A 72,089-nucleotide genomic window follows, 5' to 3' on the forward strand; every position below is an offset into this window, starting at 1 on the left:
CTACTTGAATTTGATTATGTATATTGATTTTCCATGGATTTACACACTTTAATCAAGGAATTTTGAAGGAAAAAATTGGGATTTTTGCCTACACTTTAAGAGAGTCTATTTTGGGGATTTGAATACCGATTTGGACTCGATTTTAGAATCTAATCATATATTTGGACTCAACACGTTATGGGTCATCGAATTATGGTATTGGTTCCAGATTTCGGGTAAGCAAGCCCGATTAGACTTTTTGGGAATTCATTAAAGATTGAGGCTTTATGGATTGAGATCATTTCTATAGCATTGTTTGACTTGCTTAGTTGATGGTTGGCTTGGATTTGCATGACTGAAGGGCTGGAGCGAGAATTCTATCAGTTGTGGTTGGATACTAGCCCGAATGAGGTAAGTATCTTGCCTAATCTTATTGAGGGAATATATCTTAGGATATGACTATATTTATTTTATTCAAATATGTGAGAAGTGACATATATGCGAGATGTTGAGCATATATACAAGTGTTGTGTATGATTCATGGCCGAAGTAGTCTCTAGGCTGTACTATGCCTTGATTTGGATACTGTGTTTCTTATTATCATGCTCTATATGTTTGTATGACTACGTGAACTCCGTGAACTCCATGAATCATGTTAGATATCATGTGCATGTATTGATTCCCTATTTGAACATGGTATTCGTTGTTGTATAACGTATCCGCCTAACTTGAGATGTAATTATATATTTCGCACAAGCATACACCTTAGCATGCTATTTATCATTCCATGAGTACGTGATTTGAGATTCGTTGATTGTATACATGTATCCTTGTATATGATTTCTATGTGATGGACTGGATTGTTAGCACGTGAGTTGTCTGTGCGGTTGCTGAGATTATGGCATGTGAGTTATTTGTGCTTTGGTTATGATTGTGACACATGAGTTGTTTGTGAGGTGATTAGGTACGTGAGTTGGCCGTTTAGGGTATGGATAAGGATCCACCCTCCTAGGTTCATCCTCTTATGTTTCTCCTTGATGACGTACACACGGATTATATAAAGTGGCCAATGGTTGGATCTTGTGTATCTTCTCTATACGTGAACTCGTTGGGTGTATACATGATTCTTTTACTGTGTATCTTCTCTATATGCTAGTACGAGAATGTGTAATGCCTTCTAAGCGTATATTCTCCATATGACACATGATTTAAGAATTGATTCAAAGTACATACATTCAATATATGTCAATCTATGAAATATGACTTGTTTAATCATGCATATCTTCTCTATACACAATTGTTGAAGGATTGCTTGATATTTCATGCATATATTCTTTATATGCAACCGAGGAAGGATTATTTGACATTATACGCATATATTCTCTGTATGCAAGCTTTGATTATTTAGTGATGTTAGATGCATATTTACTCTATATGTTGAGCAATTAAACTGGAATAGTGCTCGTGCATATCTTCTCTATATGCAATTATTGACGTGTTATTTGATTCAAATGCATATCTTATTTATATTCGAAGCTGTTAAGAGACTCGCACATATTTCTTCTATGTGCTCTAAATGGTTGTGTTGGTGTTTCATGCTTAAATTCGATATAGTTGCTGGGTACATGTATATATATATATATATATATATATATATATGTTATTAAGTTGTACATATTATGTAAAGTGAGTATCCTTGACCTGAGACCTCATCACCACTTCACCGAGGTTAGTCAGGATAGTTACTGAGTACATGAGGTCAGTTGTACTTACACTATACTTCTTCACCTTGCGTGCAGATTTTGGAGCTGAGCTACTGTGGATGACGGAAGCTTACATTGAAGATCTACCTACTTCACTTGTTCTTGGTAATTTAGGATTTGTGATTTTGTTCATGTATATTCCAAATAAATATTGTATTTATTCTCGTATCATCTTTGTAAATCTAAATCATAGTGGATCGTAACTTGTACTACCAATCCTTGGGATATTGTATGGAATTCAGCTTTTTTATTCCTTGTTGTTAATGATCTTTCACTTGATTTACATTATCCTAGGTTTGGCTTACCTAGGATGTTGGGGTTAGGGGCCATCACAACTAGGTGAATTTTGGATCGTGACAATTGTGGATAGGTTGACCAAGTCCGCGCACTTCATAGCAGTGTTGACTACTTATACTTCGGAGAAGCTAGCTCAAATTTACATTCGGGAGGTAGTTCATTTGCATGGAGTTCCTATTTCTATCACTTCAATTTGTGGCACTCATATAACATCTCACTTTTAGAGAGCGGTACAGTGGGAGTTGGGTACACAGGTGGAGCTTAAGACAACATTTCACCTGTAAACTGATGGTCAGTCCGAGTGGACTATTCATATTCTTGAGGACATGTTGAGAGATTGTGTGATTGACTTTGGAGGCCATTGGGATCAGTTCTTGCCTATGGCAGATCTACAATAACAGCTCAGTCCAACATTCAAATGGCTCCATATGATGATGTGCGTGGTAGACAGTGTCATTTTCTTGTTGGTTGGTTTGAGCCTAGTGAGGCTAGGTTGTTGGGCATAGATTTGGTACGTGATTCTTTAGAGAAGGTGAAGTTAATTCAAGAACGATTTCGGACAACACATAGTAGGCATAAGAGTTATCCAGGCAAGAAGGTTTGTAATGTGGCATTTATAGAGCGTGAGAAGGTACTTTTCATAGTTTCATCCATGAAAAGCGTGATGAGGTTTGGGAAGAAGTTCGAGTTGAGTCTAAGGTTTATAGGTTTAGAGAGAGTTGGTGAGGTGGCTTATAGGCTTGCTTTGCCTCCTAGACTATCAGAGGTACATTCGATATTTCATATTTCTATGCTACGAACGTATAATGAAGATAATTCACATGTTTTGACATAAGCATAGGGAATCTAAATGAGAATTTGGCCTATGAAGAAGAGCCGATAGCTATTTTGGATAGGCAAGTTCAGAAGTTGAGGTCAAAGAAGATCACTTCGGTGAAGGTGCTTTGAAAAGGGAAACCGAGTAAGAAGGATACTTGGGGACCATGTCAGATATGTAGAGCAGATATGCACACCTTTCTAGCAGTCTAGGTGCATTGCTTAACCCGTTCGAGGACGAACATTTCTTTAAGATGTGGAGAATATAACGACCCTACTGGTCATTTTGAGTTTTAGAACCGCATTCCCCTATTTGAGACTTCCCCTAGATTTGATTAATGATTTATGACTTGCGGGGATAGGTGGTTCGTATTTCGAGAGGTTCGGGAGTGATTTGAGAATCTTAGTTCCTAACTAGAGGCTTAGGGTTGAAAACATTGATCAAAGTCAACATTATGGGTAAAAGACCCCGGATTGGTACTTTGAAGGTTAAAATAAAATCTTATGGTAACTTTAGACTTGTACGTATATTCGCATCAGGTCTCGGATGACCCCAAGTTATTTTGGCACATCTAGTCGAAAGTTGGAATTTTGAACTAAAGAAAGTTTGAGATTTTTAGTTGGATGCTTATTTCTTGGTTTTGATGTTATTTTTAGTGTTTTGAGCCTTTGAAAAAGTTTGTACAGGGTATACAGACTTGTTAGGATGATTGGATGGGGTCCCAGGGGGCTCAGGTGAGTTTTGGGGTGGTTTCAAAGCATTTTGGAGCATGATAACTACTGGTTTTCTGGTGCTCAATAGTGCATCGCGATCGCAGAGCGAAGTCTCACGATTGCGTAGCAGGAATTGGACCGAGGGAGAATTTTTGCTTCGTGATCACGTAGTGGTGCTAGCTTGTGCATCACGGTCGCATGGAGGAGGTCATGATCGCATAGGAGCCAGGCCAATTGGCCTTTGTGATCGCATAAGCCCAGTCGTGATTGCGTATTAGAAACGAGCTCCGGGGGTATTTAAGGTGCAGATTTCAGGATTTTCATATTTTTACCATTTTGAGACCTAGACTACAAGAGGAGGAAATTTTTGAAAAGATTTTTTGTCACACCCCAACCCAGGGAGGTGTTGCCGACACTCGGTGCCTCACTTTCCTGAGCGTACCACTCTGAAAAAAAGGTCACATGAACTTATAAAAACTTCGGCCGACAAGGCCTCACCAAACCAAAATCTGTATAGAGATATAAATAACATACATATAGGCCGACAAGGCCACAATTCGTAAACATGGGATGTCATCTGGACATCTCAATCTGAAGAGGGTAGACAACCCAAAACTTATATACATATATACAAAGCCGACAAGGCCACAACATAGGTTTACAGACCAACGACAAGGCCGACAAGGCCATACACAACATCTAGACAATGCAACTAAGTCTAAAAGCCTTTAAGATCAACACACATGTCATATGGTCGAGACAGGGCCTCAGCCTACCCTTCATTTGTATATACCTAAGAGACCACTCGAAACATCATATTTGGTAGCTCCGAAAGAAGCGAAGCTTACCATGCAATAGCTGAATTCAACAAGATCATACTGGACAGGTCTATTTGGGCCTCTACTTGAACATGCAGCATGAAATACATCGCCCCCAACATAAAGGAACATCAGTACGAATGAAATGTAATGGTATGTAAAGCATGAAAAACAATATGAAAGCGTACGCCGTAAAACTAGGCATAAGAGGCAACCTAATAACCGGATAACCCGTAAGCCACTCAGGGCGAATATTGAAACTCTGAAACTGTAGTGCAACTTGTATACATACTTACATACATACTTATATACATACTTCCTTGCCCTCTGGTTATACACCGGGGTGTTATTATACTTTCTTGCCCTTCGGTTATTGCCAAAGGTGTTTGTATATATATATATATATATATATATATATATATACACACACACACACACACTTTCTTGCCCTCCCGTAATAGTCCGGGGTATTTTATACATCCTTGACCGACCGAATATAACTCGGGGTGTTCATAATAGATATACTATAGTAGTAATGTCACCTTGGCATCTAGCTCATACAACTCTTTTTTTGGCTTTTAAATGACTTGTAATCGACTAAATAATAACTCTTTTAGAACGCTCCTTTTCGGAGGAATATGGAACTCAAGAGACATATTTAACCAAGATATGATATGACACAAGAAGGACTCCTGACAAGGGACCATCAACCCAAGAGTAGAATATAGTTTACAAGATAAATTTCTTTTGGGTACCGACATGAATGTACATATAATTTGTGGTCATGCTTTGAAACAAAGGGATAGACTTACATACCTTTGTTTCTTGGCTAAAAATAGCTCATGAGTTCCAGTACACTCTATGAATGATAATCTACATTATATAATTGGTTTGGATAATAATCGAATCAATAAACCAAGAATTGGATTCATTACGATATTTTATCGAACACTTAGAATGCATAAGCTTCATATCATCCTACAATGGTAATTCAACACTACTAGCTCTTTTCCTCTACTCACAACACAATCACCATCATAAACAACTATACTTCACAATTTTCAGCCATAGGATACCTTAAGAAATCACTCAAAACCATTCAACAACTACAATACTTCATCAATGGAGATAAACCTTAGCCTTCCTAATCACCTTTCTCAATTCAACTAAACAAGACATATATAGCATTAAATACATATAGTGGTAGTTCAATTTTACATCAAGGAGGAAGAACATAGCAGCACCTATGAAGCTAAGAACATGGCATCAACTATGGAGCTAAAAAGATAGCAGCAACTTTGAAGCCAAAACATATCATCCTACAATGGGAATTCAACTCTACTAGCTCTTCTCCTCTACTCACAACACAACCACCATCACAAACAACTATACTTCACAATTTTCAGCCATAGGATATCTTAAGAAACCACTCGAAATCGTTCAACAACTACAACACTTCATCAATGGAGATAAACCTTAGCCGTCCTAGTCAGTTTTCTCAATTAAACTAAACAAGACATAGATGACATTGAATACATATAGTGGTAGCAAAATATTACCTCAAGGAGGAAGAACATAGCAGCACCTATGAAGCTAAGAACATGGCATCAACTATGGAGCTAAAAAGATGGCAGCAACTTTGAAGCCAGAATGTAGCAGCAACTAGGTTTTATCTAATTTACCCAATTGTTCTACTTGAAATCTTATATATATCTATATGTAGTACTAATTTATATTAATGTTAGACTAAGTTAAATAGGAGGGGTGGCCCACTTATTTGATTCAATACTTATCCCAAAAGTATATGGATACATAAGACAAAGTTAGGTAGAATCCACTTAAAGATTACTAAGTTCCATTCTTATCTATATGATGTATTTAGAATACTATATGTGTATATCCCACATGCTATCTTGTTGGACTTAGTAATATTACAATTAATCCCCCTTTTACTACATAAATTATTACATAATATAATTTAGGAGTGCCATAACTATATATGGATTAACATATAGGTCAACCAAAATATGATCTGTATTTCCTTTGACTCGTTTGACTTCTACACTTTCTGATACTTCCTTAAACTTATTTTAAACCTTTTTTTTTATCCTTATACAAGGTTTTACACCTTTCCATAATACTAAGGTTCATCAGTGACACGATTCGATGTAATACTACGGGGTGTAACATTGACGTAGTACTGTAACATCGACGTAATACTGTGGGATATAACATCGACGTAATACTGAGGGGTGTAACATCAACGTAATACTGCATGTTGTAGCATCGACGTAATACTTTAACATCGACGTAATACTGCGGGATGTAACATCGACGTAATACTGTAACATCAGCAAAATATTGTAACTTCGATGTAATACTGCGGGTGTAACATTTTTACCCCAACTTCAAAGGTTAGAGGTTCTAACTTGGATTTGACTAAACATATTGAATACCCGTGGATTTCCACACCTAAATCTAAGGATTTTGAAGAAAGAGAAAGAGCATTTTGGCATAAAAATTAATTATTTTCTTTTGGGATTTTGAACATTGATTGGAGGTTGGATTTGGAAATATAGTATATATTTGGACGCGAAAAGTCATAGGTAACTAGATATTTTGTTCAATTTTGGATTCCAAGCAAGCGTTTTCGAGTTGACTTTTTCTAAATTCATTAAAGATTGAAGCCTTTTGGATTGGAATTGATTGCTAAAGCATGGTTGACTTTGTTTAAGTATTATTTTGTTAGATTTGAGATTATTGGAGGAGAATATCAAAGGAAAAGCAGTATTTGAGGGTTGAAGCAGTTCCGGAAGAAAGTAAGTCTCTTTTCTAACCTTGTTAAGTGAGAATTTTCTCCAAATTGGACTTTAGTGTTACATGCTACGTGTTGACGACCAATTTTGACCCTCCTTTTAAAAATTAATTTATTTATACTTACTCATTTCCAATAGATATGTTAAATATTTTCTAAATAAATAATACCTACTTTTTGTAATTAATGGTGTTAAATTTATAATTTAGTATTGTATAATTATAAAATATGTTACTTTAGGTTTATAATTAAGTTAATAAGGTTATTTCTTAACTTCGGTAAATAGCCTACTATTTCAAAATGAATCCGAAATTAGCGTCGTAAGTAGGAAAAATAAGATATTTAATAATTAAATAAAATAATTAGTAGTATATTTGATAATTTTAATTTCTATTACATTTTATTTAAATTATTTAAGTTTATTTAAATTAATTCTAAAAGGGTTAAAGACCGAAATGGCTATATTTTCAATTGCATAATTAAATACCAAATGGCTATTTCTTAAATAAAAAACAACCCAATACACAAGCCCAAAATTTAAAATCTGACCCAGGTCCAACCCCTCTCTTTCTACCTTGGCAATCCATCACCTACTCTCCGATCAAATCAAATCGTGCCATGTCACCCTTCTCCACCACTCACACAAGAAGCACACTTAATCCGAGCCATCCATCCTTTAGATCAACGACCCATGTTTTATCTCATTTTTCCTTTAATTTCAACACCTCACCGGATTTAATCTGAAACGTCAAAACCCATGGATCCAACGGTCCTCATATTTTCTCACCTTAAATGTTTAATCTCTAAATTATCAGGGTCGTTGATCTAAAGATCCAACGGCCCAGAATGCATCTGCCATTTTTAACCCTTAGAGACGACCAACCCCTACCCAAACCCTAATCATTTCATTCCCTTGACTCAGCTGCCCCCCTTTCCCCTTCCATTTTCTATTCTCTTAACCTCACCGACTCAAATCAATCACAAACCTTGCAAAATGTTTGCAAGGTCACAAATCGACTACAGAGTCATCCTTACTGCCCACTATGGCTATGAATACTGCCTATTTTATTCTCGCTTTCATCACACAGATTCAAACGCCTAAATTTAAAACCCTGGACTCAACGATGCAACATCAAATCTCCAAATTTCTTTTATGCTCTATTAAATCTATGGCATGCATGGCCATCTCTTCAGTGTTATCATCATTATTCTTGGTCCATAGGTCAAGTGCAGCGACCTCTGGACATTGGGGCTTCTATCCAGTACATTTGCCTTTAACAGATAGTTTCCCATCTCAAGTAAAACATCACTACTAATTTCCCTCTGTTCTTATCTGATTTCACTTGATTGTGCTCATATCATCCACTCTTCGTCATCCTCCACTACCTAATTTGAATTATGTTGAAACCTAAGGCGTTAAATGCCACTATAAAATGGGAGCCTTCAATGCTCTCAACAACATCAACCTAACTACAAAAATATTATTAACTACACTTAGGAGTTCTAAGTAGCAAAAATCAAAGCTAGGGTTTCTAACTAATCGGAGTTCGAGTTTTTGATTGTTAAACGACTAAGAAAGATTTTCGTTTGTTTTGCTGCTCAAAAGAAGGTTAGTGAGCCTTGACCCTTCCTCTCTTTCAATCATTTAGATAAATTCATGCTTATTCTGTTATTTTTCTGTTAATTAACATTTCTTGTGATCTGCTATAGTTAGTTGTCTCTGCCTTAAGGCATTTGTTTATGATTGATCATCAAACGTTTGAGTCATATGCTTCTTGTAATCTTGATGAATCTGTCTTCTAGTTTGGATGACTTATGTGTTATTGATCCTCTATGATTAACAAAGAATTCCAATAACCCTATGCACCTGTTTTTTCTCTTTAAACCATCCATGAAAGCTTTATCATAGCTATTAGGTTTGCTTTGCTGATCTTCATCCTAGAGTTACCTATTAATTTGTATCATGTATTGGAAGTTGTTTTCTTGATGAACCAAGACTAGAATGGATTTGAGTACTCAAGTTCAGATATAAGGCAAACATTATAATTAAGGCACACTAGCTCATGCTATTTAGTTTGGGTTGTTTCTGTCTAATGTGCTTCTGTGATTCTGTTAACTCTTGGAAGATCATTGATTTTATGTTAAACCTCCTGACTGTGTGATCACATATGTGATCTCACTATATAAACATGTTCTAAACTAACTGTATTCCTGTACTTATCCTTGTGTGTATTCTGATAGCTGCTACACACTTAGCTTAAGTTATGAAACTTGGTTAAGATATATTTATGATTTCATGAATTTCATCTATTGTGTTAGAGTGCTACAATTAAGCTTCATCATGATTAAGTTCCCATACTTAACCTGTATAACAGATCCTTAATATAAAGTTTATTCATTGTCTTATTTGTAAACTTATATAGTGACACTGTTAGTTTGACTTCATGATGTTGATACCCAATCATGTTTGTGATGTTGTAATCCCATCATAATGTCCCATGAATATGTTCTCTTGGATTCCCTGCACCTATCTTGTTCTTAAATAATTCTATTTGCCTTTAATATTCATGTATATACCTTCATCAACCCTGAACTTCATCAATCTTACCTAAATAAACTAGGGCTGACTTATGAACCTAAGATGGACCTTCTGTTGTTATTTTCTCTATTTGATTATAGTGTTATGCTTTAATTCCCAATGAGATTGGTATGAACATGAATTTAAGAGCTTTTAGAAGAAAGTATTCATGTCATTTGCTTAGGATGAAATTGACCTGTTTACTTGCATCTCTATTAACACCCTTTGGGATTCCAATTGATGTTGTTAACTTATGCATCTAATAGAAGTTAAGACTTAGTCTAGGGATGAACTGTTGAACATAGGTTGTTAAGATGATGTGATCATGACCTGAGATTTCTGTAAGCTTGAACTCTGTATCTTTCCTACTCTTTAAGTCACATGACTCATCTTTTTTTGGTTTTTCTAAAGTGAAATACTGGTGTTCTTTTCCTTTGTGCGTGCCTGTAACTGATTTTTTTGAGCATACCTGAACATATTAAAAATATTCATAGTGTATCACATACTTATGTTTGGATTGTGGCTATATGAATGTGATTGGTTATCTTATGATCATGAATGATATTCTATATAGATGCCGTGAGAAATTTACATATCCATGTGTATTGTTATTACAGTTGTATTGAAATTTACAATGCGTGCCTCATTAGCATTTAAACCTATAGGGAAGAGTAAGTGTGAATGTAATGAACCGGGTGGTCATTTGACTATTACAGCCCCATTCCCCTATTTATTGTTTAATATATACTCATTTATGGTTATGTGACTTACCGGGGTAGTTGGTTTGGATCTGGGATGTTTCGAAATGAACTGGGACACTTAGTCCCAAGGCTGGAAGCCTAAGTTGAAAGAGTTGACCGGATGTTGATTTATGTATAGATGTCTCCAGAATGGAGTTTTGATGGTTCCGATAGCTCCATATTATGATTTTGTACTTAGGAGCATGTTCGGATATTGATTTGGAGGCCCGTAGATGATTTTGGCTTGAATCGGCGAAAGTTGATAAAATAAAAGTTTGGAGAGTAGAGAAGTTTGATCGAGAGTTGAATTTTTCGATTATCGGGCTCGTATATTGGTTCTGGAAGTTGGAATAGGTCCACTATGTCATGTATTACTTGTGTGCAAAATTTAAAGTAAATCAGAGTTGGTTTGGTATATTTAGGCATTAGTTTTGAAAGTTAGAAGTTCATACGTTCATTAGGCTTTAATCGATGCGCAATTCATGGTTTTAGTATTGTTTGATGTGATTTGACACTTTGAGCGAGTTTGTATGATATTTTCGTACTTATTGGTATGTTTGGTTGAGGTCTCGGGGGCATCGGGTGTGATTCGGACCATGTTCGGCGCATTTCAGATCTTGAAGACTGCTGATTTTTGTTGGTGCTGGTTTCCTTGTATGTGATCGCGAGAAGAGGATCGTGATCGCGAAGAGTATTTTGGGAAGTTCGGGATTTGTTCTATGTTATCGCGAGATGAGGTCTATGATCATAAAGTTTTTTCTTTCAATGCATCGCGAACACGTGAAGGTGGTCGCGTTCGCGAAGAAGGAAAGAAGGAGACTGGGTTCACGCGAATTTGTTCTTCGCGATCACGTGAAGAGGTTCGCAATCGCGTAGGTCTGAGAATCGGTGAGTCATGTTCGCTTAGGATTATTCACGTTTGTGGAGGGTTATTTTTTGCAGCTTAAGGATTTGTGCTTCGCGATCGCGAAGCATTTCCCCCTATCACGAAGAAGGGCATATGGGCAGACTGTTAAATATCAAAAACGAGGGTTAGAGTTATATTTCATAATTTGACTTTGGGAGCTCAGATTGAGGCAATTTTTGGAGAGATTTTCAAGGTATTGATTGGTGTAAGTGATTATAACTTGGATATGGTTAATATACATGAATATATCATTGTTTTCATCGTCTAATTAGTGTTTAGGGTTGGAAAATTAGGGAAAATTGTAAAAACTTCATAGGCTTTAATTTGAGGATTTGAAGGTCGAGTTGTGATCGGAATAGAGTAATTTTGGTATGTTTGGACTTGTGGTTGAATGTGTGTTCAATGTTTTTTACTTTTATCAAACTCCGAGACGTGGGCCCATCATTGACTTTTTGAGTTGAAGTTTTGACTTTTGCTTAAGAACTTAGCTTTATCATATGGAATTGATTCTTATAGCTTGTGTTGATTGTATCGAGTTGTTTGTGGCTATATTCGAGTCGTTCGGAGGCCGATTGATGAGGTAAGGGCTTGTTGGAGTAAAGATTTGCACGGCTTGAGGTAAGTAACACTTTTAAACTTGGTTCTGAGGGTATGAATCCCCGAATAATGTGTTATGTGGTTGGCATTGAGGTGACGCACATGCTAGGTGACGGGCGTGTGGGCGTACACCGTGGTAATTGTGACCCGGTCGATTCCATGGAACTGTGTAGTCAAATAATCTTGTCATTTTCCATATATTCTCCATGTGTTAGAGAAATTGAGCTGTGATTCATGTTAGACATCATGCTTAGGCTATATGTAGGTACTGTTGGGACCCGCAAAGGTCGTGTTGCTACTAAATTACTTGCTTATATTGAAATTATGTAACACCCCAGAAAATTTCGAAGTACTTAAGCGCTATTAAGAAAGTTGATGTGCGCTAATTATATTATTTTATATCCAGACGAAGACTATTAATATGATGGATATCAATTGGATATAATAATAAGAGTACGAGGCATATTATAAGTGGTGTGGGGTCTAAGGAGAGCCCTAAGTCTAAGTCAAGTTGAAAATTACTTGATAGACTAAAGTTACAAATGAGCACGCACAAGATGAAATTTGGACGAGCCTATATACATATAAAGAATTATGTGATGATAAACCTACCAAATGAAAGATCTTCGAGTCTAGTTTCTAACGCTTCAAACCGTTTGTCATTTGGACACTCCTACAAGAAATTATGACCAAATTACCAAAAGCTGGCATAATTGGACACTGCCGCGCCGCCCCATGTGGCGTGCCTGTGGGGATTTCTAGAACACTTCACAAAATCATTTCTGGGCATATTTGTCACTGCCGCGCCGCTCCCCGCGGTGCCCCATGCCCCATGCAATTTTTTGGGTTTTTATAACCCGACCACCATTTCATTTATCTAGCCTAAGAGTTCATTTTTGGGGGATTTTCTGGTATTTTAGAGAGAGGAAGGGCGATTCTAGAGAGAGGAAAGGGAGGACTAAGGATTTCACTACCCTACCTTGAATCAAACCTTGAAATTTCATCAAAGGGTTGCTAGGGCTTCAAAGAGATTGAAGCTGCTAAGAATTCCAGAACATTTTAGAGTTTAAGGAAGCTCAATTGAGGTATGTTGGCTAAACTCTTCTTTAAGAATTGAACCCTACATCACCCTTGTAAGTTACAAATGTTTATCATAAATCGATTATTCTGAGTAAGCTTGTGACAAATATATATGTTCGATTCATGTTTCAAGTGCTCTTTTTATGTGTACTATTAATTGAGGTGCGTACCAACCTTTGGATTTTGTATATACATGTTGTGACTCCAATGACATATTTCATATAAAAGTTATTATGCCAAATTCTGTAGAGATTGTGCTTGGGATTACACCTCCACCCACATTTATTGGGGTAAGGCGGCATGGCCGCTTTGTGTAGGATGTTGTTATTGTTGTTACACCACCACCCGCATATACATTGGGGGTGAGGCAGTATGGCCTCTTTGTGTAGGATTTTGGTATAGTTGTTGCACCTCCACCCGCCTATATACTGGGGGTCAGTCGGTATGGCAGCTTTGTGTAGGTTTTGGTCCTGTGGTTACACCTCCACCCGCATACATTGGGGTGAGGCGGCAGGGCCGCTTGAGTAGAGTTGTGGTATTGTGCTTGCACCTCTACCCACACACATTGGGGTGAGGAGCCGGGGCCGCTTTGTGTAAAGATGGTTACAGAGGATCTAGTCTTACAATTTACATATGATATTGAGAGCTCTTGGTAAATTTGCTTTGGTTTAAACTTCTATATATGCTATTCCATTGTCACCCTGATTCATCATATTCATGTTGTATTTCCAAGTTCTTGATTTGGTGTTTGGTTTTCATACTAGTACTATTCAACATGTACTAACGTCCCTTTTGCCGGGGGCACTGCATCTTTAATGGATGCAGGTGGTTCTACTGCGGAGGATATTGACCAGTGATAGCGGTACTCATTCTTCCCAGCTGACGTGGTGAGCCTCATCTCATTCCGGGGTTGTGTATCTTTGTTTCGTGTGTATTATTATGTTTTGAGGTATAGCCGGAGCCTTAATGCCGGCACTATCATTGTACTCTTTGGTATCTTTAGAGGCTCCGTAGACATAGTGTGAGTTGTATATGGGTGTTGGGAATGTTAAACAAGTTGTGTTGTGATTGAATCACTTGTTCCACTTTGAACCATGGAGGTGTGTATGTGTTTTGAGACTTATTAAATGAAGTAATTAATTGTAATGAATTTGGTATTGTCTGCATGATCTCCTTGTTGGTTAATTAACAAAGTTATGTATACTCTTTAAATCATGGGTGTGTCGGGTAGAAAGTATTCAACATGCTTGCTTTACTGGGTTCATTCGGTTGAGCGCCGGTCGCGCTCCCCGAGTTTGGGGCGTGACAAACTTGGTATCATAACCTAAGGTTTTAAAGTGTCTTAGGATGTCTCGGAGCCGGGTCTAGTAGAGTGCTTCTTATAGGTGTGTTGTTGACCACATCTATAAGTTGGAGGCTATTTGGACATTTAGGAATAATACCCTTCTTTGATGATCTTGATCGTGCAATAAAGCTAATTGTAAGATTGTTCCTCCTTTAATTCGTGCATTACTCTAATTTTCAGCACATGGCACCTAAGAAGAAGACAAGAACTGGCCAGAGAGCCAATGTTACCCCAGGAGTGGCGGTTAATTCTATAATTGATGATGCGGGTGAAAACCCGAGGGGTGAGGATATTCCCCCAATTACTACACTGCCTGATTCTTCTATTCCTGCTTGGGCTGCACCAATTCATTCACCTGATGAGGTGCAACGAATCCCCCAACAGATATTTCGGTTCACCTCCAGCCCCAGTTTACGGTCCCAGTGTTTCCGATGTGGATCTTAGGGGAGCCATACATATGTTGGCATATATATTTCCTTCTCAGGCCCAGAGATCGAGTGTTGGGCCTACTTCTTCTGGCCAGCCAGGGGAATCTGCTAGTTTCTGGGTGAACAAGTTCTTTCAGTTAGATCCTCCAGTGTTCACAGGTACTAATCCCGAGGAGGACCCCCAGTAATTCATTGATGAGACGCACAAGACTCTTCGGGTTATGCATACTACTGAGACGGAGGGAGTGGAGTTGGCCTCCTACCGCCTGAAAGAGGTGGCCTATTCGTTGTGGGAGGAGTCCCGTGAGGAGGGGAGCCCTCCGGTGAGGTGGGGTGAGTTCACAGATGCCTTTATGGATCGCTTCTTGCCTGCCGAGACCAAGGCGTCCCGTGCCACTGAGTTTGAGAGCCTGAAGCAGGGTAGCATGGGTGTGTGGGATTACCACATGGAGTTCATGCGCCTCTCCAAGTATGCTATTCATATGTTGCCCACTATGGAGGCCAGGGTGCACCGGTTTATACAAGGCCTTAGCCCCTTGGTTATGAATGAGGCCGCTACAGCTGCCTTGAATTCTGATATGAACTATGGTAAGATGGTGGCATTTGCTCAAGCTACAGAGAACCGTAAACTGAAAACTAGAATGGAGCGTGAGGGTAGCAGCAAGGCTCGGTTTGCGAGCAACTTTGGTGGTTCTTCCGGTGGTGGTAATGGTTGGTTAGCATTTAGAGGAGGGTCATCAGGGCCATCTCAGTCCTTCTCCCAGTCTTTGATGAGTGCACAGCCATCAAGGCCCAGTCAACAGCAGTGGAGTCATTTCAAGCCCAGTCATGGCAACAGGGGACCCCACCAACAGGGTCGATCTAGAGGGAGGTTCCAGCAGTAGCGTAGGCCCCCATGCCCTAAGTATGGGAGGATGCACTATGGGGTCTGCTTCATGGACCTACCTATATGCTACAGGTGCGATATGAGGGGTAACATCCAGAGAGATTGCCGCTCGTCTCGCCGGATCATGGGCAGAGGTGTGGTGCAGCCAGCTAGTTCTGTAGCTACCACATCCATAACACCTCCAGCTCGAGGCACCCCAGCACCCGCAAGGTGTGGTGCAGCTAGGGGAGGTGCACAAAATTCAAGAGGACCCAACAGATTCTATGCTATGCGGAGGCGTCGGGATTCAGAGGCTTCTCCAGATGTTGTCACAGGTATATTGACTGTCTAATCCCATGATGTATATGCTCTTATTGATCCCGATTCCACTTTGTCATATATCACTCCTTATATTGCTATGGAATTTGGGATAGAACCAGAGCAGCTTCATGAGCCGTTCTCTGTATCTACTATGGTTGTGAGTCTATTTTGGCTGCGTGGGTTTATAGGGATTGTGGTGTCATGTTGGGTGGTCGGGACACCATGGCCGATCTCATTGAATTGGGGATGGCCGATTTTGATGTAATAATGGGGATGGACTGGCTTTATTCATGTTTTGTCAAGCTTGATTGCCGAACCAGAACTGTTAGGTTCGAATTTCCAAATGAACAAGTTATTGAGTGGAAGGGGGATAATGTGGTGCCGAAGGGTTGGTTTATTTCTTACCTTAAGGCCACGAAAATGATCAACAAGGGGTTTATTTACCATTTAGTCCGGGTTACGGACATCGATGTTGAGGCGCCTACACTAGAGTCTGTGCCTGTTGTGAATGAATTTCTGGGAGTCTTTCCGAATGAGCTCCCTGGGATCCCACCAGACAGGGAGATTGATTTTGGGATTGATGTGATGCCAGATACGCATCCTATATCTATTACACCCTACAGAATGGCACCGGTAGAATTGAAGGAACTAAAGGAGCAACTGAAGGACTTGTTAGAAAAGGGTTTCATCCGGTCGAGTATGTCGCCTTGTGGCGCACCGGTTCTTTTTGTAAGGAAGAAAGATGGTTTACTGATAATGTGTATTGATTATCGACAGCTTAACAAGGTCACAATCAAGAATAAGTATCCACTGCCAAGAATAGATGATTTGTTTGATCAATTGCAAGGGGCCAGGTACTTTTCCAAAATTGATTTAAGATCCAGGTATCACCAATTGAAGATCAGGGAGCAGGATATTCCGAAAATAGCTTTTAGTATCCGGTATGGGCATTTTGAATTTCTGGTGATGTCTTTTGGGCTAATGAATGCCCCGATGGCATTCATGGATCTTATGAACCGAGTTTTAAAGTTGTTCCTCGACTCTTTTGTGATAGTATTTATTGACGATATCCTTGTATACTCACGCAATCGAGAGGACCATGCCGATCATCTCAGGGTAGTTCTGGAAACCCTATATCAGCACAAATTATATGCAAAGTTTTCAAAATGTGATTTTTGGCTTGAATCTGCCACATTCATGGGTCATGTCGTCTATAATGAAGGAGTTAAGGTTGATCCTCAGAAAATTGCAGCTGTGAAGAATTGGTCAAGGCCTACAACTCCAACAAAGATTTGTAGTTTTTAGGCTTAGCCGACTATTACAGAAAGTTTGTGGAAGGGTTCTCTACTCTTGGCTCTCTATTGACTAAATTGACACAGAAGTCGATTAAGTTCCAATGGCCAGATGCTGGTGAAAGGAGCTTTTTAGGAGTTGAAATTAAGATTGACTACGACATAAGTGTTGACCCTACCAGAGGGTACAAATGAGTTTGTAGTATATTGTGATGCTTCGACAACTGGACATGGGTGTGTATTAATGAAACATGGCAAGGTTATAGTTTATGCTTCTAGGCAACTCAAGAATCATAAAAAGAACTATCCAACACATGACTTAGAACTTGCAGCGATGGTATTTGCATTGAAGATTTGGCATCATTACCTTTATGGGGTCCATATGGATATATTCATGGATCATATGAGCCTTCAATATATTTTCAACTAAAAGGAGCTGAATCTAAGGCGGAGAAAATGGCTTGAGTTACTCAAAGATTACGACATTGATATCCTGTATCACCCGGGAAAGGCCAATGTTGTGGCGGATGCTCTTAGCCGGAAATCTATGGGTAGTTTGGCTCACTTGGAGGCATATCAAAGGCCGTTATCCAAGGAGGTTCATCGGTTGTCTAGTTTGGGAGTTCGTCTTGTAGATTCTAGTGAAGGAGGGGTAATTGTGCAAAATAGGGTTGAGTCATCACTTGTTGTGGAAGTCAAAGAGAAGCGATACAATGATCCATTGTTTGTACAATTAAAGGAGGGGATTAATAAACATAAGACTATGGCTTTTTCTCTCGGCATGGATGATGGTATACTAAGGCACCAAGGGCGGTTATGTGTTCCAAATGTAGATGGTCTCCGGGAAAGAATCATGACCGAGGCTCACACTTCTAGGTATTCCGTGCACCCGGGCTCTACAAAGATGTATCATGATCTCAAGGAAGACTATTGGTGGAATGACATGAAGAGGACGTGACGGACTTTGTGGCGAGGTGTGCGAATTGTAAGCAAGTGAAGGCCGAACTCCAACGGCCTGGTGGGTTGGCACAGAATATAGAAATTCTTATGTGGAAGTGGGTAATGATTAATAAGGACTTTGTGGTAGGACTACCGTGCACTCCACGCAAGTTTGACTCAATTTGGGTGATTGTGGATCAACTCATAAAATCAGCACACTTCTTGTCAGTTAAATCTACCGACACAGCGGAACAGTATGCTCAGTTATATATCAAGGAAATAGTCAGGTTGCATGGCACTCCAGTTTATATCATTTCTGATCGAGGGGCTCAAATAATGACTAATATTTGGAAGACATTTCAACAATGTTTGGGTATTCAGGTGAATCTTAGTACAATCTTCCACCCACAGACTGATGGGCAGGCAGATCGGACTATTCAGACACTTGAGGATATGATGCGCGCTTGCATTCATGATTTCAAGGGTAGCTAGGATAGCCATTTGCCACTCACAGAACTTGCCTACAATAATAGTTATCATGCTATTATTCATATGGCACCATTCGAGGCGTTATATGGTAGGAGATGTAGATCTCCCATTGGGTGGTTCGAGAATGGGGAAGCTGAATTGATAGGACCAGACCTCATACATCAGGCTATAGAGAAGGTCAAAATCATTAAGGAGCGGTTGAAAACTACTCGGAGTCATCAAAAGTCCTATTCGGATATTCCTCGCAGGGATTTGGAGTTCAAAGAAGATGATTGGGTATTCTTGAATGTTTCCCCCATGAAGGGTGTAATGCGATTTGGTAAAAAAGGGGAAATTGAGCCTGAGGTATGTCAGACCATACAGAATCATTTAGAGGATTGGTCAGGTGGCGTACAAGCTGGACCTACCACCTGAGATGTCATTAGTGCACCCGGTATTTCATGTGTCTATGTTGAAGAAGGTAATCGAAGATCCGTCGCTTATTGTCCCAGTTGAGACTATTGAGGTTAATGAAGAACTGACCTATGAAGAAATCCCAGTTTCCATTCTTAATAGGCAAGTTTGAAAACTGAGAAAAAAAGAAATTGCCACCGTAAAAGTGTTGTGGCAAAGTCAACAGGTTGAAGAAGCTACTTGGGATGCCGAGGAAGAGATGAAGAAGAAGAATCCTTATTTGTTTGAATAGCTATGTAATCTTCCTATGAAATTGTCGCTGATGAATTTTGTATCACTTGTACAGTTGATGTTAAAGGTGTTCCTTTCAAGTTATATGCTATTTATGATGCCACGGTTGGTGTTGTTTTGGTGTTATGTTACATCATTGGATTATGTATATGTTTTTAGGATGTGTTTCTGGGTTTCTATTCCAGGTGGATAGGCTCAGTTACAAGGGAAGCTCTGCCAAAATTTCTGGAAAATTTGAGTGATAGTCAAAACTTTATGGGCTTGAGGTGTGTAAAAAAAAGAGATAACATAAATGTTTTGGGGCGAACTCTACTTCTCATTCGAGGACGAATGATCCTAAGTGGGGGAGAATGTAACACCCCGAAATATTTCGAAGTACTTAAGTGCTATTTAGAAAGTTGATGTGCGCTAATTATATTATTTTATGTGCTGACGAGGACTATTAATATGATGGATATCAATTGGATATGATAATAAGTGTACGAGGCATATTATAAGTGGTGTGGGGTCTAAGGAGAACCCTAAGTCTAAGTCAAGTTGGAAATTACTTGATAGACTAAAGTTACAAATGAGTACGCACAAGACCAAACTTTGGACGAGCCTATCCACATATTAATAAGGAGTTATGTGATGAACAACCTATCAAATGGAATATCTTCGAGTCTAGTTTCTAACGCTTTAAACCGTTTGTCATTTGGACACTCCTACAAGAAGTTATGACCAAATTACCAAAAGCTGGCAGAATTGGACACTACCGTGCCGCCCCATGCGGTGTCCCATGTGGCGCGCCTATGGGAATTTCCAGAACACTTCGCAAAATCATTTCTAGGCACATTTGTCACTACCGTCCCGCACCCCGCGGCGCGACTGTGCAATTTTTGGGTTTTTATAATCTGACCCCCATTTCATTTATCTAGTCTAAGGGTTCGTTTTTGGGGGATTTTCTGGTGTTTTAGAGAGTGGAAAGGGAGATTCTAGAGAGAGGAATGGGAGGACTAAGGATTTCACTACCCTACCTTGAAATTTCATCAAAGGGTTGCAAAGGCTTCAAAGAGATTGAAGTTGCTAAGAATTTTGGAACATTTTAGAGTTTAAGGAAGCTCAATTGAGGTATGTTGACTAAACTCTTTTTTAAGAATTGAACCCCACATAACCCTTGTAAGTTCCAAGATGTTTATCATAAATCGATTATTTCGAATAAGCTTGTGACAAAGATATATGTACGATTTATGTTTTAAATGCTCTTATTATGCTGTACTATTAATTGAGGTGTGTACCAACCTATGGATGGTTACAGAGGATCTCGTCTTACAATTTACATATGATATTGAGAGCTCTTGATAAATTTTCTTTGGTTTAAACTTCTATGTATGCTATTCCATTGTCACCCTGATTCATCATATTCATGTTGTATTTCCAAGTTCTTGATTTGGTGTTTGGTTTTCATACTAGAACTATTCGACATGTACTAACTTCCTTTCTACCGGAGGCACTGCATCTTTAATGGATGCAGGTGGTTCTACTGTGGAGGATATTGACTAGTGATAGCGGTACTCATTCTTCCCAGCTGACGTGGTGAGCCCCATCTCATTCCGGGGTTGTGTATCTTTGTTTCGTGTGTATTACTATGTTTTGAGGTATAGTCGGAACCTTGTTACCGGCACTATCATTGTACGCTTTGGTATCTTTAGAGGCTCCGTAGACATAGTGTGGATTGTATATGGGTGTTGGGAATGTTAATAATGTTGTGTTATGATTGAATCACTTTTTCCACTTTGAACCATGGAGGGGTGTGTGTGTTTTGAGACTTATTAAATGAAGTAATTAATCGTAATGAATTTGGTATTGTCTACATGATCTCCTTGTTGGTTAATAAACAAAGTTATATATACTCTTTAAATCATAGGTGAGTCGGGTAGAAAGTATTCAACATGCTTGCTTGACCGGGTTCACTCGGTTGAGCGTCGGTCACGCTTCCCGAGTTTGGGGCATGACAAATTACGTACTCAGTCACATCTATCATTTTCAAATCATATATCAGTCTCCGTTACCATATATTGATACATCATATCTTCATTGATTGGGCTGTTTATCATGATATTCGTGAGCCCGAGAGACTGGAGAGAGTGATGATTGAGTGAGGTCGAGGGCCTGATTGTGGGGATATCTATGGGATCGGGCTGCATGTCACAGCATGCTTTATTGATTCATGCCATTTTTGGCTTATTTTAGTGCTCGGACAGGATCCGCCCCTCCAGAGTCTTACTTACCAGTACTAAGCACAGGTACCTACTGAGTGCGAGTGTGAGTGCCGAGCGCGAGTGTCAAGCACGAGTGCCGAACGATTTGGAGGACTGAGTGACTGTAAGGATTGAGTGACTGTGAGGAATGAGTAACTACGAGGATTGAATGAATGGGAGGACTGAGTGAATTGATACTCCGAGAGTATGCATATGATTTTTATCAATGCGTTGCATTACAGTTGGCATGCAAAATTGACATGTAGTTATAAAGATGTATCATTACTCATATCAGTTACATTTGGCATAATTTATCTGTTTTGAGCTTAAATTGTTGAACTTGAAAGCATGTTTACATTTTTGTACTTTTAAATTTTATATTTGGACTGTACCTCTTGAGCTCGTTACTGCTTTCAGCCCAAGGTTAGTCTTGTTTCTTATTGAGTACATTGGGTCGGTTGTACTCATACTACACTCTGCACTTCGTGTGAAGATTCAGGTACTTTCGGGTACGGTGGGTGCTAGCTATTGGAGCTTTATCTGTCGGAGACTATCGAGGTAGATGCCTTGGTGTCCGCAGACCTTGACTCTACTTCTTTTCATTTACTTGTACTATTCTATCTTTCTAGACAATGTTTTTAGTAGTCAGACTATGTTGTCTTTTAGATGCTTATGTACTCAGTGACACACGGATTTTGGAGAATATTGTATTGAGTCGTGGTGTTTTCTTATCAGTATTTATGAGGTTTTACTCTTAAACTTATTTTTGTTATGTTTTCAAATCTAAAGATATGTGGTTTATTGTGATTGTCGGCTTGCCTAGTATTGTGATATGCGCCATCACGACATGTGAGATTTCGGTCATGATAGTGAATGATTAAGGGTATTTAGGAGTAAAATTTAGTTTGTGGTTGAGGTACTCTCCATGATACAAGCACTGCTCTGGGTCTCTGAGACTCTTGTGAACTCTGAAGTGCCAGGGATCCAAAGGGTGTCTTGGCCATGAATGGAATTTTACCTTAAGCCTTTAATCATTGATGTTTGCTAATGAAAGTAAAGGCTTCACTGTAAATTACTTTACTTTGTTTAGCTCTACAATAATTTTATTATTATTTCTTAATTATCAATGTTTGTTATAGTTTTGTCTTGGGCCTTATATTGATGTTATTTGTGTTAAGTATTATGTTGGGCCATATATCTAATGTCTTTCCTTTCTTTTTACACGTGTGACGAATTGGGCCTGCTGAGTTCTCTATAACGCAGGCCTAAGTTCTAGTTTGGATCTGGAGTTGATGAAGTTGTTGCTGCTCGTTCATTGTTCGTTGGGCCCAACTCTCTTCAGGCCCAAACCAATGAGTCCAATTTTCTTTCTTTATCATTTACATAAGCATGTTGTTAATACTATGTGTATACAACACTGATGGTATTAAGTGAATATTTACTGCTTTATTATTCTTTGAATTACTTTAGGAAACCTAGGCAAGCCTAAAAAACCATAGGTAAAAAGAGTAAAAGAAGTATTGCATCTTAGTGGTAAATAATTTCAATTTGTCAATCACTTTTGTTATCCAGTTTCCATTCTTACTCGTACTTACAATTCTTTCTTGCAACCTTTTTTTGAGAACTAAAACAGACTTGCAAGGTCAACAGTCTCGCTTTTTTCTAAAAATCAAAAAAATCAAAAAAGTGATTTCCAAAAGTCGAGCTTTTCTGCAAATCAAATAAATGCTACTACAAATCAAGGATCATCAAACGATTCTTCTTTGAATTTGAGTATAAGATTTGAAATTAATTTTCAAGGTATATCTATACCCATTTCCCTAATAGTCCTTACTTTACACAAATAGCCATTTTGTTTCGAAAGTCAAATGTTTAAAACTTAACCCCATTTTGCAAAATTAGTAAATACAAGTATTATAAATCCATTTTAACACTCTTTCAATCGTACAAACATTTTCAAAGGCTTTTCTTCTAAATAAAACCTATACTTTCTTTTCAAAGTATATGTACTACTTCTCTTTCAAAATGATAAGTTTTAAAACATAACATAAGGTAAGCCACACACTTCAAGCTCTAACTAAGTAGAGTATAGACATTTTAATTCCCCGAACCTAGTCTAAGTCCTAAGGAGCTACCTCAGGTAGATTTTAGGGAGTGCCTAACACCTTCCCCTTAGAAGAATAAGAACACTTACCTAAATCTTACTGGTTAGTAGATCAATAGGTTAATAATCTAAACTTATAGATACCCTAGTATACCTTTAAATATTAGGTGGCGACTCTCTTTTATCATCAACGGAGAAACTATTAGTTGAATCTTGTTTTGACTTGTGTAAAATATGGTGCAACACTACGTGCTTTGGGAGTGGCATATATGCAAGCTGACAACGTATATGCGTACACTAAGTGAGCGTTTGGACATAAGAATTGTAAAATTCCAAAATAAGGGGGAAAATATTTTTCAAGTGAAAATGGTATTTGAAATTTAGAGTTGTGTTTGGACATGAATATAATTTGGGGTTGTTTTTGAAGTTTTATGAGTGATTTGAGTGAAAGTTTTAAAAAACAGCTTTTTGTAATTTTTCCAAATTTTCAAAAATATCCAAAATGCATCTTGAAGTGAAAATTGAAAATTTTATGAACAAACGCTGATTTCGAAAAAAAGTGAAAATATTTTGGAAAATAAGGAAAAACTTCTTATGTCCAAATGGGATCTAAGACTATACCATGTTTAGGGTAGTTTTAGGTTTCTTTATCCCTTGTTTGGTTGTGTGTTCTTCTTGACTTATGCTTTATTTGATAGTATGACTACATGATCTTATTTGTTCAGGCTAGGGATTATGTTTAGGCTTGTTATATCTTATTTGGGCATGCTGGGCTATTCTTGAGTTATTGATATGCTTGTTTTAGCCGTAGTCATATTTATATCTTGACCAGACATCCCCATCTATATTTATTATATCTTTGCGCATCTTATTTATTATCTCTTTAGCATATGCGTACATCCTTTGAGATGAAGATCTTTATATGAATTTGATATGATTATGGTACTTATGAGTGGATTGATATTGTTATGGCATGATGGTTTACACCGTGCGGTTATTGTGATATTGATATGTTATGGCTCGATGAGATTCCGTGCAACGCTTGGATATAGATCTGTCCCTCCTGAGTTAGATGATCACCCATTTTACATTTGGCCCTACGAGCGCAAGTTATACGCATATTGTGTTGAGAGCATATGAGACGTGCTGGATCATGTTAGAGCACATAGGATGTGCTGGATATTTACAATGATAGAGTCTTATGCATGCATAAACATCCTAGACTCATGTAGAAGCATTCATATTGGTGCTACTTGGTGCATATCGTTTATCTATGCGGACATGGAAATTGAACTATGTTTTTGGTTCTTATTTTGAGAAGCATTCTTATCCTATTACTGGTTTGTGCACCTTATTATATATGTTGTTCTTGGTTATTTTAAGAGATTCCATGTTATTTTGAACTGTCCAGGTTGTGAATGTGAGTATCATATTTTTGTCTAAATCTTTTCACTATCTCTTTGAGATTAGACCTGATATTTACTGAGTACACATTATTATTTTTACTCAAACTACACTTCTGCATATATTGTGTAAATACCAGTATTGGTCTCAGTGGTGTCTAGGAGGGTGCCTAGTAGTTGACTATTGGAGACTCGTGGTGAGCTGTTGTGACGGACTCGTAGCTTATGGAGTCCCCTTTATTTATTTCGTACTATTTATCGTATTCAGGCAGTATTCTTGTATAATGAGACTCGGCTGTATTTTATCTTAGTAGCACATGTCTTCGTACTACTAGCGTTTTGGAGATTGTTGTAGTATTTTCTGTATTTGCCTGATGATTTGAAACTCATGTATGTTTTACCTGTATTATGGTGGTAGATTATCCTTTACTTTTCTTTATTTGGTTAATTATGAATGTTTGATTACCTAGCATGTTAGGTTAGGTGACATCACGACCATCGTGAGATTTTGGGTTGTGACACAAACAGTCCCTTTCACAATAATAAAAGACTCACACAAAATATCATCCTCTTCATCCTATCCCTACCTAATTTAGGTGCTTTCAATTCTTTATTAGCTCCATCCCTCTCTATTTCAGCTTCTTTGAACTTATCTTTAAATCAATCCTGTCACGACCTAAAATCCCTCCTTAGGAGTCATGATGGCACCTAATCTCTAAGACTAGGTAATCCTAACACTTACTGAATTAATAACAGAATTTAAACCAATTGTCTATTAAACATAGACCGGGAACTTCTATATAAATCGAACAATCCCAAGTAGATATACAACATCCTAACACCGGTAGTACAAGTCATAAGCTCTACTAAGTTTACTACAAAATATCTAAATACAACTGATCTAGAATAGAAATAAACAGTATAAAGTAAAACTTTAGAAGGTGACTCTGAGGCCTGCGAACGCGACGACAGGTACACCTTGAAGTCTCCACAACAATACTCGGTCAGCTATCTAATGACCGACACGCTCTAATGTACCTGGATGTGCACAAAAATATGCAGCAAGAATACCATGAGTACACCACGGCGGTACCCAGTAAGTATCAACACCTCGGTGGAGTAGTGATGAGGAACAATCAAGACACCTACTAGACATAATAACTTGTACAAGTTTGAACATAAAAATAACAGGGAACAATATAAATCTGAGCATGGTAAGAATAATGCTACAATACTTGCAATAAGAACTAGAATCAACATTTAACAACAAGGAAGAAACAGGTAATCATGTCGTAAAGTGAGCAGAATACAATTGAAGTCCGGTGAAACTAAGTAAGGGAAAACAAGTAACAACCGAATAAAACAAACTCTTTCACACAAGGTTTACATAAGAATTTCCCCGAGGTACCACACCTCATAATCACAAATCACATATCCCAAATTACGTACCCTAATCACTTGGCATCTTGTTCCCATATTACAAATCACAGCCGCACAGACAAGTCACGTGTTGCACGGATAACTCATGTGCTAATACTAGTAATACATTATATATGCACATACAACTCACATGCAAAGAGAGTAATAATATCCCATATCCACACGGACAACTCATGTGCTAACAGTAACAATATCTCATATACGCAAGGACAACTCACGTTCTAATAGTGCAACTCACGCACAGAAGGTAGGTAAACAAGAATACATGTAAATGATCAACAAACATTTAGGTTCATCTTATTGGTCTTATATGTGTGACTATTTACGGTGTATGCATGTGCAAGTGTTCTATCACAGCTAGAGTCAACAAGTACGATCAGAGACAACGAATATCATATAGGAAACAAAACAACAAAATCGTAAAATGCATGACTCACACAAGGTAGGCACACCAGTATACAAAGATCATCAATAACTTTGCCCCCAAGCCATCACAAGTTATCACAAATCATCCCCGACATAGCCCCCCTGTCTCACTGCGTGCGCAACAATAATGTAAATGCCCGCCTTGTCTCACCAAATGCACAAAAACACATATATAGCCCGCCTTATCCCTCCTCATGTGCAAATATCAATAATAACAATAGCACAGATAACTCACGTGTGAACACCTCGACAATCCTCTCAACAATATCACGTGTGACAAAAACATAATAACACAATATAACAACTCGCACCACAGGTGCTCATATGCCACAACATTTCCTTAAAACAATTCCAACACCACAACCCCACAGAGCCCTCGGCTTAACAACACTATGTGCAACAACAACAACAATAACACGAGAGTACGACAAGTAAACCAACACAAGAATTACAAAATACAAAGAAACGGGAGAACGAGCTCACAATGAAAGATATAATAAGTAATAATGGTTTCAAATAAGAATAATTCAACAATGAGAGAGATAAACTGTAACAATGATATCAAATAAGAGTAACTCAACGATAGGAGAGATAACATGTAACAATTATTTCTAATAAGAATAACTCAACAATAAGAGAGATAGCATGTAACAACCACCTCAAATAATGACATGTCAACAATGGAAGAGGTAACATATATCAAAGACTTCAAATAATGATAGGTAAAAAATGGAAGAGGTAACATATAACCCCCTTAGGAACTCTAACGCACTGAGATTCCTGGGTTCTACGACTAATCTTGTCACTAACGATTGAGATATTACTGAAGGTGTCCTTCTTGTTTACTTATTTGTCAATTAGTAACCGGTAACCCTTTGGCCTTCGCATTTTCATCTTTTGTTGGTGTTCATGAACCGTTGGTGAACCAATATGTTACCATGCTATCTCTATTTACAGCCCTATTTGCCTTAAAATTAGTTTGTGATTTTGAACTTCTTAGCACTAGAACTTTCCTAGTTTGGTAACCCGGACTCTAGATTTCTTAAGCATGTTTTATTATTCTGTGTCTTTTATAAGTACTCATGTCTACTGTCTGTTATGAGCCTATCTATTTGCTTTACTCCAGACTCTTGTTAGGAACTAACTCATTGCCCTGAATGTGTTCGTATGCATTGCTTATACTAGGCCATTAATGTGTAGCCTGTTAACTTCCTCAATAATAATGTAATTCTGAATGTCATTACCGCCTGAACCTCTAAGATAAGTAGGACATGTTTTCTATAACTCTAATATGTGCTCTTTGACCTGCTCAATTTTGTGTTTCTAAGTATTTCCCAAGACTTTCTAGGGTGAATCTCAATGTTTAGCATCTTCTTGCATATGATTAACTGGCACTAAGCTTGATAATTACCTATCTTGTTAACTTAGGATTGATATTTCCATGAATCCTAATGTCTGCTTGTTCTGTTAAACTAGAATTAACATGTTCTCTCACCTACTATGATTTCTTTAGAATCTTTGTGCTATAATTAATGTCCAACATGTTAAGTTTCATGTTTAATTAAGTATGTTTCATCAAACTATGCTACTAGTATGTTGTGTAAAATCTCATATGAAGATTGTACTCCACCTTCTTCTTGTCTATGTTTCTGCTAGGTTGTTATCTGAAGTTCTTTAGTTTGGTTCTATTTTGAGACACTGTTTGCAGTAGTTGGCTAGCTTATGATATCCTATCTGGTCACTGTTAATCTTGTTTTTCCAGAATTACTTGCTCATATGTGTCTTTGATGTCTTTCAACTTAGCATGGCCCTATTTATTGGTTGAAACTGCAGCTATTTCAATTGTAAGAACTTGGTGTAAGTTATTCTATGAGTAGTTCTATTTTATTTATGGTTAAATTTGGAATCTATTAGTTTAATTACTTGAATTATTTGGGCTTGGTATGATGGGCCTGCCTTTGGTATTGGGAGGTTCGAAGTATACTGTCTGCACCTGGGGTTTGGGCCTGTTGTGCCATGAAGTTCTAAACTTATTTGAAGGCCCATATGTATTACTAGGTTATTCTATATTTGTATTCGAGCCTATAATTCTTTAAAGTGATCTGTAATATCTTGTAAAATTTAATGATGAGGAAATTAGAGAAAAGGGGGCTAGGGTATTCTAATTCTCGCATGAACGGGTAGAAAACCTGTCCATAGGATTTAATTGCCTTGTTTCCTATTTGTTTGACGTGCTTTAATTCAACACACTAATAGAATCATGCCTATAGGAACTCAAACACTTCACCTACCTAACTTGCCTAATGCCCACACATTATTAGAAGCATGTTTGTAAGAGTTTAAGTGCTTTACTTGTTCACATGTCTATTTCTATGTGCTATTAGATAACATGCCTATAGGAATCAAATGTCAAAAACTATTTGCTCAAATTGTGAAATTGTTGTGTGATTATTAGATAGCATGTCTATAGGATCATATTAATATATGCTAATACTCATCTAGATACCATGTCTATAGGGCCTTAATTGATCAATTAACTGGTTGTTTCTGTTTCTCCTATCACACTGCCGCCTAGATAAGATGCCTACAGGAATAAGCATGATTAATTTGCATTCAAATACCAACTATTAGAGAACATGCCTATAAGATACTTCTACTCGCTTAGAAAGCATGCCAATAGGATCAAACACGGGTAATTCTGAGTTTTCAAATGGCTTCACTGCCCCATTGTGCAAATCACTTAGAGATCATGTCTATAGGCTTTTATAACTTGGAATTATATAATTTCAATAACCTGGAAGACGACAAAGCCCATGAGATGTTTTAAACTGTGTGGTCACATAGAAGCCATGTCTATAGGTCTTAAACGTCTCTAATACACCTCAATTTTGAAACTGCCTACTGCATAATATAAAATTTGTCCGCGTGCTTTTGTTGCTTATGTGTGGAGGTTAACATGAGCCATTCATTGCCTTTATGTGTAGTCCTACTATTTTTGAATATGTGCCTAGTTTTATCATTTTGAGCACCCTAAGTAAAGTTTAAACAACCCAAATAGTAGGTCCAAAGCTTCCTGGACCATAGGCACGGGACGGGTAGTGCACGCATAGGATACGACCTAGAATTGAACTAAAGCGCTTTAGGTAAGCAACTTTAACATAGTAATTGGGTAGTAGGAGATGATAGTCTGTGCCCGCTGAATAATATGAGCAACCCCTACTGTAAGGGAGTTGCGAAGTATTATTTATGTTGTACGGGGTGATCCTTTAGGCTAAAAAACTTAGGACCCCCCTTTATATGTTTGTTTCTCATGCCTTTGTTTCTTTAAACTTAGGGCAATTAAGCTGTATTTTGTAACCTCCAAAGACTTGTACTGATCATTTATATACAGTTTAATTTCTCTACGTGTGAAATCTGCTTTACGCTTGTTTATATCATAGTTGAACATTTAAACTCACTGTCTTCCTTCACTTACATCATCACATAGGACAATTATAATCGAATAATCACACGTAGCATAAATTTCAGCCGGGACCCACAATTATGGACCTTGAAGAGTGCCTAACACCTTCTCTTCAAGGTAATTTGAGCCCTTACCCGATCTTTGGTAACACAAACTAGTTAAAACATATTTTATTTGCAAATAGGTGCCCAAACTCACCTTAAAACCATTAGGTGGAGACTTTTCTATTTTAATACCCATTTAAATGAGTTGTCACACTTCGAAACCAGCTTTCGCGAGAAAATGAGGCGCGACAACTGGACAATGTGGGCCCACTGCTCTAGAGTACAAGCGGCGAGAGTCTGAACTCCTCCCCTGCTCTATGAAGTAGCTGGTGCAACCAGAATCAATCCCGCCTGAGCCAATATACCAAACATGCTGAGGAACTATGCTAAAGTATCCTGAAGTCCCGGGGTAGCAACAGGCACCTCCGGTGCCTATCCCCCAATCAGAGCTACTGGTGGCTCCTCAACCGCTGCTCTGGTAGGTGGTCTAGCTGTAGCACGTGCTCTTCCTCTGCCTCTGCCTCTGCCCCGAGCCCTAGAAACACCGGCTCTGGGGGCAGCGTCAATCCTTGAGCTCTCTAATAGGGTTTCAAAGAATATTAAGATCCCGGGTACAAAATCGAGAAGCGATAACATCAGAACGATCCCTACAACGTAAGTATCATTATACCACCTCTCTTTTTTCTTTGTAGTTCGAGTTTTGGGAGGTACTTAATAGTTAAGAAATGTCTTATTTCTGCATTTAAGTGTTTAAATATCAAGGAAGGTTGATAAATTGGTTTCCTAATAGTTAGAACTCATGGGACAGTGATCGGAAGCCGTGAGTTCGATTTTTTCCCACTTTTAGTGGACTGTTTTGTAGTCCACTCGTGTTGGCCTATTGTGCTGCTGGTTTATGGAGTTTTGAAGGATAAAAGGGCGTGGAAAAATGCCACATGTGGTAGGGTAGTAGGTTGGTCACTCGTCATTGCAGTTTCGGGCTAATTGATAACTTGTTGATTGGGTGTGTTATAGTATATTTGGGGTTTTTGTTCTATTGAAGGTTCTGAATTATAATTAGGTTGGTTTTGAGTTGCTGGTTGTATTGTGTTTGTATCTCACCTATAGTAGGCTTGAGGGAGCAGTAAAATCAGGGGAAATGCTGCCCGTAATATTTTAGAATCGAGTTATCAGTTGAGATACGTAATATACTAGCGCCATCTAAGTCGTACATATATTTCTTAGTTACAGGGTTGGCGCACTAGTTATCATTAGCTTGTTGTTGAGTTTCATTGACGACTTGAGGTATGTTAAAGATATCCCTTCTTTCCTTTTGGCATGATCCATATGATAACAACGAAACGAGCAAGCACACAACTTTCATAAATGATTCTATTCTTAGAAGTACTAGGGTTGCCTATGTTCTGGATTCCCCATATGTCCTACTGTCATACGTCTGTTCATGGGTCTCATGAAATTCCGAGAGATCTTATTGACTTACTTCATTATGCATTGCATCCATTTATACATGTATACTGACCCATGACCAGATGGCGTTATATATGCATATAGTATATGTATATGGGGTATGGGGAAAGGTTATGGCATTATATACGCACCACCACCTGATCAGCAGGTATACGTTTATGATTTCGCCCACAGTAGCTGAGATGATATGATGGGATGCCCTCAAAGGCTTGATGATATTATGTACGCATATACCTATGCATGATATGACATTTATACGCATACGCATGACATTATAAATGTTTCATGATTCATAGAGCTATTCAGACTTACAGGTTGAGTCCTTTACTCCATGTTTCTTTCATGTCTGTTATATACTAATTTTTATGCCTAACATACTCGGTACATTATTCGTACTGACGCCCTTATTCCCTGTGTGCCTGGGTTTCATGCCCGCAGGTGCAGGTAGACAGGCCGATGGTCCCCCATATTAGGATCTTTGCTCAGCGAGAGTTGGTGTGCTCCATTTGATCCAGAGCTGCTATTGTGTTTTGGTACGATACTTTTGTATACATTTGGGTATGACGGGACACAGTCCCGTTCTTTATATAGTTGTACACTTTGTTAGAGGTCTGTAGACAGCTATGTATAGTTGGATAGTATTTGGCCTTGTCGGCTCGCCCTATATATGTATACATATATATATGTGTACATATATATATATATATATATATATATATGCCTTTTGGGCATGTTTTCCCCTGTATGTTGTTCATATGAATCAGTAGTTTATTTCCAAATTTTATACATGACCTACACTTATTTCATGTTTATATCTTAGACGTATAATTAGGGGTGTTCGATAGGTAGAACTCGAGCACTCGTCACACCCCATCGGTTTGGGTCGTGACAGCAAATCAATTGTGCGGCCGTAGAATAGACCGCAGAATCTCCCTTAGAAATTTTTCATGTTGGTTCTTTGACGGATGTGCGGCCCGCGAAACGATTATGTCGTCGCATAGTTGAACGCAAACTAACCTCCAAAATTGGCCCATTTCTCTACTTCACTCTGCGGCGGATCTGCGATCCGCAGATTAGTTCTGCGGTCGCAAAATGGACCGCAGAAATGCCCCGTTCTGCAATAATTTTTCTTCAACTCCCGAACACTCTTCTCAACCTAAAAAGTCCATACCGCGGCCAGCAAGCTCACTGTGAAGATTTTCTACAACCCTCCACTACATTAGCCTACCTCGACACCACGAAACCCCCAATTTTAGCTGAAATATTTATGGGGCCTTACAATCACCACACACAATATATCTTTTATACCTGTTGAAAACATCAACTCTGGGCTGTGACCATAACCATGGTGAAATATTTGGAACTTATTAACACATAATTAAGTCATCATAACTGATCTCTTCTAACTCAACAAAGTCAAGCAGACAGCCAACCAGAAAGTAACTCAATCCGATATGCTCGCTCTGAAGGAACGTTCTGTGAATCCGTAGCCATTTTTTGCATCTCTCTAAAATTGTCATGTAGAACCATTCTTGACATAGAAATACCGCAGATCCGGTCACTATTAACTACCGATCTCAAGCCCTATTCATTCACGGATTCATAAGTCCTTAAATGCCACATATGATCTGGAACTCATCATAACCTTCTCGATAACCACTCACCTTACTCTGATCTTCAATACACAACTAATACGCACCGAGCAACCCGCACTTCACCAGCACATGGCTATTCAAAGAAACAACCAAGCAATCCCTCAGCCCAGAAACTGATACAATGCATTATCCTGCAATCCGATCGTCGATAACAGACACCCCCACTTAGCTCGAAGCCATAGAACACATCGTCGGTAATCCATAGTACAATATCTTCATAGTTGCCCTGATCCCGCACTGCGAATCAATTGAATACTTCAGAAGCTCAGGTAATATTGGTCGTAGAACACTCTGAAGCCTCTACTAAGCGCACACCCAATCCTCCAATAGTTAAGAAAATTTCACCCAATTACTCAGAAACTATAATGTATGCATTACACCAAATGGAAACCACATACAAAACACAAGATTCAAACTCATCACGTAGGAGATAATCCCCCGGTTATACTCAAATCAACATCTTACCATGAACCCACCATACTCACAACAACTAGGCCACCCGCTAGTCTTCCCAAGTTCGTGCTTACCAACTAGATACTAGAATCTGCTTCATACCATAAATGAACGATTGAAAGTTCTATCACTGCATGTGCTCCCAAGACTAGATAGCCTATCATGATGATAATCAAGCATCCATATCTCTTCTTATTTCATCCGCAGCATCACAAACCATCGGTGCATAGTTGATACCGAGTGCACAACATCGCATATGAATGAATAGGAAGAATTAAAATTCTAGGTTTCAAGCTAAAACAAGGTCCACGATAAGGAAAGAAAGAAGGGATTTTTTCCTAAATGCCCTATAGACTCTCAAAGATAGGTATGGACGTCGTCATACCGATCTGCAATACTCTGCTAGACACTTGCTCATGACTCGTAGAACCTATAAACCTAGTGCTCTGATTCAAACTTGTCACGACCCAAATACCACTAGTCGTGATGGCACCTAACCCAACCCCTAGGTAAGCCAACTAACAATCAACATAATCCAAATGAGATTAATGAGAAATAAATGATGAAATAACTAAACTTTTATACAACAACCCAAGGACTGGTAGTATAAGTCATGAGCTACTAAGACTGGATTTTTGCAAAACCTGATATGAAATAAATACGAATTATGTTTGGAAAGTACATAAATAGAATTCAAATCTAAAACTACACATGGACAAGTGGTAGCTACATCCGAAAGGCAATTACTTCTTTAGTTCTAGCTTCCATCATCCATCGCATCATAACTCCAAGGTCTGCGCGCAAGGTGCAGAAGTGTAGTATGAGTACAATCGACCCCATGTACCCAGTAAGTATCTTGTCTAAACTCGGTGAAGTAGTAATGAGGCTTTTTAGTTAAAAGATACTTACTGATATAGCATGCGTAGTAGAATTGCAATAGAAAAAAATACTAGAACACAACAGAGAAGAGTACAAAAACAAATATGCGAAGCAGTAAATGATTACTAGAAGAAATCGCAATCAATATTTCTCAATATCACAACCAATCCTTTCCTTAAAGCGATGACCAACAAACCACGATAGTAAATCCATAACTTTCATAGTGTGAGAAATGTACTCAAGATATCAATCAAATGGCACGGCAACACCCTTCGTGCTTTTACTCTCATATTCACATGATAATGTAAATAAAATGGCATGGCATCACCCGCCGTGCTTGACTCACATGGCACAACATCATGCTTCGTGCTTTACACTCTTCCTCTCATAGTAATGTATATGAAATGGCACGGCATCACCATACGTGCTTTACACTCTTCCTCACCAACCACATGTATATTAATAACAAGCAAGGTAGGAAGCATGAATAACATCAAGGAGAGTGATTAAGCGAATATTCCAAATGAACATAAGTCACAGCTTTCAAGCCAATAACAATTCAACAAAACTCAAGAATCTCATTGTTCAAGTATCTCAACCAATCTAAAAAAAAAATGATCTTCAACTCAAGTGTAGAATCCAATATCTCAAGAATAACGGCCGTAGCAATGTATTTGTGATTAAGTATAGTGATAACCGTATTTAGCACATTAATAGTTTCACAAAAATCCGTTAAATTTTAATCAAGTTTTAATAAGCTAACTCATTGTTTAGTGTTCTGAGGTATAGTCGGGGCCTTGTTCCTAGAACCATCATATTACTCTTTTGTATCCATTAGAGGCTTTGTAGACATAGTGTGGGTTGTATTTTGACTTGGGTAAGTCAAACTTGAAATGTTGTACTTGTAACACATCTTTCCACTTCTAAACTACGCATGTGTAATGTATTTTTTGAATTGTAGATAGAGTAACTAATGGTACTGAAACTTGTGTTTTTTATGATATCCTTTCATTGTCTAATGAATGGTATGTATCTTCACTTTATTCATAGGTAAGGTCGGGTAGAAGGCATCAAGTAGGCTTGCTCATATGGGATATCTTGGTTGAGGGTCACGCTCCCCAAGGTTGGGGAGTGACAAGGTCCCAGAGTACCCGTACCGGACTACTTCCACAGTCACATTACCGGAGAGGTTGCTTTGAGTGTGGAGATACCAGCCATATAGTGAGAGATTGCCCCAGACTTCAGATAGATATGTCACAGAGGGGTATTCAGGCTATGAGTTCCGCTCCAGTTCCTGCTATAACTACACCGCCAGCTAGGGGTGGAGGTAAGGCGGGTGGAGGTTTCCCTAGAGGGGGAGGTTGTGCCTATTGTTATGCTCTTCCAGGTGGGCGGAAGCTGATGCACCAAATGATGTCATTACAAGTATGGTTTCAATTGATTATGGAGATGCATTTGTGTAATTTCGATCCGGTCCCATTTATTGGTAAGATTCATCCTACCTTGCTTGAGATATGGTTGTGTTTTGTGATTCTTGTACTCTGTTCATGTGTTCACACCGGTTGGGGAGCTCTATTATGAAAGCGTGTGTTTATCATTCTAGTTTACTTTCTAATGCGGGTCATGATACTTGGGTGGACTTTCTGCTAGCTAATACTGTGGGTTTTGATACAATTTTTGGGTGGTTTGGCCACAACCTGTGATTCAGGAGTATGAAAGTCTGTTACGTGTTGTGGTTTTGGGTTTTACGAGGTTGAGTTAGTAGAATGGTTTAGTTACTTATATATTTATCTTACTCGTGATTGCAAGCGGAGGATGGAGACTTGGTGTTCTTTGTGAATAGGTGCATTTGTGTCGGGCTATGCGCCGCGGTGAGGTCATATTAAGGTAATATTTGTTGTGATTATTGCATGTGTCTTGCTTCTGCCTTGTGGATTGGGTCCGCAGTAAGGTATCGGTGTGGAGTTGTGCCTATTTGGTTTGTTTGACAGTTCTCTCATGTGTTCCTCTTTTCATATTCAGTCGTATTCGAGTTATGCTTGTTGGGTTTGGATTACGATGTATGTATTCAAGTGGCGTTCCATGTGGCTTGTTGATGTAAGGCCCCGTAAAATTTTACCTAGGACCCGAAGTTTTGGGGTGCCGAGGTAGGCATTTAAAGGTTGTAGATTACAAATATCCATGTATGAGAGTTTTGTTGTTGTTGTATTACAAATTCCCTTATTGTTGATAATCTATGATGATGCTTGAAAGTGAAAGAAGTGGGTACGAAATATAAAACATGGCAATCGTGCCAAGAATGAAAACTACACTTGTGGCCAATAGTGCCAATGAAATGAAAAGAATGTGTGAAAGGTTATGAAATGATATATAACTCTTTTATAACCTAACCCCGAAACTGCACGTGCGGGTGTAGGAGTGATTGAGGGGCTAATCCCCATACTGATGTGTTGAGATTATTCCCCTTAATAGGGATGAGATTGATGTGTTGAGATTATTCCCCTTAATTGGGATGATATGATTGCTAGCAGAATGTGATATCAACCCACACGACATTTTGGTGAGGCCGCTTGCCGATCGGGCTGAGATCAGATGCCATGCCACGCATATGGTGGTGTTGTGATTGGATGTCTCGGGGTGATATGACTTAGCCGATCGGGCCGAGATCGGACTCCATGCAAAAAGCACAGTGGTGTACTTGTACTAAATATCTCCTAACTTAAAAATATTGATATTCACTTGAAAATTATCTTTCTGTTAACTTGATGCTTTAATATTGTTTGAGGCCCTTATTGATTGCATGTTTCTTTCTCTTTGTATTGTTGCTTGATTCATTAAGAGGGTGTTTAGTCTTACATACTAGTACCATTCCATATGTACTAATGTACCTTTTGCTGGGGGCGTTGCATGTTTAATGGATGTAGGTGGTTTCACAACAGGCAGCATCGATGAGTGATAGTAGTACACCCTCTCCTCAGCTGACTTAGTGAGCCACATTTCATATCGAGGTCTTGTATCTTTTGCTTCTTTTGTATAGTGTTTTGAGGTATAGCTGGGGCTTTGTTGCCGGCACCATCACATTACTCTTTGTATCCATTAGAAGCTCCGTAGACATAGTGTGGGTTGTATCGTGATTTTGGAAAGTTAAACTAGAAATGTTGTATATGTATCACATGTATCTACTTCTAAACTATGAATGTGTTAATATATTGTTGGGAATTGTAAATGAACTAACTAATGGTAATGAAATTGGTGTTGTTCATGTGATCTTCTCATTGTCTAAATAATGCAATACATCTACACTTTATTCATGGGTAACGTTGGGTAGAAGGCATCAAGTAGGCTTGCTTGACTGGGATATCTCGATTGAGTGCCGGTCGCGCTCCCCAAGGTCGGGGTGTGACAGGTTATCGGGTGAGTAAGAATGAGTTTCGCATGTCTCTTGCATCATTTTCTGCGTTGTGAAGGTTTGTAACAAGGTTATAGTCGATATGGTTCTGTTTGCCAGTACTGGACTTGGTAATAGGTAGCTATTGTGGTCAGATTATTTCTATGTGCATATGGTGATGTGTTATGTCACGTGATTGTATCTTGCGGATGTATGAATGAGCCGTTGCAGCTGGTTGAGGATTGTACAGTGTGTTTGTGTGAGAATCGGGTCCTTGATTAAAATTTGATTCTAAGGCTTATCGGGAGTAGAAGGAATAATCTTCGATTGAAATTATATTGTCGGTCTTATGTGTTTTGCGGTGACGTGGGATCACACTGTGTGTATGTGCACTGTGAGTTTATATAGTGATTTTTTGGCTTGGGAAAGACTCTAGCCTTCTTCGAGGACGAACGTTTCTTTAAGAGGGGGAAAATGTAATGACCCGACCGGTCGTTTTGAGCTTTAAGGTTCTATTCAGTGGTTCGAGGTATTGAGTGGCTTCATATTGTGTATTATGACTTGCATGCATGGTCGGATTTGATTTTTGGATGTTTCGGGATGAATTTGGATGAGTGTTTCTTACTTTAGAAGCTTAAGTTAAAAATGTTAATCGAGGTTTGACTTTTGGGGAAATGACCTCGGAATAGTGTTTTGATTGCTCTGATGGGTTCGTATCGTGAATTTGGACTTGGGCATATTCCCGGAATCAAATTCAGAGGTCTGTAGGTTGATTTGTGTTGTTTTGCCGAAAGTTGGCTATTTAAGGCTTAGAACTTTGATAAGTTTGACCGTAGGTGGACTTCATAGATATCATGTTTGGATTTCCATTTTGGGACTTGGAATAGGTCTGTTTTGTTATTTGGAACTTATCCGCAAAGTTTGGCATCATTTCGAGTTGATTAGATAGGAATCAGACGTGCGATTGTGTTTTTTGAAGTTCTTGATTTTCATGTTGATTACATGTGTTTTGGAGGTCCGATTCATGGTTTCGCATGTTATTTTGATGATTTCATCGCGCGAGCAAATTCGTGTTATGTTTTTAGACTTGTGTTGATGTTTGGTTTGGAGCCTCGAGGGATCGGGTGAGTTTCGGATGCGTTGCAGAGTGTTTGAAAGAGTTTAAGTTCTGCTGATTTTGCACATATACCCCATGTCTCGCATTCGCGAGATATGGATCCCATTTGAAATATTAGGTTGTATCTCCTAAGTTCGTATTTGCGAACCCAGAGTTCACATTTGCGATGGTTCACATTTGCGATGAGGGGACCTGGGTAAGCTTGTTCGCATTTGCGATCAGATAGGTCGCTTTTGCGAAGTGTCTTTGGTTCTTATTTGCAGGTTTCATATTTGCGGGGTTCGCATCTACGAACCCCTGGTCGCAATTGTGACACCTGTGCCTAGACATAAAAGCCGAGGAATGGGATTTTTGTCTCATATTTCACGTCTTTGATCTTAGACTCGATATGAGGCGATTTGGAAGAGGGATTTTCATCTACAATAATTGGGTAGGTGATTTTGTTCAATTTCCAACTATCTTACATGATTATATGTGAGTTTTAAAATCAAAATTATGAGAATCAAAGTGAAATTTTGAGAAATATTGTTTATATTTTGAAAAATGAGAATTTGAGTTTTGAGAGTCGATTTGGACTTGGATTTTGAAACAAAACACTTGTACAGACTCGTGGGGTTATGGGAAGTCGAAATCTACCCTTGGACCCGGGTTTTGACCGCGCGGGCTTGGGGTTGACTTTCGTTGACATTTGAGGAAATGTATAAAGATCATAGCTTTATTTATTGGAACTGATTTCTCTTGCATTATTTGATGTTATTAAGTCAATTTTGGTTAGATTTGAGCCGAGTGGTGGAGAATTGTAAAGGAAAAATTGTTTTAGAGTAGTGATTGAGGGCTTTTGAGGTAAGTATCTTGCCTAACGTTGTGTGGGGGAACTACCCCGTAAGGATTGGTTTGTTTGCACTATTTAAACTATGTGAAAGACGTGTACACGAGGTGACGAGTGTGTGCACGACTTATATGTAAAATTTTGACCGGTCTAAACTCTTAGGTTCTCATGTACATTAAAAAGAAGTTGTCTTATCATGCTATATCCTCCATTGCTAAATTTACCCTTACATGTCTTATTTGAAGTTGATTGGTTCATGTTTTACCCTTTATTGCCAAAATATACTTTTATGTGCCTTAATTGAAGTTGTTGCCTCTTTTATTGCCATGTTATCTCTTCCGTAGTTGATTATCCTTAATTGAAGTTATATGTTACCTCTTCCAATGTTGAATTATCCTTATTTAAAGTAATTTCTATATGTTACCTCTTCCATTATTGACATTTCCTTATTTGAGGTCGTTGTTACATGTTATCTCTCTTATTGTTGAGTTATTCTTATTTGAAATCATTGTTACATGTTATCTCTCCTATCGTTGAGTTACTCTTATTTGATATTGTTGTTACACATTATCTCTCTCATTGTTGAGTTATTATTATTTGAAACCATTATTACTTGTTATATCATTCATTGTGAGTTCGTTCTTCCGTTTATTTGTGTTTTGTAATTCTTGTGTTGATTTACTTGCCGTACTCTCATGTTATTATTGTTGTTGTTGCACTTAGTGTTGTTGAGCCGAGAGCTATGTGTGGTTGTGGTGTTGGAATTGTTTTAAAGAAATGTTGTGGCATATGGACACACGTGGTGCGAGTTGTTATATTGTGTTGTTATGTTTTTGGCACACGTGATATTGTTGAGAGGATTGTCGGGGGTGTTTGCACATGGGTTGTCCTTGCTATTGTTATTATTGATATTTGCACATGCTGCGTGACAAGGCGGGCTATATATGTGGGTTTACGCATGTGGCGAGACATGGAGGGAAAATTATTATGCGAGTGTGGCGAGACAAGGCGGTCATTTACTTAATTATTGCGCACGCGGTGAGACAAGGGAGGGCTATGTCAAGGATTATTTGTGATGACTTGTGATGGCCTGGGGGCATTTTTATTTATGATATTTTTGTAGTGGTGTGCCTACCTTGTGTGAGTCATGCATTTTACGGTTTTGTTGTGTTGTTTCCTATGTACCATTCGTTGTCTCTGATCTTACTTGTTGACTCGAGTTATGATAGAACACTTGCACAAGCATACACCGTAATAAGTAACTCATATCAGACCAAGAAGATGAACCTTGATGTTTATTGATCATTTACATGTATTCTTGTTTACCGGCCTTCTGTGCGTGAGTTGCACTGTTAGCACGTGAGTTGTCCGTGCGGATATGAGATATTGTTATTGTTATTGTTAGCACGTGAGTTGTCCGTGCGGATATGGGATATTGTTAATCTCTTAGTATGTGAGTTGTTCGTGCAGATATGAGGTATTAATGGTATTGGCACGTGAGTTGTCTGTGCAGCACCTGAGTTGTCCGTGCGGTTAGGGGGTGTAGGAAGATTGTTGAACTAACCATGGTAAAGATTAGGTTGTGGGATGATGGAATCCTCCATAAAAGGACCTTGAAACCTTGTGCACACCTAGTGTTTGATAAAATGCTCAAATGAGCTAAAACCATGATCATCTTCCTAATTTTGATTCAATTTGTTATATTTCTAAAATAGATTGAAGTTCCTAAGAATTCCGGATCGTTTTAGAGTTTAAGGAAGCTCAATTGAGGTATGTTGGCTAAACTCTTCTCTTAGAATTGAATCCCACGATATTCATGTAAATTATGTAAGTCCCGAGTGATTCATTATGAAATTGGCTATTTCGAGTAAGATTGGGTTGAAAGATATATGTTCAAAAAGCATGCCAAATGCTCTATTCTTGTTATGTTACCAATTGAGGATGTGTTAAAATATAGGCTGTGCATTAATAATGTTTCTACTTTAAGTCAAGTTCAAATGAAGGCTATTATGCCAAATGTTGTGAAATATCTCTATGTGCATTAGACTCTAAATTGCTCACATATGCACTACACACTTTGATTTGAATTGTGTTTGTTGTTGATGATGAGGATGATATTTGAAATTGATAAGGTGAGCATGAAATACTGAATATAGCCAACACGCCAAGAATGATCTTATAATTATGGCCACTAGTGCCAATGAAATGAAAAGATGTGAAAGTATTATGAAATGCGATGTTTGATATAAAAAGGTTGATGTCCCAAATAAGACAGCCTAGCCGATCGGGTCGTGATGGGACACCATGCCGCACACATGGTGGTGACTGTGCTGGAAATTGTAATTTAAATTGTGATTGTGGTCAATGTCCCTAATGGATAGCCTAGCCAATCGGGTCGTGATCGGACTCCGTGTTAAAGATGGTGGTATTGATATTGAGAGTAATTGTGGTTGATGTCTCTAATGAGATAGTCTAGCCGATCGGGTCGTGATCGAACTCCGTACTGAGAATACGGTGGTACTAGTATTGTGGACAATGATATATCGATACTAAAAATCTCCCAATGTGAGATATGAAAATTAATTTGAACACTGTCTTGATCCTAAATTGAGGTTTTATGTTAATTAAGGCTTTCATTGATATTATGATAATCTTGTTTGTATTATTTGTCATTCTATTGAGAGGGTGTTTAGTTATACATACTAGTGCTATTCGATAGTACTAACGTCCCTTTTGCCGGGGGTGCTGCATCTTTCAATGGATGCAGGTGGTTCCACAACAGGAGATATTGGTCAGTGATAGCAGTGCACCTTCTTCTCAGCTGACTTGGTGAGACCCATTTCATTATGGGGTCATGAATCTTTTGTACTTTGTGTATTCTGTTTGAGGTATAGTCGGGGCCTTGTTGCAGGCATTATCATTGTACTCTTCTTTATCTATAAAGGTTCCGTAGACATAGTGTGGGTTGTATATTGGTGCTAGGAAAGACAAACTATGCTATGTTGTGGTTGTATTACTTGTCCATTTGAGACTTTAAAAATGGTGAAACTTATGGTAAGAATATGGTAATTACAGACATGACCACTTTATTGTTTAATTAAGGAAAACATATATTCTCTTTATTCATGAATGAGTTTGGGTAGAAAGAATCTAACAGGCTTGCTCGGTCGGGTTTACTCGGTTGAGCGTCGGTCGCGCTCCTCGATTTTGGGGCGTGATAGTTACACCCCGTAAGTTTAACAACATTGATACCGTTAGATACATTTTGATATGGTATTTATTTTGAGTGGAACATTTATTGTAGAAAAATATTTTAAAAAGTATGATTTTATATAGTTATTAATATTACTACTTTCGAAAATGCTTTAAATTATACACATAATATGAGAAAGTTTATAAGATTTCCTTTATTGTAAAGATAGAAATTATTTTCTCACAAGAAAAGAAGGTTATCTTTTTACCATTTATGAATTAAGCGTACGAAAATTTGTACTCTTTATATGAGATTAGGAAAATTAGAAGTTGAGAAAATATATGCATTTTTTTACATGGATGTTTTAATGAAATAATGGTGTATGTATTATTTTTATATGGTACCACATGTCCATAATAGTAAGGTGTACAAAGTGTGTTAAAAGTGTGTAATATTTTAAGTAATTTGAGATAATTTTTTTAATTATGTGGATAATTGATTAATTATTAAATTAGTGGGGGGGATTAACTAGTTAATTAAGGAAATGGGTGGATAATTTTTGGATAAGCTAATCTCCCCCCCAGCCCCCCAGCCCCCCAAAACAAACGTGGCAGCAAGTGTGGAAGGGCTCAAAGCCCAATTATGTGACTCTTGAATCATTTTAAAAGGTGGCACATTTAAGACCTCTACCATGTATCTAGCTTTCTTAGGACTTTTGACTTCACGAATAAGTTATCCTTGTACAAGTCTCAGACGGCATTATAGCTCTAACAGAAAAAAAATGAAGAATATCAATATCTAGGGAATATTAAGTTATAGTTTATATACTCTCTTTTCAACTTTTGTAGTGATGCTGATTCCGTATAGAATTAAGAGAGATGGATAAGAATTCAGCAAAGTAACGATCTTAAGCAAAAATTTAATACAAAATTATACTGCATAAGAGCAATGGGATTTTGCGATTCTAAGGGAGTACGGTGCAATCTTTCTCAAGAGCATCATACAGATTTTCCCTACTCCAGGTATGTTAAGGCTAATCCTTCTTTATTTTGGCATGATCCAAGTAACGATACGTAAACGTAATGCTATTCCATAAGTAGTTCTACACTTAGCAGTTAAGGATGTCTATGTTATTCATTTCCGTAAAATGATATTCAAGCATGTCTAAGTATGTATCTAGTTCAATATTGAGGTATTTGATAAAGATGTTAATGTCTATAATATAGTAATACATGCATCTTCATGCATATTCATTTACCACCGTGCTACGGACGGTCGGGCAGTCATGCATTTACCACCGGGCTACGGCCGGTCGGGCAGTTACCATCGGTTGGACAGTTATGTATCATTATTTACCACCGATTGGGAAGTCATGCATATACATCTACCACCGAGCTACGGCCAATCGGGCAGTCATGCATTTACCACCGAGCTATGGCCGGTAGGGCAGTTACGCATTTACCACCAGCTACGGCCGGTTGGGCAGTTATGCATTTACTACCGAGCTACGGCCGGTCGGGCAGCTACCATTGATCAGTTGGGCAATCATGCATCATACGATATGGATAATATATTCAAAGAGAAGTATTATATATATATAAGTATAAGTATGCATATACGATGACACTTTAGAGATTCAGGTTGATTCTTATATGTCTTTAATTAATGTTGACTTATTGTTATGTTTCAGTTCTGCCTTACATACTCAGTACATTATTCGTACTGACGTCCTTTTGTTGGGGATGCTGCATTCATGCTTGCAGGTCTAGATAATCAGTTTGACGAGCCCTCACAGTAGACGAGATTGGCATTCAGCAAAGGATCTGTAAGACTCCACCTCATTCAGAGTGCAGCCGAGTTTATGAGTCATCGTGTCAGAGTTTTTCTACAGACTTATGGGTAGGCCGGTACCCTGTCCCATTTGATGTCAAATTTTCTCAGAGGCTTTGTAGACATAGGTTCATTTTGTACAGTATGTCAGAGGCCTTGACGGCCTATATGTATTCATATTTTATGAATTATGGTTCATTGATACAACGTTTGCCCACTTATAGTTATACATTATGAGTTGTGGCCATGTTGGCCCTTGATAGTTACAGAAGAAAAAAACAAATGAGTTACAGAGTGGTTCGCTCGGGCTAGTACGGCACCGGGTGCCAGCCACGCCTCCCCAGGTTAGGGCGTGACAATGCTGTACTAAGACTTACTTGAGTCCCCAATCCTTTTTGGAAGGATCGCCAGAAATTAGCTGTAAACTGAGCACCTCTATCTGAGATAATATATATAGGGACACCATGAAGTGGTATTACCTCCTTAATGTAAAGCCTTGCATAATCCTCTGCTGAATATGTAGTCCTGACAGGCAGAAAGTGGGCTGATTTTGAAAGTCTATCCATAACAACCCAATATAGAATCAAACTTACGCTGGGTACGAGGAAAGCCTATGATGAAATCCATATTAATTACTTCCCATTTCCAAGTTGGAATCTCTATAGCCTGTAATAATCCATCGGGTTTCTGATGCTCAATCTTAACCTGCTGACAATTAGGGCATTGAGCAACAAAGTATGCAATATCCTTCTTCAATTCATCCCGCCGGTATATTTCCCTGATATCATGACACATTTTCGTTGCTCCTGGATGAACAGAATAACGAGAATAGTGAGTTTCTCCTATAACCTGCCGGCGCAGCCCTGCCACATTAGGAACACATAATCGACCTCGATATCTGAGGGCTCCATCTCCTGTAATCTCAAATGGTGTCTTCTCCTTTTGAGGGGTTGTATCATTATAATGAGCTAGCATAGGATCCTCATACTGGCGTTTCCTTCACTTCAGTTACTAAAGTAGATATTGTCGTGTCCTGAATAGTAACTCCAGTATCACCTAAATCTAGTAATCGAACTCCAAGATTAGAAAGCTGATGAATCTCGTGGGCTATCTCACTCTTCTCTGGCTGTAAATATGATAGGCTACCCATAGATCTACGGCTGAGGGCGTCGGCTACTACATTCGCCTTCCCTGGGTGGTATAAAATATCAACATCATAGTCTTTCAGTAGCTCCAACCATCGCTTCTGACGTAAATTCAATTCCTTTTGCTTGAAGACATACTGAAGGCTCTTATGATCCGTATATATATCAACATGAATACCATACAAATAGTTCCTCCACATCTTTAGTGCATTAATCACCGCAGCTAACTCTAAATCATGGGTCGGTTAATTCTTCTCGTGCTTTCTTAGTTGTCTCGAAGCATAAGCTACAACCTTACCATGTTGCATCAGTACACAACCCAATTGAATGCCCGAAGCATCACAATAGATAGCATAACCATCGGTCCCCTCTGGGAGTGTCAGAACCGGTGCTGAAGTCAACTTGTCCTTCAATGCCTGGAAACTCTGCTCACAAGCCTCAGTCCACAAAAACTTAGTTGCCTTCTGAGTCAACTTTGTCAATGGTGCTGAAAATAAAGAAAAGCCCTCTACAAATGTCCTGTAATAACCTGCCAAACCCAGGAAGCTATGAACCTCCATCGGTGTCGTGGGTCTAGGCCAAGTCTTCACTGCCTTAAACTTCTGTGTATCAACACGAATACCCTCATCTGAAATAATATGCCCAAGGAAAGCTATAGAATTCAACCAGAATTCATATTTATAGAATTTTGCATACAACTTCCTTTCTTGTAGAACTCTGAGCACAGTTCACAAATGATCTACATACTCAGCCTCTAAACGAGAATAAACCAAAATATCATATATAAATACAATCATGAATAGATATAAAAAGGGTCTGAACACACGGTTCATCAAGCCCATGAATACTACTGGGGCATTGGTTAAACCGAACGACATAACACGAAACTCAAACTACCCTTATCTGGTCCTGAATGCTGTCTTCAGAATATCTTTCTCTCTAACCCTTACATGATGGTACCCCGACCTCAAGTCTATCTTCGAGTAACACTTGGCACCCTACAACTGATCAAATAAATCATCAATCCTCGGGAGCGGGTACTTATTCTTGATCGTCTCCTTATTCAACCTTCTGTAATCAATACACATCCGCAAGGAACCATCTTTCTTTCTTACAAATAACATAGGTGCTCCCCATGGTGATGTACTGGGTCTGATAAAGCCTTTTTCAAGCAAAACCCTCAGTTGGTCTTTCAACTCTCTCAGCTCTGTAGGTGTTATTCTATAAGGAGGAATAGATATCAGTTGAGTATCTAGTAATGTGTCAATAGCAAACTCAATCTCTCGCTCTGGTGGAAGGCCTGGAAGCTCATCGGTAAACGCATTAACCATCGGGATAGATTGAAGGGTCGGTGACTCTGCTTTCACATCCTGTACCCAAACTAAGTGATAAATATAGCCCTTTCTGATCATCTTCCTTGCCTTGAGATTGGAAATAAACCTACCTCTCGGCAATGCAGTATTACCTTTCCACTTTAGAACTGGCTCTCCTGGAAACTGGAACCGAACCATCTTTGATCTACAATCAATGTTAGCATGACAAGAGGACAATCAATCCATACCCATTATAACATCAAATTCTACCATATCTAGCTCAATCAGGTCTGCTACTCTAGAATGACTAAGAACTACTACTATACAATCTCTATATACCCGTCTAGCTATCACTGGATCCCAAACAGGGGTAGACACCTCAAAAGGTTTAATCAACTCAGGTTCTATCCCAAATTTCTAGCAACCAACGAAGTGAGATATGATAAGGTGGAACCTGGATCAATCAATGCATATACATCATATGAGGAGACTGATAATATACCTATAACAACATCAGGTGACGACTCATGATCCTTTCGACCCGCTAATGCATAAACGCAATTTCGAGGATCGCTCGAGCTAGATGCTCCACTTCTGCCTCTACCACGACCAGCTGGTGCCTGTGAACCTTGCCCGGGGGGCATACTGATGATGACGAACTAGCTACAGATCTTGCTGGCTACACTATACCCGCACCACCTCTCATCGGACAATCTCTCATAACATGGCCTGGATAACCACAAGTATAACAAACACCTAACCCCACGAGGCACTGCCGGATATGCTGCTTACCACACTGAGCACATCGTGGCAAGGGTGGCCTCATCTAACTTGACTCACTCGTATAGTGAGAACTAGAGGCCCTGGAACTCTGACTGGGCCCTGGATAGGTGGAACAATCAAATCTCCTACCAGCAAACTGAGGGGGTGCACTAGCCGATGGCTGGGCTGGATACCTCGGGTACTGCTGCCTCTAATCACCTCGAAACTCACTAGTAGGACCTGAAGATCTTGCTCTCTTACTCTGGCCCCTATCATGCTCACGATTGGTCCCTTGCTTCTACTTACGCTCCTCTACACCCTGAGCGTATGCCGAATATGTGAAATATCAATGCCTGGATGAAGTGAGACCGACATACAGTCATTAAGAATGTGCGACTCCAACCCCATCATGAACCGGTGAACCCGATCCTCCATCTTAGCTACAATAGTGGGAGCATACCTAGCCAAAGAATCAAACTGAAGGTTGTACTCCCGAACACTCATATTACCCTGCCGAAGGGTCAAGAACCTATCAACTCTGGCCTATCTAAGCTCTGGTGGCAAATAATAACGAAGAAAAGCCTTTGTAAAGTCCTACCATACTGCTGGAAGGGCATCCTCAACTCTTCACAACTCCCAAGACTCATACCAATTAATTGCAACATCCCGAAGTCTATAGGAAGCTAGCTCAACTAACTCAGTCGCAGTTGCCTTTATTACCCTCAAAGTCCTCTGCATCCTATCGATAAATACCTGAGGGTCCTCGTTTGGATCTGCTCCAGTGAATATCAGAGGGTCCAAATTAATGAAATCATGAACCCTCGCACTGATGGCCATATCTGCATGACCAATACCTACCTCCTGGCGCCTAGCCTGTGCAACCACTAATCGAGTCAATAGCTGAATAGCATATTTCATCTCCTGACCCGGTACATCTGGCTGAGGAGCTGAGGATACTGGAGCTGGTGCCTCTCTGATCTCCTCTGGAGAGGGCAGGGTATGTGAAGTCTGAGATGGAGTCTCACTATGTGACTCTCCCCGAGCCCTAGTAACTCATGGCGCTCGACATGTAGTCTCATCAGCCACAGACTTGCTCTTCTGGGCGGCTGTAGCCTTCTTGGACATCGCTGAAATTATAACATATCGTTAGGAAAATGAATCCTCATATCGCACGATCTAAGATAGAAGGGAGGATAACATCCTATATGTCCTGCAACTTTCTGTTTATAAGTGTGGTGCACAACACACTCATAAACAAGACTCTACTAGACACGGTTTGTAGACAACCCTAGGATGGAACTGCTCTAATACCACTTTTGTCACGACCTAAACCGATGGGGTGTGATGAGTGCTCGAGTTCTACCTATCGAACACCCTTATGTATACGTCTAAGATATAAACATGAAATAAGTGTAGGTCATGCATAATGTCTGGAAATAAACTACTGATTCATATGAACAACATATATGGGAAAACATTCGCAAAAGACATATATATATATATATATATATATATATATATATATATATATACGAAATACGATAGGGCGAGCCGACAAGGCCATATACTATCCAACTATACATGACTGTCTACAGACCTCTAACAGAGTGTACAACTGTATAAAGGACGGGACTGGGCCCCGTCATACCCATATGTATACAAAAGTATTGTACCAAAACTCAATAGCAGCTCCGGATCAAATGGAGGACACCAACTCTTGTTGAGCAAGGATCCTAAGATGGGGGACCGTCAGCCTGTCTTCCTATACCTGCGAGCATGAAACGCAGGCACCCAAGCAATAGGAGTGTCAGTACGAATAATGTACCGAGTATGTAAGGCATAAAAATTAGTATATAACAGACATGAAAGAAACATGGAGTAAAGGACTCAACCGGTAAGTCTAAATAGCTCTGTGAATTATTAAACATTTATAATGTCATGCGTATGCGTATAAATATCATATCATGCATAGGTATATGCGTACATAAGATCATCAAGCCTCCGAGGGCATCCCATCATATCATCTCAGCCTCTGTGGGCAAAATCATAAACGTATACCAGCAGATCAGGTGGTGGTGCCTATATAACGCCATAACCTTTCTCCATACCCCATATACATATACTATACGCGTATATAATGCCATCTGGTCATGGGTCAGTGTACATGTATAAATGGATGCAATGCATAATGAAGTAAGTCAATAAGATCTCTTGGAATATCATGAGACCCATGAACAAACGAATTGATAGTAGGACATATGGGGAATCCAGAACATAGGCCACCCTAGTACTTCTAAGAATAGAATTATTTATGAAAGTTGTGTTCTTGCTCATTTCATAGTTATCATATGGATCATGCCAAAAGGAAAGAAGGGATAGCCTTAACATACCTCAAGTGATCAATGCAACTCAACAACAAGCTTATGATAACTAGTGTGCCAACCTTATAACAAAGAAATACATGTACAACTTAGATGGCGCCAGTATATGACGTATCTCAAACGATAATTCGATTCTAAAATATAACGGGCAGTATTTCCCCTGATTTTACTGCTCCCTCAAGACTACTATAGGTGAGATACAAACACAATACAATCAGTAACTCAAAACCAACCTAATTACAATTCGGGAACTTCAATACAAAAAAATCCCAAATATACCATAACACACCCAATCAACAAGTTATCCATTAGCCTGAAACTGCAATGATGAGCGACCAACCTACTACCCTACCACTTGCGGCATTTCTCTATGCCCTTTTATCCTTCCAAACTCCATAAATCAGCAACACAATAGGCCAACACGAGTGGACTAGAAAACAGTCCACTAAAAGTGGGAAAAAATCGAACTCACGACTTCCGATCACTGTACCGTGAGTTCTAACTAATAGGAAACCAATTTATCAACCTTCCTTGATATTTAAACAATTAAATACAGAAATTGACATTTCTTAACTATGAAGTACCTCCCAAAATTCGAACTACAAAGAAAAAAGAGAGGCGGTATAATGATACTTACATCGTAGGGATCGTTCTCATGTTATCGCTTCTCGATTTTACATAGTTTTTATGGTGTTCTATGGTCGGGTTCTATGTAAAAATGAAGAGAGAGATGAGTTAAGACCTATATATCAACTTTTGAAAAGTCAAAGAGGTGCTAGCTTGGCACCCTCGCATTGGCCCATCTTCCGATGGTTATATCTTTTTATTCAGATGCCATATGAATGAATGGTTAAGTACGTTGGAAACTACATTACAAGACCTTCAATTTTGTATATAATATGTCCCAAAATATATTTATCAAAAAGCTTTGTTACAAGGCAATTCCTTAGTCGGTTTTTCTGCAACTTAAATTTGATTTTTCTCAAACTTTATATTTTCTATCCAAACATCATATATAGTTATATTATGACTGTAAACTCATTTAAATCATGATTAACAAGTCTCATATTCATTATACGTCACCTTGGGACGCACAGGGTGTAACATTTGCGGGCCAGAGACCTAGTTGTAGACTGGACCAGACCAACCCAGTGTTTGGGACCCTTTCTGCGGTCCATTTTGTGGGCCGCAGACCTGATCTGCGGTCCACTCTGTGACCGCAGAGCTGTATTCGGAGGGTCTATTTTCTGGTTTTTATAACCCAACCCTATTTCGATATATAGACATTAAGGACCATTTGTAAGGTAAAAATCTGATATTTTAGAGTAAGGAAATGCTCTAGAGTTAGAGGGGAGTTCCTAAGCTAATTCCTCATCAATCGTTGCCCAAAGGTTGGAGAATCCACAAGGAAAACTCACAAGTTCTTCATCCAAGAGGTAAGGTTCCATATCCTAGTTTGAATTTCGAATTTGGGGTAGAAGATGATTAATGGGGAGTGTGATTATTGGGTGTGAGAGCGTTATTTATGCATGCATGTACTATCAAGGTTTATTGGAAGATTGTTGATCTCAAATAGGTAGACTTTGGGTTGTGGGAAGAAGGAATCCACAATAGGAGGGCCTTGAAATCATAATGCCCACCTAGTATTTGATAAAATACTCAAATGAGTTGAAACCACGAATACCCTCCTAATTTGTGTTCAATTTTGTTATTTTCTAAATAGATCAAAGTTGCTAAGATTTTCGGAACATTGTAGCACTTTAAGGAAGCTCAAAGCAAGGTATGTTGGCTAAACTCCTCTTATAGAATCGACTTCCATGATGTCCTAGAAAGTTGCGATAATGATTGGCTCAATTTCTTATGTCTCATATTCCGAGCCATTCCTAATAGATTTGATTATTTTAAAATAAGTGTTGTGTTGAAAGAAGTATGTACCCAAAATGTTCTCCAAATTTTCCTATCATATCATGATTCCCTCTGAGAATGTAATCTAGTAGGATCAATGTATCAAAGGTGTTGTGATTTAAAAACCATGTTTCAATTGCAAGCTAGCTTGCCTAATCATGGTAGAGAAACTCAATGTGCTTAAGACTCTTGTTTTCCCATATGTGTACTTAAAGTCCTGATTTAAAAATTCTCTTATTGATGATAATCCATGGTAGCACTTGAAAGTTATAGGGGTGAGTATGAAATATTAAATACGGCCGACATGCCAAGAATGATATTACAATTGTGGCCACTAGTGCCAATGAAATGGAAAGACGTGTGAAAGATTATGAAATGAGTTGTAAAACCCTTAGATAATAAATGCTTTGGGAGTATCGTTTAGTCACCGAGGAAGGGTAGGTCGAAATAACCTAACCCCGAAACTACACGTGCCGGTGTAGGAGTATTGAGAGGTAAATCCCCGTGTTGATGTGATGAGATTATTTCCCCTTGTATGGGATGAGATTGATGTATTGAGATATTTCCCCTTAAATGGGATGGGATTAATGATAGCAAGATGTGATGTGATGTTGACCCACACGGCATTGTGGTGAGACGGCTTAGTCGACCGGGCTGAGATCGGACGCCATGTCGTTTATGTGGTGGTGTTGTGAGTCGATGTCTCAGGGTGCGATGGCTTAGTCGATCGGGCTGAGATCGGACTTCGTACAAAAAGCACGGTGGTATATCGGTACTAAAGATCTCCCAACATAAAAATATTGAAACTTACTTGAAATTTACTTTTCTCTTAAATTGACCCTTTGATACTATCTGAGGCTCTTATTGATTTTATGTTTCCTTCTCCTTTTACTGTGACTCGTTCTATTGAGAGGGTGTTTAGTTTTACATACTAGTACTATTCCATATGTACTTACGTCCCCTTTGTAGGGGGAGCTGCATCTTTAATGGATGCAGGTGGTTCCATAGCAGGTGGTATTGATCAGTGACAGCAGCCCACCCTCTCCTCAGCTGACTTGGTGAGCCCCATTTCATTTTGGGGTCTTGTATCTCTTGTCAGTTGTGTATATTGTTTTGAGAAATAGCCGAAGCCTTGTTGCCTGCACCATCATGCTACTATTTTGTATCTATTAAAGGCTCCATAGACATAGCGTGGGTGGTACCTTTGTTTTGGGAAGTCAAATTAGAAATGTTGTATTTGTTTCATATGTTTCCACTTCTAAACTATGAACGTGTAATGTCATATTTTGGGGAAATCTTGAATAAAGTTCTAACGGTAATGAAATTTGGATTGTTCATGTAACCTTCTTATTGTCTAATTAATGAAATATACCTTCTCTTTATTCATGGGTGAGTCTGGTAGAAGGCACTATACAGGCTTGCTTGGCCAGATTATCTCGGTTGAGTACCGGCCGCGCTCCCTGAGGTCGGGGCGTGACAGTGACATTTTCCTAGATTGAGTTAAATGAGAGGTTCTCAGTTGATGAGGTGTTCAACTTGCTTGTGGTTCAGAGTTGATTATGAGATTTTCGTATTTTCACGAGTTAGCATGTTAGTGGCGGTGCACCGTGTGGGTTAGAAAATTATGAGTTCAAGGTTGCGGTTCAGTTTTTAAGGGAAGGATATGAGTTCTTGATGGCACGAACAATTTTATGTATTTAAGAGAGTACTGGCATTATCAGGTATCACTTGGGACGGGTGTGCATTTTAGAAGGCGCCTTGTGTTTTGACCTGCAGATGCTTGACTAATATTACAGTGATTTCTTAGTTTTAAGCTATTGTGGTTCAGGTTTTGCTACGTGGCACAAAAGATGTAGGTGGGTATTTTCTGTAAGACAATGGTGTATGAGTGATGCATTAGTAATTTGAGTAGTAGAGTTAGGATCGGATATGGAAATTTCAGTATTCATGAGGTTAAGAGACTAGATGTTCTCGTGGGCAAATTGTTTCTTGATTGCGAACTGTAAAGAGATGTTAACAACAAAATTGTATAGCTGATGGTATGTGTTATGGATAGGTTGATATGGGCTTTTGGGAGGTTATTTTTCTATTTGAGGATGATCGAAATTGATTTGGGGGCTATTTGTAGGCCTAATAAGAATGGGTATTCTATATCAGATCGGGTTTGCTTATGTGTTTCTCCCTTATGAAATGACAGGATGTGAGGTTACATGATTATTCGCAGGCATATTGTAATTCCGTTTAGGCCTTATGGAATTATGGGCGAGATGGCCCTCGTAATGTTTATTTGCTTATTGCACCATAGTTGTGCTTGTCTTTCTCAGTATTGTTATGCCTAATCATCTTCCAACAGTTATATTTGTGCACTCTATCGTGCTTGATGTTGACGTACATGTGAACAGTGAGCCCAAGCATTATGGCTCGATAGGTACCCCTATGTGGATTGATATGATTGGATCGGGTTGTGTGCCGCACGGTACTGTGATAAGATGTAACTCCTTATGCTTATTTCATGCATTTTGCTTTTACTTTGTTGAAAATAGTTCATATGAAGATGTTAATATTACCTCGCCTGCTTAACCTGCTTAGTAGCCTTCTTATTTAACTTTCTTACTATTATCTATCATGTTTGAATTATTACTTATTTGGTGTATGGAACGGCGTTGTGTGGGGCTCCATATGGATTTTGGTGTGACTTGTCAGTTGGGCTGCTTATATTGGTGGAGATGAGGTCTCTAGACCTAAGATTTGCACTATCGTATTGGGATGAGGAACGTTTGGGAGAAGGATGCCATATTTCCTCTCAAAATTGGGCAATGGTCCTTGTCGGACAAGTGAGCCTCTTGACTTATTGATATGATGAGTGGTGATGATTTTCCGCGTGTTTCTTTCATCATCAGCAGTGTATGAAGGTTTTAAATGAGGTTTTTATTTAATATGAGGTTTACTACCGGTACCAGCTTTGTTTTTGGGCAGCTATTGTGGTCAGAAGTTATTGTTGTGAGTATCTGAGTTATGTGGTATATCATGTGATTACATCCTCGGTTATGGTTATTTCTTGGTACACTTTATTCAGACTTATCCAGTGTATGGATGTGAGAATTGGGTCTTATAATGAAGTGCGGATGTTGGAAACTAGGTTCCAAGGTTTAAGGATTAGGTTGAAGGAAGAATCTTCGGTTATGTTGAGTTGGAGGACTTATATGGATTGGGGTCACGTGGGATAACCCATGAGTATGTGTATGACGGGTTTATACAGTTAATTGGTGGCTTTGAAATGACTCGTGGCACGTTCGAGGATGAACGTATGTTTAAGTGGGAGAGAATGTAATGACCCGATCGGTCATTTTGAGCTCTACTATTCCGTTCCATGGTTTGAAACTTTGAGTAGCTTCATATGATGTATTATGACTTGCGTGTATGGTCGGTCTTAATTTTCGAGTGGTTCAGGATCTATTTGGAAGAATGACTTATGATTTGGAAGCTTTAAGTTGGAAGAGTTGACCAAGGTTTGACTTTTGGGTAAACAGAATCGGAATCAAGTTTTTATGGTTTCGATAGATTAGTATGATTATTTTGGACCTGTACATATGTTCGGATTCGGTTTTGGAGGTTCCTAGAAGGATTCGACACTATTTGTCGAAAGTTGACAATTTGAAGAACTTAAGAGTTCAAAAGTTTAACTAAGAGTTGACTTTGATGTTATTGGACTCCAATTGGTGTTCAGAGACTTTGGATAGGTCCATATAGTTGAATTGAACTTGTGTGCAAAATTTGGAAGTAATCTAAAGTGTTTAAGTGTTATTCAGACACTCTTTTGAAAGAATGAACATTTAATACCAGAAGAGAAATTCTATTCTGTTTGAGCCTCGATTCTTTGTTGTGATGTTCCCGTGCACGTTTTAAGGATTTTGATAAGTTTGGATAATGTATTTGTATTTGTTGGTACGATTGGATGGGGTCCCGAGGGGCTCGGGTGTGTTTTGCATCATTTGTTGAGAAACTAGTTAAGTTAAGGATTTGGCGTTTGACCATGGTCAATATCGGGTCAAGATGACCTCTTTTCGGTATTTTGAGTGCGCGAACAGGTTCGTAGCGAGCTTTATGATTGAAATGTATATATGGTTTGTATCCGAGAGATTCCAAATGAGTTTTGGGTTCTAAAACGAAGATTCTTTAGTTGTTGATTTTCTGGTGTAAAATAATTACGAAAATGCCATTTTTATCCCTTAAATATTCAGACTTCCTTTAAACTTCAAAACATCATATCACCCTCATTTTAAGGCCAATTAGGGTGATTCAAAAGGCTATCTTGGGTGTACTATCACAAGGATTATGTTGGGCTTATCAAATGAGTTTCAGGGTCATCTACGATTTGGTTAGAGCTATAACAGCTGCTGCATTATTTTACTTGTTCAGAAATTTAGTCACTTTTTCTCACATGGTTTTGGAGCTCGGATATGGGCGATTTTGGAGGCGATTTTCACCACATGGATTGGGGTAAGTGTTTTCTACTCGGTTTTGATTGTATTTCATGAATCTATCTTCGTTTTTGGCATTTGATTGATGATTTCACAAGAGAAATTGAGGTTTTTTTTATCTAAACCTTTTTTAAGTGAAATTTTGTGATTTGAACATCGATTCGGAGTCGTAATTAAGTGATTTTTGTATGGTTAGACTCGTAATTGAATGAGTTATCGGATTTTGTGAGTTTTGTTGGGTTTCTAGGTGCGGACTCAGGTTTGTCATTTTGGTTGACTTTGAGTATTTGATTAAAGATTCGACCTTTATCATTTGAGTTTGCTTCCAATGGCATTATTTGATGATTTTGAGTTACTTTTGGCTATTTTCGAGCAATTCGGAGGTCGATTTGGGTGGGATGCCACTTCTAGTGTATTGATTTGGCTTGTTTGAGGTAAGTGTTTTGCCTAACTTTGTTGAAAATTTTTTTCCTACTAATTGATATTGTTTGCTACATGCGGGGGTGATGCATATATGATGTGACAAGCGTTATATATGTGCCAGGGTTAGTCATGGTCGGGGGTAGATATTACGATTATTTGTGCTTTTGTTGGAATATGTGACCTTCTGGTTTCATGTTTTACTTGACTTCTAGAGTAATTAGAATATGACGTTAAATGCAAGAAACGATGATTTAGCTTATTAAAACTTGATTTTGTGAAACTATTAATGTGCTAAATTCGGTCATCACTATACTTAATCACAAATACATCGTTACTGTAACACCCCGGAAAATTTTGAAGAACTTAAGTGTAAAGCCCGGTAAAATTTTCAAAGAAAATAATATTTCATGGTGCCGGACTAGGATTACGTATTTGAGGATTGGGTTGATCAATGCGCGGGAAAGTAAAGGAATATTTTTGGCGGAACTGTGCATTTTTGCGGTCCATTATGCGACCGCAGAATCACTCTGCGGACCGCATAATGGCCGCAGGACACAGTTATTTGGGTCAAATGGAAGCAATTATGCGGTCGACTATGCGATCGCATAACTGTTATGCAGTGTACTATGCGACCGCAGAACAGTTATGCGGACCGCATAGTGACCGCAAACTCAGGCAGATTTTTGGTCATTTTTGGCACCAATTATGCGACCGATATGCGGTCCGCATAACCATTATGCGGTCTTATATGCGACTGCAGAATCTGTTCCAGAGCTTCATTTTTGGGTTTTTAAAACACAACCCTATTTCGTTAAATACACCCTTTGGGTCATTTTTGAACTATTATCTGACAATTTAGAGTGAGAGAGGGTGCCCTAGAGTGAGAAGATGTTCTCCAATATTGTTCTTCAATTCTTGCTCATGTTTTGGAAGATTAAGAAGGGAAACTCAATAGGTCTTCATCCTAGAGGTAAGATTCTACACCCTAACCCTCAATTTCGAATTTTGTCTAGAAATGGTTAATAAGCAAGATAATTTCTGGGCAAGAGGGTTGTTTATTTTACATGCATGTGTTATCAAAGGGTGTAGAAAGATTGTTGAGCTAGAAGTGGTAAAGATTGGGCTGTGGGATGATGGAATCCTCCATAAAAGGACCTTGAACCTTAATCCACACTTAGTGTTTGATAAAATGCTCAAATGAGCTGAGACCATGAATATCTTCCTAATTATGGTTCAATTTTGTTATGTCTCAAATATATTGGGATTGCTAGAATTTCCGAAACGTTGTAGTAATTTAAGGGAAGCTCAATTGAGGTATGTTGGCTAAACTTTCTCTCTTGGAAGTGAATTCCATAATGTTTCCGTGAGTTTCAAAGTATGGTTTGCGTATTAAAATGTGGCTTGAATCGTATTTCAAATGAAAGTTGGTATGCCAAATTGTGTGAGAAAATCTCAATATTCTTAAGACTCTTAATTGCTCATATGTGTACCTAAAGTCTTGATAGAGAATGTCTTATTGTTGATAACCTATAAAGATGGTTGGAAGTGAAAATAGTAAATTGGGAATATAAAGTGTGGCCAACGTGCCAATAGTGAAAGTTATACTTGTGACCAATGGTGCCAATGAAGTGAATTAATGTGAGAAAGATTATGAAATGAGCTTTGACTCAACTATTCCGAAATTGACTTCGACAATATAATCGGCTAAAAATTTATGAACTCAAGTGATGCCCATATGTGGCTGTTTTAGCTAATGCTATGCTTTGTAAGTAATTTTCAATGTGTTTTGCGTTCTTACATATTCGTGAGTGGAAATTGTGTATGATTTTAACTTGTACTTCGATTGCCAATCATTTTACTCCATTTATTGGAAAGAAATCGATTGTGTTTAAAGCCTTCATTACTAATGAATTTAAAGTTGTGATTTCCAGAATATTCTACTTATTGATAATTATGATGATGATCTATGAAAGGGAAGAAATGAAAGTGTGGAATATGAAATAAGGCCACTGCGCCATGAATAAAGAATCATATGTATGGCCAAGAGAGCCAATGAAATAATAATGTTGTAAGTGATTGAAAGTACGGATTAGGTGATATGTGGTGTGGAAGGTTATGAGATGTACATATTTGTACTTTTGTTCCCAATGTGTTATGAAACACTATGGACGGTCTATGAAACGCATATGTATATTGTGTTATGAAACCCTATGGACGGTCTATGAAATGCATAGGAATATTGTGTTATGAAACCCTATGGACAGTCTATGAAACGCATAGGTATATTGTGTTATGAAACCCTATGGACGGTCTATGAAACGTATAGGTATATTGTGCTATGAAACCCTATGGACGGTCTATGAAACACATAGGTATATTGTGTTATGAAACCCTAAGGACGGTCTATGAAACGCATAGGTACATTGTGTTATGAAATCCTGTGGACGGTCTATGAACACATAGGTACATTGCGATATGAAATCCATTGTGATATGAAATCCTGTGGACGGTCTATGAAATGCATAGGTGTATTGTGTATAAGAGGTATAGATGTACGGTATGAATAAACACTATGTACGGTCTATGAAATGCATAAGTGTATAATATGATATGTGAACACCAAGGACAGTCTAATAAGACACATTATTAATGCAGACAATAGGTGCCCCCTTTTGTTGTCCTTGTTTGTATAGGTTGTTTCAATTACATTATATTATGTGTTCCACGTATAGATCATATGGGCATTCTATTTTTGAAAAAGGATTTCTAGCTATACATACTAGTGCTATTCGACAGTACTAACATCCCTTTTGTCGGGGGCGCTGCATCTTCAATGGATGCAGGTGGTTCTACAGCAGGTGGCATTGATCAGTGATAGCAGTACACTCCTTTCAGCCGATTTGGTGAGCCCCACTTCATTTCGGGGTCATGTATCTTTTGTTTCTCATGTACTTTGTGGTTGAGGTATAGCCGGGGCCTTGTTGCCGGCATTTCCATATTACTCTTCAGTTGTACTTAGAGGCTCCGTAGACAGGTTGTGGGTGGTATTTGATGTTGGGAATTGGATTAGAACTATAGGCATTTGGCAACACGTTTTTCATTAAAACTATAAACTCGTACTATTTTGGAAGTATCGAATGATGCTGTTAATGGGAATGAAATGGAAGCGGTTAATGAAATCTCTTCAGTATTTGATTAACGGAGTACATCTCCTCTTTATTCACGGATGAATTTGGGTAGAATGAAATCTAATAGGCTTGCTCAGTCGGGTTCACTCGGTTGAGCGCCGGTCACGCTCCTCGATTTTGGGGCGTGACACTTACGACCGTTATTCTTGAAATATTTGATTCTATACTTGAGTTGAAGATCATTTTATTCTTTAGATTGGTTGAGATACTTGAACAATGAGGTTCTTGAGGTTTGTTGAATTGTTATTAGCTTAAAAGCTGTGATTTATGTTCATTTGAAATATTCGCTTAATCACTCTCCTTGATGTTATTCATGCTTCCTACCTTGCTTGTTATTGATTTACATGTGCTTGGTGAGGAAGAGTGTAAAGTACGAAGGGTGATGTCATGCCATTTCATATACATTACTATGAGATGAATAGTGTAAAGCACGAAGGGTGATGCCGTGCCATGTGAGTTAAGCACGAAGGGTGATGCCGTGCCATTTCATTTACATTATGTGAGGATAAGAGTAAAGGCACGGAGGGTGATTCCGTGTGTTGTTTGTATATTATCGTGTGTTCATCGCATGAAGGGTGTTTTCGTGCACGCGAGGACGAGAGACATGCATTATATTGTGATGTCTTTTCCTTGTGTAAACATTTATGCCTTTATCTCAAGCTGGTTGCACCGATGTTTTCTATTTTGACTTGTCGTTGTTGTTCTGTCTTTGTCCTCTACCTAAATTGTTATTGTATTATCCATGCCTTCTATTTGTTTAGCTTATTAAGATCATGCTTTCCTTCTTGTTTGTTATATCTACATTTATGCCATTTTTCATTTGTTGCGCTTTCGTATAAACCTTCTACCATGTTAGTCATCCATGACTTATATTTTTTTAGCTTATAAAGATCGTGCTTTTCTTCTTGTTTGATATATCTATATCTATGCCATTTCTCATTTGTTGCACCTTCGTATAAGCCTGACACAATGCTAGTTAGTGAAATTTATGTCCTCCTATCTTAATTGCTATAACTATTTCTATGCCTCCCACCTAGTCTGTTACCGTTGTACATATGTACTGCCTTGTTCGTTATTTCTACCTGTGTATTTCCCACTTTCTCGCTACTGTTATTCGCATTTCTTTCACTTGTTAGTACAATTATACGTATATTTGGTAAGGATAAGATAAATGCACGAAGGGTGTTGCCGTGCCATTTGATTTGATATCTTGAGTACATTTCTCACACTATGAAAGTTATGGATTTACTACCGTATTTTGTTGGTCATCGCTTTAAGGAAATGATTGGTTTTGATATTGAGAAATATTGACCATGATTTCTTCTAGTAATCATTTACTGCTTCGCATATTTGTTCTTATACTCTTTTCTATTATGTTCTAGTACTGTTTCTATTGCAATTCTACTGCACAAGTTATATCAGTGAGTATCTTTTGACTAAAAAGACTCGCCACTACTTCACCGAGGTTAGACAAGATACTTACTAGGTACATGGGGTCGGTTGTACTCATACTACACTTATGCACCTTGCGTGCAGATCTTGGAGCTGAGATGCGGTGGATGACGAGATCTGCCCCTGAAGAAGTAATTGCCTTCCGGATATAGCTACCACTTGTCCCTAGGTAGTATTAGAGTTGAATTCTATTTATGTACATTCCAAACAGAAGTTGTATTTAGTTCATATCAGTTTTTGTAAATATTCAGTCTTAGTTGCTCATGACTTGTACTACTAGTCCTTGGGTTGTTGTATAAAAGTTCAGTTATTTCATCATTTATTTCTCATTAATCTCATTTGGATTATGTTTATTGTTAGTTGGCTTACCTAGCGGGTTGGGTTAGGTGCCATCAGGACTAGTGGATTTTGGGTCGTGACATCTAGCCTAACCTCAAAGAAGTAGTGATGAGGGGTCGACATCGACACTTACTAGTGGTCCAATAAAGCAATATAATAATTATAAACAAATATGAAACACAACAGTAACCATGAGGTAAAGACTGTAACTCATATAATCCTCCAACATTTCTTTTGGCGATATAAATCTCTCAAATCTCATATTCTATCTCAATAGATCCGAAAATATCAAGTACAAATCTCAAACGGATAAGTATTACCATACAAATACCAGGTCTCGGTCAAAGGGGGATCTCATGAATATTCAGACTCCTAGTGGTATCACGCACGATTATGACGAGGTCGTACGACCCGATCCAGAGTGGTGTGTACACTGCCGAGGGTTGACCGGCACGAACTAGAGATGCATCTCAATACACTACTGAGGCATTCGGCCCGATCCAGGTGGAAAGGAAGAAACTTATCGAATTCTGAGTCACGTGCTTACAACACAGGTACAGGAGCATAAAGTAAATATGACTTTTACTGTTTATCAAATATCTTGCCTAACAACTCAAAGTGTTAAATCTCGGCCTAATATATTCCCAATCAATTTCAATTATAAATTCAATTACTTAAGATAGCAAATTGAGTTGAAAAAATCCAAATATTATATGATAAAGTCCTAAGTCTACCCGAACATAAATATGTTTTTATCTACATACGGACTCTCGTCACCCCGTGCGTACGTAGCACCTACAACTAGTGGCACATAACAATTTGATACCTACGGGGTAATTTCCCCCTCACAAGGTTAGGCAGGAGACTTACCTCGCTCCGAAATTCCATAACTGGCTCCAACGCCTCTCTAACACCTCAACCCGGTGCCCATCAATCCAAAACTAGTCGAACAATATGCAAACCCATAAAAATATACTCCAACACTCATAATTAATTTATTTATAACAATCCCCAACTCCGCTCGAAAAGTCAACCCTCAGGCCCACATGCTCGGATTCCGAAACCGTTTGAACATAAACATTACCCATGACACCACGAACTCAAATATATAATTTATTCCCAATTCTAGGTCCAATTTCGTGGTCAAAATCCAAAAATATCAAATTCTTTGTTTTCTTCCAAATCCCACAATTTCTAAACAATTTCATGTTTAAATCCATATATAACTCATGTATTTAACTCACAATGGGTAGAAGTTTCTTACCTTAAGGTAGATGATGAAGTTAGCTCCTCCAAATCGCCCAAGCAAGAGAAAAATGAGTTGGCAATGAGAAAATCCCGACCTTGCAAGCATATAATCTGTCCATGCACCCTTCTTCGCGAACGCGACAATTCCCTTGCATTCGCGAAGCACAACCAGCTTATGCTCCCAAATTTCTCTACATGAACGCGAGAAAGGGCATGCGAACATGAAACTTTACCAGCCTGCCCATCGCAAACGCATCTGCACTTATGTGAACGTGAAGACCACGTCCCCCACCAGGCCAGCTTCTTTATCGTGATGCGAACATAGAATCGCGAACGCGAAGCCTTGCCGCCCAAACCCTCGCGAACGTGTGACAATAGTCGCGAACGCAAAGCAAAAAAATCCCAGCAGCCAAAATCCTTCTTCGCGAACGCGAGCACCGCTACGTGTTCGCGATGAACAACACCAGAACCAGCAACAACAACAGCAAAACATGGAGAAATGATCTGAAACCACCCCGAAACTCACCCGAAGCCCCTAGGACCCCGTCCAATTACACCAACAAGTCCCAATACCTTATCCAAAGGCTTAAAACGCCACGAACACCATCAAAATCATGAATCGACAATAAAAATCATTTTTTCAACTTTCAAACATTCAAACTTCGATGAACACGTCCGAACCATATCTAAACATTCCGGAATGACGCCAAATTTTACATATAAGTCACAAATCATAATAAGAACCTATTCCAAGGCTTGGAATCCCAAACGAACATCAATAACATCAAATTCCATTTCTAATCAAACTTAGGGAATTCAAAAATCTTCAAAATTCCAACTTTCCACAATAAGCGCCGAAATGCTCCCAGACAAGTCGATACTCAACCCAAACATACGCCCAAGTCCGAAATCATCATACAAACCTATTGGAACCTTCAAATCCCGATTCCGAGGTCATTTATTTAAAGTCAAACCTTGGTCAACTTCTCCAACTTAAAGCTTCCGAATTGAGAATTTGCCTTCCGAATCAACTCTAAACTTCCCGAAATTCAAATCCGACCATGCGTACATGTCATAAAATATGAAGTGAAGCTACTCAATGCCTCAAACCTCCGAACGACGCGCTAGATCTCAAAACAACCGGTCGGCTCGTTAGTTGTCCCTCACTTATACGTTCGTCCTCGAACGTGCCAAGGACCATTTCGGAGTTGCCCAAAATAGTTTTTTAACACCTCGTGCACCTACCCGTGCCACCACAACCAATGTGAGCACATTAGCTCAAGCTAGACCGAAGATCCTTCCTGCTACCTTAACCCACAAGCCTTGGAACCGAATTCCAACATCTAAAATTCTCTACGAGACCTAATTCTAACATACCAACACCGTATCAATCTCAACACGTTGTACCAAACATGATCATGAACCCTTGCTGAAACCACACAATGCACCGCATAATTCGTATGCCCATAATAACATCCTCCAACCATAAAAGCTGCAAATACACAAACCAGATGCCCGTAGTACTCATAACGCATATGAGCCCTGATCCGACCCTCACAATACTGCATCAATGAAAGAGACACGTAAAAGCTCATAACCACCTGCCAACTCAATAAATCATGGAGTTCCTCCGCTCAACAAGAACCCTTGCCTCATTCTGAACTAAATAGTAAAATTTTTCCCTCTAACATACCTTATATAAATCTGATTGCACTGATTTCAGGCCCGACAACCTCGTCTCACCCAGTATAAGTTGCTCCCGATAAGCCACATTAAAAACCACATAAAATCTCATATGACGACGTCAATGCATCAACAAGCCACAAAATATATGACCAATTAAGGAAAAGCAAACTCGGGTAAAGAACTATCCAGCCTTCATAATGAATAAAATGACCCACCAGATTCTATGAACCTATCTTAGAGATGAGAAACAAGGCACACAAAATAAGTATAAGGAACCGTACTCAACATCTCACTGTTATGGTGTGCAACCCGATCCACACATGATGTCATTGCGGGGTGCAATCCGATCCAAATATGATACCCGTGATGGCCTGCCACCCGATCCACACATAATAATCAATAAAGAAATACCTACCGAGCCAAAATGCTCATACCCACAAAATGCCCGAATATCAACCACAAGCACGCCAAGTGCATAAACACAATCTTGGGGAGAGAGATAGAGCCATGCGTTACAAAATACCAAGCACGACTAGGGTGCAATAAATGACCTGCATCTCGAGAGCCATCTTTATCATCTAACACCATAAGCTACATGGGATCACAACACATGTGTGAATAATCGAGCCATCTCACAACCCACATGGCATAATAGAGTATTGCATAGAATAGTTGACGATAGGAATAACATCTAATGCCTGAAGACTCCTCCATAAGCAATGTTATGCCAAATGAACACATCTGATCTGATGTAGAGCATACATTCACATTAGATCTAAATCTACCAATGGACCTCAAGCCGATTCTGATCATCCCATACTGGACCAATAACCTTTCAAGGACCCACAATGACCCTATTCATGGCATACACAAGCAGCCGTCCAATCTGGAACAAACTCCCACGGTCCACAACCAAAGGAATAAAGCGTCTCTCAGGCATAAACTTCCCATTAGCGACAATACAAGAATCTCCATACCTGATTTAGATCTCTAGCAATCAAATGACTAACATGTCATACTTATACGATCTTCCTGTGGGATATACTCCCACAACCTTCTGCACTAGGTAGCAAAGTCTGCACATCCATACCACCAACCGTAATAATTCTGTAATGCAAATCAATATACAATGCCTCTTACACAAAACATTGTTCTCAGGCGACATAAAGATAGCTCCAGCATACTGTGAATATCTGAAATCTTCCCTCGCTCCTCCGAGTTCGTGACATTCTTATCAAAATCGAACCGTAACCTCGATCCTCAACTTCTAATTTGTATATCGCTCACTTCACCCATCATGCTGCTATACCAGAACAATTGCAACACGCAACCGAATTCCTAAAACCGCAGAAAGTGCAAACCTCAAGTCGTGGTGTAAACCGCTATAACTTTTTCGGGATCCATTTACACATAACAAATCCATCAGAATCAAATACCTCTAAATTAATCAAATTATGTTGGTTGTCAAGCCCTCACGTATAGCCGCGAATCACCTGTATAGCCTTACCACACTTAAGGAACCGATCATTTCTACAACCATACTGACTCAACTTCTTTTGATTTACTCTTGACTTGCCTTCGAAATAATAGCTCTATGAAATCACATAATGGACCTCAAATAACACTTTTCCCGAGTGACCCAAATCACGAGATCACGCCGTCTCAATGCCCATAAGCCATTTCATAACCTCCACATTCACTCAATAGTATCTCCAACTGATACGCCCGTTCTGAAAGACCTCCTACGAATCCAAAGTTATTTCTCCCATTTCTCCAACACTACACCGCAGACCCGATGATGACATAGAAATTCCCCAGTATCCTTCACACTCTGCTGCAAACCTAGTCCTCAGCCACATAACGAACCCAAAATCCTTTGACACCGCACTTTAATTCTTGAACCCAATAGAACCATTGTTGAGAGTCACCCACTCTGACCTGGTCCCGAATATATAACAAAACTCTAGTGCTCTGTTAGCACAAGAACACTCCCAAAGAAGCAACCCGATGAATTCTTTTCCTTGTACTTCATATCCACGAGAAGCATAAACTTTGAGTCATCCCAAAATCTGCACATGAATCGATAAGGCAAAATTTAGCTCACTTTCATGAAGTCCTTTGCCCGAATTACCCTTGATGTTTTCTTTCCTTAGTCATAACTAATCTATCAACGTATCGATAACTCGATACTGCCAAGGCACACAGCCACATGACCCAATCGTAGACGGTGGGCTCCCCTACTTAGCTTTAAGCTCCAATCACATAAATCTAGAACCCACAATAACTTCTCCTTCTCAGTTACCATGACCTTGCACCGTTAGCCAGCCAAGTTTCTCCCAATCTCTTGCTAAACTTTACATAAAACATTCTGAATTATCAGCGACAATCGCACATTTAACCTCCTGACAGTCGTACCATCTTCTTCAAGCGATCCAAGCTCACATCGCAGTACATGCCTCCCTCCGGGTAGAAAGTAGAACTCTTCATAGGAACTTCATCAAAAATCACGCAACCGCTAGCCTGCTCATAGGAGATAGCCCACCTGTGTAATCCCATATCGACATCTTCCAACGACATTGCCCTGGTTACAACTACCACGAAATCAGTAAACCCTCCTGAGCCCATGCTTGTCTACCAGCTGTAAGAGTCTGTTCATTTCCATTTCCATCAATTGAAGGTCCAATTATACATTCCTAAACGCGAAGTCATGTTACATCTCAAAATGATAATCAAGCTTTCACAACCCTCTTCATTTCAAGCAAACTCCTTTCTGTCATATTCAACCTTCCTCGGTACAGTAGCCACCATCCCAAATGAAATTATGTTATAACCCAAAATCCCACCGCAGGTGTGGTGATGGCACCTAGTCTCTAAGACTATGTAAGACAATTACTAACATTGATTAAGCCAATTTTAACAATAATAATTTGAAACATAGTTTAATATAAAAGTCAAAACAAAAGTGGAATAAGCCTATGCGGCAATAATCATAACAACCTCCCAGGATTTCATAATACAGAGTCACGAACTCTAGTTGTATACATGAATGATTTCAAAGATCGTAATACAATATTGTTCAATTGACAATCTGATAGTACAATATAAGGAAAGGACTCCAAGGGACTGTGATGACCAAGTAGCTCTACCTTGAATCCTTGCGATCAACAAGCTAACTCTGCCCGAGTCTGATATCTCCAATACCTGGTTCTGCACAAAAATGTGCAGAAGTGTAGTATGAGTACACCACGGTCGGTACCTAGTAAGTATCAAGACTAACCTCGGTGGAGTAGTGACGAGGTACAAGTCAAGACACTTACTAGACAAAATAACATGTGTAGTATAGAAGCATAAAGCTAATAATGGAACCAGGAATCAGTCAATGGCAACAAGATTCAACATGTGACATAAATAGTAAAGAAATAAGGACACCGTGAAAATACCATTGAACCAAAAAAGGAACACAAATGACAACCAATTAATCAAGTCGTTCTAACACAAGTTTCCCAACAACAATTACACGAGATACCTCATCTCATAGTCACAAGTCACGGGTCTCAACCCACCATCATATACTCACGGCAGCTTGTGCCCACATTTCAAATCACAATCGTACGGACAACTCACATGCCAATATCTCAATCCACCCAACATGATCACAGGCTCACATTCATAATATGCCCAGCGCGGTCATAGGCTCACAATCACAATCTGTTCGGTGTGGTCACAGGCTCACAATCACAATCCGCCCGGCATGGTCACAGGCTCAATAGCAACATGAAAACAGATAATACAAGAACACATGGGCATGATTAATAATTGTCAAGTTTCATACTCCTGAGCTAGTACAGGTGGCATACTACGGTGTATGCTTGTGCGAGTATACTACTGCAGCCCAAGTCAACAAGTAATATCAAAGACATCGAGTAGCTCATCAAAGCAACACAACAAGTCACGTAAGGTGTATGACATACACAAGGAAAATCACACCATCACACGAAAATCACCAACATAATGTCCCCAAGCCATCACACATCATCCATGACATTGCCATCCTTATCTCTCTGATAGCCACCCGTATCACTCCACCTTGACAATATCATTAGCCATCTGTATCACTCTGATAGCCACCCGTATCACTTCGTATAATAACCACCCTTATTGCTCCGTCCGGACAATAACGCAATAGCCACCCATATCACTATGTACATTCAACTATAGTGAGACGCCACCCTTATGCCCCGCAAAACAACAACGGTGAAATGCCACCATTATACTACGCATAACAACAACCAAACCACACAACAATTCACATGTGCTAACATCACAACAACACGACATATCAACTCATACCACAAGTGACCATAGGCCACAATCTTTCCAAAGATCCAACAATATCAATATTTCCACGACAAATTGCCCACGTCTCAAATATAATGTGTATGGGATCTCAATAACAACAAAATGAATGGGAAAGTAACTCAACAAGGAACAACACCCCCTTTAAACACAACATCAATTAAAATAGATTAATGCCTTTCGATAACCTCAAATCCAATTTATTATTTAAGGATAAACTTGATAGTGAAAGTATTTCTATGAAATGGCAAACTTCAGATTCTAGTGTATGAATTAGGCTAACAATGAAAGAGATGGAACAAACTAGTACTATGTCTAAATGCATGAGAATAACCCGGCAACAAAAGGATATCATGTAACAACAATTTCAACAAAGATTAACTCCACAATAAAAGAAATCACATAATGATAAAAGTGATAACAACTTCAAATAAAGCATATAAGAGAAAACTCGACAAGTAAAGAATGTGACATGTAACGACAACTTTAAATAAAGCATGTGATAGAAGACATGACGAATAAAAGATATAACATGCACTAACAATTCCAAATAAGTACATGAAAGAAGCCTAAGAGTCTAAACCGGTCAATTTCCATATATAAGCCCGAGTACGTACTAGTCACCTCGCGTACATGGCTTTCACATGACACAAATAGCACAAACGACTCAAATCCTAAGGGGTAGTTTCCCCCACACAATGTTAGGCAAGGTACTTACCTCAACGAAGCTAAACAGATACTATAAAATGACCTTCTCCTGTGAAAAAACCTCTGGACGGCTCAAATCTAGCCAAAATTAACTTAATATCATAAATAAAAACCATAGAAAACAATTTTGGATAATAAAGCTTCGATCTTTAATGAAAACTAAAAAGTCAACCCAGGCCTGCACCTCACAACCCGATGAAATTCACAAAATCCGAACACCCATTCCGATACGAGTCCAACCATACCAAAATTATCCAATTCCGATATCAAATCGGCCTTCAAATCCTCATTTTACATTTTTGAAAGTTTATACAAAAATTCTCATTTTCTCCCATTCAAATCACTAATTTAATGTTTAAAAAAAAGATGGAATCATGAAATATAATCAAATCCGGATAAAGAACACTTACCCCAATCCAACAAATGAAAATTCCCTCCAAAATCGCCCAAATCCGAGCTCTCTAACTCAAAAAGTGATAAAATATCAAAAGCCCTCGAAATAGAGTACTTATATTCTGCCTAGTGATTTACTCATCGCGATCGCGGAACATCACTCGCGATTGAGGAGAAAAATAATAGCAGCTGACAAAACCTTCATCGCAAATGTATAACAAAAGTTGCGAACACGACACATAGTCTCTAGCTCACTACGCGAACACTATTGCACCTACACGATCGCGAACAACAAAGGCCTGAGGCCCCTTCCAGCTTCCCTTATATGCGATCGCATAACTAAGAACGCGAACGCGACAACATAAGTCCCTCTACCTTCATGAACGTGATCGCCTATTCGCGACCGGGAAAAACAAAGTACCTGAGACCACCATAACACTATGCGAATACGATGAAGAACACCAGATGACAGAAATCAGCGGTCCAAAATAGAAGGAAATGGCATGTATCCCATACGGAACACACCAGGGGCCCCGTTCAATCATACCAACCGGTTCCATAACATAATGCGGACCTGTTCAAGGCCTCAGCTCACATCAAACAGCATCAAAACTATGAATCGTACCTCAAATCGAACTTAATGAACTTATGAACTTTCAACTTCTACAACTCGCGCCGAATAATATAAAATCAACCCGGAATGACGTCAAATTTTGTAAGCAAGCCCCAAATGACATAACAGAGCTATTACAACTCCCGAAATTGCAATCTGGACCCGATATCGATAAAGTCAACTCCCAGTCAAACCTCTCAACTTTTCAAACCTTCAACTTTCTAATTTTTGCCAAAATGCATCAAATCAAACTACGGACCTCCAAATCCAAATACGGACATACGCTTGAGTCCAAAAT

The 72,089-nt window shown here is 38.9% G+C and overlaps 2 protein-coding genes across 2 annotated transcripts; one reads left to right on the plus strand and one right to left on the minus strand.

The window, feature by feature from the left end:
* The first annotated feature begins 15,098 nt into the window (after positions 1-15,098).
* Positions 15,099-16,094, plus strand: LOC138907687 (uncharacterized). The gene is made up of 2 exons (XM_070198292.1): positions 15,099-15,748; positions 15,836-16,094. Exons 1-2 carry the CDS (start codon positions 15,099-15,101, stop codon positions 16,092-16,094), a joined length of 909 nt encoding a protein of 302 aa, XP_070054393.1.
* Positions 16,095-45,881: 29,787 nt separating this feature from the next.
* Positions 45,882-48,054, minus strand: LOC138907689 (uncharacterized). The gene is made up of 5 exons (XM_070198293.1): positions 47,691-48,054; positions 46,930-47,171; positions 46,387-46,524; positions 46,104-46,337; positions 45,882-45,956 (listed from the first exon to the last, which is right to left on the minus strand). The coding sequence occupies exons 1-5, from the start codon at positions 48,052-48,054 to the stop codon at positions 45,882-45,884; spliced, it is 1,053 nt and encodes a 350-aa protein (XP_070054394.1).
* Positions 48,055-72,089: the final 24,035 nt, after the last annotated feature.

This window comes from Nicotiana tomentosiformis, chromosome 3 (genome assembly GCF_000390325.3).
Source record: "Nicotiana tomentosiformis chromosome 3, ASM39032v3, whole genome shotgun sequence".
Taxonomy (NCBI): domain Eukaryota; kingdom Viridiplantae; phylum Streptophyta; class Magnoliopsida; order Solanales; family Solanaceae; genus Nicotiana; species Nicotiana tomentosiformis.

Coding starts and splice junctions, on each gene's coding strand:
- LOC138907689 (XM_070198293.1), bottom strand. CDS start 48,054: ATGGTTCGGTTCCAGTTTCCAGGAGAGCCAGTTCTAAAGTGGAAAGGT. Junction 47,172..47,690: donor AAAAGGCTTTATCAGACCCA/GTACATCACCAT, acceptor ATATTATTTCAG/ATGAGGGTATTCGTGTTGAT. Junction 45,957..46,103: donor AATGCCCTAATTGTCAGCAG/GTTAAGATTGAG, acceptor TGTTATGGATAG/ACTTTCAAAATCAGCCCACT.
- LOC138907687 (XM_070198292.1), top strand. CDS start 15,099: ATGCATACTACTGAGACGGAGGGAGTGGAGTTGGCCTCCTACCGCCTG. Junction 15,749..15,835: donor CAGGGTCGATCTAGAGGGAG/GTTCCAGCAGTA, acceptor TATATGCTACAG/GTGCGATATGAGGGGTAACA.